Source organism: Harpegnathos saltator, unplaced genomic scaffold (assembly GCF_003227715.2).
Source record: "Harpegnathos saltator strain DR-91 unplaced genomic scaffold, Hsal_v8.6 scaffold557, whole genome shotgun sequence".
NCBI classification, from domain to species: domain Eukaryota; kingdom Metazoa; phylum Arthropoda; class Insecta; order Hymenoptera; family Formicidae; genus Harpegnathos; species Harpegnathos saltator.
Window position 1 is genome coordinate 303,128 of NW_020230379.1, and position 72,089 is coordinate 375,216.

At 33.9% G+C, this 72,089-nt stretch overlaps 7 protein-coding genes, 1 long non-coding RNA gene and 3 pseudogenes across 14 annotated transcripts in view; 5 read left to right on the plus strand and 6 right to left on the minus strand.

The window, feature by feature from the left end:
• Positions 1-13,250: 13,250 nt before the first annotated feature.
• On the minus strand, positions 13,251-15,701 carry GlcT (ceramide glucosyltransferase). The gene has a single exon (XM_025303594.1). The coding sequence runs from the start codon at positions 14,753-14,755 to the stop codon at positions 13,559-13,561; it is 1,197 nt and encodes a 398-aa protein (XP_025159379.1). The 5' UTR covers positions 14,756-15,701; the 3' UTR covers positions 13,251-13,558.
• Positions 15,702-17,522: 1,821 nt separating this feature from the next.
• Positions 17,523-18,447, plus strand: LOC112589619 (uncharacterized; annotated as a pseudogene).
• A 283-nt stretch (positions 18,448-18,730) lies between these two features.
• Positions 18,731-20,478, minus strand: LOC112589621 (putative nuclease HARBI1; annotated as a pseudogene).
• Positions 20,479-20,664: 186 nt separating this feature from the next.
• LOC112589613 (putative nuclease HARBI1) lies at positions 20,665-22,395 on the plus strand. Of its 3 annotated transcripts, none has more exons than XM_025303592.1 (5): positions 20,665-20,715; positions 20,806-21,097; positions 21,201-21,357; positions 21,436-21,703; positions 22,075-22,395. In XM_025303592.1, exons 3-5 carry the CDS (start codon positions 21,335-21,337, stop codon positions 22,375-22,377), a joined length of 594 nt encoding a protein of 197 aa, XP_025159377.1. In that variant the 5' UTR covers positions 20,665-20,715; positions 20,806-21,097; positions 21,201-21,334; the 3' UTR covers positions 22,378-22,395. The 3 variants fall into 3 exon arrangements, with proteins under 3 accessions (XP_025159377.1, XP_025159376.1, XP_025159378.1); XM_025303593.1 differs by having other exon boundaries at positions 20,715-21,097; positions 22,075-22,122; positions 22,217-22,341; XM_025303591.1 differs by having other exon boundaries at positions 20,712-21,097.
• A 367-nt stretch (positions 22,396-22,762) lies between these two features.
• On the minus strand, positions 22,763-23,906 carry LOC112589609 (uncharacterized; annotated as a pseudogene).
• A 1,736-nt stretch (positions 23,907-25,642) lies between these two features.
• LOC105186070 (ceramide glucosyltransferase) lies at positions 25,643-28,084 on the plus strand. Its single transcript, XM_011146022.3, has one exon. It carries the CDS (start codon positions 26,589-26,591, stop codon positions 27,783-27,785), a length of 1,197 nt encoding a protein of 398 aa, XP_011144324.1. The 5' UTR covers positions 25,643-26,588; the 3' UTR covers positions 27,786-28,084.
• A 682-nt stretch (positions 28,085-28,766) lies between these two features.
• On the plus strand, positions 28,767-28,982 carry LOC112589614 (uncharacterized). The gene is made up of 2 exons (XR_003113667.1): positions 28,767-28,846; positions 28,923-28,982. It is a non-coding gene; the product is annotated as an uncharacterized LOC112589614 (long non-coding RNA).
• A 1,054-nt stretch (positions 28,983-30,036) lies between these two features.
• On the minus strand, positions 30,037-30,866 carry LOC112589620 (putative nuclease HARBI1). Its single transcript, XM_025303596.1, has 3 exons — positions 30,606-30,866; positions 30,187-30,234; positions 30,037-30,095 (listed from the first exon to the last, which is right to left on the minus strand). Exons 1-3 carry the CDS (start codon positions 30,741-30,743, stop codon positions 30,075-30,077), a joined length of 207 nt encoding a protein of 68 aa, XP_025159381.1. The 5' UTR covers positions 30,744-30,866; the 3' UTR covers positions 30,037-30,074.
• Positions 30,867-31,664: 798 nt separating this feature from the next.
• On the plus strand, positions 31,665-33,357 carry LOC105186068 (putative nuclease HARBI1). Its single transcript, XM_025303595.1, has 5 exons — positions 31,665-32,040; positions 32,144-32,300; positions 32,379-32,646; positions 33,017-33,064; positions 33,159-33,357. Exons 2-5 carry the CDS (start codon positions 32,278-32,280, stop codon positions 33,177-33,179), a joined length of 360 nt encoding a protein of 119 aa, XP_025159380.1. The 5' UTR covers positions 31,665-32,040; positions 32,144-32,277; the 3' UTR covers positions 33,180-33,357.
• Positions 33,358-33,748: 391 nt separating this feature from the next.
• On the minus strand, positions 33,749-36,252 carry LOC105186069 (uncharacterized). 3 transcript variants are annotated; one of them, XM_025303598.1, is made up of 5 exons: positions 35,955-36,252; positions 35,820-35,891; positions 35,440-35,481; positions 34,620-34,876; positions 34,425-34,510 (listed from the first exon to the last, which is right to left on the minus strand). In XM_025303598.1, exons 1-4 carry the CDS (start codon positions 36,052-36,054, stop codon positions 34,803-34,805), a joined length of 288 nt encoding a protein of 95 aa, XP_025159383.1. In that variant the 5' UTR covers positions 36,055-36,252; the 3' UTR covers positions 34,425-34,510; positions 34,620-34,802. The 3 variants fall into 3 exon arrangements, with proteins under 3 accessions (XP_011144322.1, XP_025159382.1, XP_025159383.1); XM_011146020.3 differs by lacking the exons at positions 35,820-35,891; positions 35,955-36,252 and adding an exon at positions 33,749-34,330 and having other exon boundaries at positions 34,408-34,510; positions 35,440-35,470; XM_025303597.1 differs by lacking the exons at positions 35,440-35,481; positions 35,820-35,891; positions 35,955-36,252 and adding an exon at positions 33,749-34,330 and having other exon boundaries at positions 34,408-34,510; positions 34,620-35,053.
• Positions 36,253-64,652: 28,400 nt separating this feature from the next.
• LOC105190269 (death-associated inhibitor of apoptosis 1) overlaps positions 64,653-72,089 on the minus strand; it is a 7,753-nt gene continuing 316 nt past the window's right edge. Inside the window, exons 1-3 of one of the 3 annotated variants that reach the window (XM_011152951.3) lie at positions 72,034-72,089; positions 65,855-66,690; positions 64,653-65,718 (exon numbers count right to left, since the gene is read on the minus strand). The exon at positions 72,034-72,089 is cut by the window's right edge and continues 316 nt beyond it. In XM_011152951.3, the coding sequence (XP_011151253.1) occupies positions 65,359-65,718; positions 65,855-66,649 (1,155 nt within the window). In that variant the 5' untranslated portion in view covers positions 66,650-66,690; positions 72,034-72,089 and the 3' untranslated portion in view covers positions 64,653-65,358. Of the gene's footprint in view, positions 65,719-65,854; positions 66,691-68,119; positions 68,393-72,029 lie in introns of those variants that run through there. The other 2 variants (XM_011152949.3, XM_011152950.3) reach the window with 2 other exon arrangements.

Sequence of the window (72,089 nt, forward strand, 5' to 3'; positions counted from 1 at the left end):
TGTCAAGGTCAAATCCAAGGTCACCGTCAGATAGCCAGGAAAAAATCATAAAAACCCAGTACTTCGTATTTTTTCTAGGACTCATATTTTTCGAGTTATTCTGCTCTTCCGGGATTTTTATAACACCCTCACAAATTATTCTATTGTTCACGTTTTCATCAAGCATTTTTATTTCGTGTAATATTGTATATCATATCATAACGATTAATTATAACATAAGGAAATATGCACAAACAGTCGTGAAGTATAGTGCAATTGTAGAGAAATATCACAGCGTACCTACCTACAGTATCTATCTACTCGGACAGAGCGGCATATATACCATGAAGTTTTCTCATTGCGTTTTGTCCAAAATATTAAATACCATTTTCTAATATTATATATGGATGGATTTGATATTTAATGCTCTATAATTTTTGTCCTTACAAAAACTTAAAAATTTTGGCAGAGTAACGAGAGGAGGGGGAGTAGTTCAATATTTGAAATTTTTAAAAACTGAACACATGGTTGCAAAGAGCATAAAATATTGCAAAACTTTTGTCTGAAACTTTTTTTCATATGACTCATAATTTAGAAAATATTTGATAAAAACGATAACGGCTATTTTTTTCAAGGGGTGGTTACATCCCCTAAACATACTCCGAAGCTGATATAAAAAAATATGTATCCCTTAGTTTTTGATGCTCTACAATATATCCGAAGTCCATTCAAATCGGTGAGGGACAGTTGTGACACTCTCCTTGCAAGTAAAGGTTGTTACAATAGCACCCTGACTTTTGTTAATTTGATGATTTTGAAATTTCCAAAAGTCAGTAAGTTAATAAAAAGTCAGGGCGCTATTATAATAATATATTCTTGAGATTAAATAGAGTAGAAAACCATCAGCAGAGTGCCACTTTTTCTTCCGACAAATAGTTACCGAGATATCGTGAGTTAAATATTGAAAAAGTTATCAAGTTTCCTTAAATATCTCAAAAAATTAGACAAATAAAAAAATGTTTCAGATAAAAGTTGTTTAAATTAATTGGTAGAAAAAGATGGTGTAATAAAAAATTGGGGTTTCCATTTAAGAAAAGTTATGATCAGTGAATATCTCGAAAGTAGTGCCATTTATAAACAAAATAGTATAGTTGTTTTATGTCCCTCTTGAAATCATACAACTTTTGTCCGAACATTTTTGCTGAAAATGCTTCGTTGAAGAATTATCGAGGTGCGTTTTTTAAAATGGGACACTCTATATATGCAGATATAAACTATTTAAATATCGGAATATTAACATTAAAATAATTCATACCTGCATGTATGAGATAAACAAGATTAAAACATTAAAATTAAATATTATTTAAATTTTTATTTCCTATAAAAAGAAATAATATAAAATTAGGTCAAGTGTCAATAATTACTGTAAAAATAACAATATTAAAATGTGATAAAATCATTTAGAAGTAAAAAACAAAACATACTAATAACAAATTTTTATACACAAGTATCAAACTTACAATTTTAGACATATATTAATAAAATAAAATATTATTTGAACTCTTCTTTTTTATAAAAGTAAATGATATTAGAAAGTTAAATCATATGTCAATAATTTCCTCAAAGTAGCAACATTGAAATGTTATATAAATTGAAAATGAAAAACAAACTATATCATAAGCAAAATTTTATATGCAAATATTAAAAGCTAATATATGCAAGTGACACATAAAAACTATACTTTTTTAAATGTATATTAAATATTTTGGTCCATTTCAAAGCTTTTTTAATATTGGAGTTTCAATAATCAGGGTTCAAACACATTTGAAAATATAATTGCCTTAAAACATAAGTTTCAATAAATTGCATCTGTTATATATTGTACTAAATTGCATCAAAACATTTTATACATATAGGATGGAAATCAATATTATTAGAAACATTTATGTTTTAACGCAACTTGGACGCACTAAATTTTTTGGATTTTCGAAAGTCCAACTTTGAAGAAAAAATTCTAAATGGATTAAAATAATTAATTTTAAGAATAAAGCTTTTATGTATGGCTTGAGTATACTAGGTTAAATATTATTGCTATTATTTATTTATTATATACTATTATAATTTATTTATTATATACTATTATAACTTTTTATGTATTTCTAGTACTAAATTCTGCTTTCAATACATTTTGTTTTCTTTCAACCCGTGCAACATTTTAATATATTGTTATTTTTGTAGCATTTATTGACATTTGACCTAATTTTTTGATATAATTTATTTTGATAGAAAAAATATTGTACACAATATTGTACACAAAAATAGTTTACACGACAATATTTTATTTTATTAATATATATCTAAAAATGTAGCTTTGATGTGTATAAAACATTACTATTAGTTTATTCTATTTTTATTTCTAATTAACATAATATTTTAATATTACTATTTTTGTAGAGATTATTAACATTTGGTCTTTTTGATGTTTCTCTTTGTACAAAAAGAAAGTTTAAACAATATATTATGTTAATATTTTAATTTTATTTGGGCAAAGGAGTGCACACATACTTAACGCTTTCATTTACATTTTTTTAAAAAGATAATTTGTACAGATATCACCAGTTTCTTGTTTAAAGATAATTTAAATTAAGTATCATTGTTTTAAGTATCATTGTTTAAAGATAACATTAAATATTATAATCATATACACACACACACAACGCGCACGTACGCACATGCATATATTAATTAAATAAATTTTAAATATTATTACGATATATTGTTTATAATAAGCAATCATAACGACGTATAATATGCAACTTTTACAGTATTAATAAATAAGTGATTAGGGAAGACTAGAATACGTTCGCATAAAGAAAAGAACGCATTATTTACATACTTATTGTGAGAATAACAATAGGAACGGAATTGTAAAATATTTCTTTAAAACATAGATATTTATTAAAACTGCATTTTGAATTTTATTAAAACTAGAAAAACATTGTAGTTAAAAAAAGAGAATAATTAATTTAAATGTAGCTAAATAAATTATGGAGTATCTCGAAGTTTTGTGTATTAAAATTTCTTATTGTAAAATATCTAATTTTCCATTGTAAATGAATAAACTTTTCTAACATATAATTAGCTAAAATTAAGTTTTATTTGATTGTATGAAAAATATTGGCCTAGTTTACATCAACTATTTAAGAGACATATCAATTAATAATTGTCAAATATCTATGATATATGTAGACCAGAGCTCGGCAAAATGTGCACGCGACGGCCGATTTTCGACTATCTCCGCCCACCGCTATTCCCTTTACCTCGCCATTCCGCGCGCTGCCTATAAGCCGCTGAGCCTCAGGAGCGTGTTTCCAATAGTTTTCACGTCACCCATGAGGTACTATTGTTGACGCGTTTTTTTTTAAAGCGGTATCCCCAGTAGGCCTCTTCATTTTTCAAAAATGAAGTTTATAAAAAATGAGAAGTGTTCTTCTTTAAGCGATGATTCCTTGCCATATTATGCGGCTCGCTACATGCAATATCCAAATTAACGTTTCCATTCTTACCAATAAAAGACGCCGAAAATCGAATTGAATATTTTTCATTTAACATATTTTATTTCGCTTCTGTTCAATTAGTTACGGGTTGTTACAGTCATCAGTGGATTATGCTTATTGGGGATACCACTTAAAAAAAAACGCGTTAACAATAGTACTTCATGGGTGACGTAGAAAACTATTGGAAACACGCTCCTAAGACTCGAGCGGCTTATGGGCAGCGCACGGAGCGGCGAGGTAAAGGGAATAGCGGTGGGCGGAGATAGTCGAAAATCGGCCGTCGCGTGCACATTTTGCCGAGCTCTGATGTAGACAATAGTATATTAATACAGTACAACATGTATAAAAAAAGACATATCATACCAATTAGATATACCATCGTTTACGCATCGCCGAAAACAAATTTAGACAATTTAATAAAAAGCTATTAGTTGATACGTGCCCAGATAGCCAAACCTGTGCGAGTAGATTTCGAGCAAAGCCTGCTATCATAGTTTGATGGCAAATAGGCAACAAATTTAACGCAGAATCTGTTATATCAAATTATGCCACCAATCTGCGGTCAAATATGCGCCAAATCCTGTCGGATATTTGACGGCAGATTTGTAGCAAAAACCGCGTAAGACTTGCAGTAATTTGACGGCAGATTGGCGCCAGAAACCGAGCAAACTCTGTGCGTAGTTTGGCAGCAGGACCTGCGCGGTTTCTGCCGACAATCTGTTCGCACGGCCTGTCACGCAGGTCCTGTCGACAAAACACGAGCCTAATGAGGAGATACATGGCTATGGTTTTGATGTGGGGATCTGGTCAAAATTGGCGTTAATCTGCGCGCATTCTGCTAACATTTTGTTTACTGGGTGTATTAAATCAGACCTCGACAAAATCGGCATACTTCGCCTGATTTTCAATTTGCTTCGCCTACCAGTTTTCTTGTTACATTTTCCCCGCGCGCGGTCTGCAAGCCATGCGAGACTCAGTAATGTACGATACGTGAACTTGGTTCAAATAATTTGATACGTCCTATGAGGTACTATTGTTGACGCGTTTTTTTTTCACGCAAGAAGAATAGCAATAGGCGGAATGAGCTGAAAATCGGGCAAAGTATACAGATTTTACCGAGTTCTGTAATTAAATAATCGTAAATTAGATCATAATATTTTGAATATTCGCAAATTAAGTTAGCTTAGTGCAAAATTCTATACTGAATTGCGTATGTCAACTCAACATAATTTTTTGGTTCTAAGATAAATATACAATTTATAGCAATATATTAAAAATTATATTTTAATATTCTAACTTTAATAAACCAAATTACATTAATGCATATATATTATATTCTGACTATTGAAAACATGTTTGTATTCTTTTGGAAGCAAGAAAATAGTAAACCTTGTTTGTATTAAAATAATTTTAAAATGATAAAACGTTCCTTAAGATGCATTATAAGATTAAGATATTATAAGATTATATATATATTACACATTGTATATATTGTTAATTTAATTTTAACTATTTGCGAACTTGTTTGATGTGAGAGCAATTTCGCAAAAATATTACATGTTTCAAATTAAGTTTCCATTTAAGTCATTAGAAAAAAATATAATTTACGAAATCACAATTAACGTGGAAACAAGAGATTTACACAAAGAAATGAGAAAATATAGAGGAAAGTTTTGGAAAAGTTGTGAACATGTTCTAGTATAGAAGAGCTTTGTAGAAATATTGCATGTTTATATTTCATTCATAAAATATATACAATTTACAAGATTATATAATAAAAATAAGTTCTAAAAAATTTTGAAAATATTCTGACAAAAATTTTAATAATTGCGAACGTGTCCCGGTTTCTCTATTATACACGACTAGCCCTGCGATCCGTGCCTCGCTTTATCGTCTTTTAATAGTCGGACTGTTTCGTGGCGCCATCTAGCAGAAGAAATGTCAAGGTGATATCAATTATTTAATATTTCTGAATCATAAAACTTAGCAATCTTGTGCTTCGTGCTAAAATATCTGCATTCATAAATATGTAGAATAAAAATGATGACAAAATATAAAATGAAATAATGAGTTTCCTATGTAATTAGACTTTAAGAAATCATTTAAGTTTACTCGGAATTCAATCGGATTAGTTGTTATAATAGTATAATAATTTCATCTCCATTCAACTGCAGATATCGCGTAAGTATACACGGCCGGTCTCACCTTTCTCGCTTCATGCGTTTACTTGCGAGATATTGTATCAGTGTTGATATATGCAGCTAAATCTACAATTGAGGAGAGGGGCTTCTCGTCCTTCTTTCCTATATTTCTGATGTAAGAATCAATACTTAATTATCGTCATTTATTAACATATCTAACAGTAAGAAAACAAAAAAATATTTAAATTTGAATAAAACTGTTTTCTCAAGATTATTAATTAACTGGTTTTAGTTAGGTCAAAATTAATTATTTTATGCATCGTTCATATTTTCAATAAATATCTCAATTGTCAATACAATCTAAGAGATATCATACAAATTATATTCGTATAATTCATTATATTATATCGATATAGTTCATATAGTACTTATGTATTTGTCATTTTGTTTTAAAGTTTTGTAGTGTATACAATCATATGTAATTTAACACAGAAATTATTTAATGGTACTTGGCCAAATATAACAAATTTTATATCATAATATAGATTCGTGCTTATATTATTTTTTTGTTACAACACAATACTTTTTATATATAACGAACGACGAGCATCTCTCATGAAAGATTAAGTCCGTTTTTAAAAATCAAATGACTACAACATAAGTATATATAAATATACCGACTCTTTTAACAATAAGTACAATGCAAATGTAGTTCCAATAAATTAACAATAGAGATATGTCATCTAATCTTATTATTAGGAGTGATTTAGTTTTGAGGCTTTTTCATAAAAACTGATTTATTTAAACAAGATAATAAATATCTTAATTAAAATATTTTCGCTTTTTACAATTTTTCCCATCTTTCTGGCAAGAGATGAATTCCGCGACGATAAAAAGATACTCTTCTGGAGTTGACCCAATTTTAAACAAATTTTCGCATTTGTTCGCAGTTAAAAAAGTTATGAAAGCATGTATCCTTTAGAGCAGTGCTGGAAATTAAGTGAGCAGCACGAGCTGATTTTAGAGGCAACGCCCGCGCTTCCCCCTCTAGACTACCTACCTAACTCTAGACTAACTACCTCTAGAAGCGCGGCGGTAGAGCCGCCGATCGTGCGTGAGACGCTCTGCCTCAGGAACAGTCTCATATACGATATAAAATGGGATCGCACTCTCCGTCAAATCAAAAATAAAATATTTATTTATCCTTAAAAAATAATTCTTACTCTCATTGGTGATGAAATATTACGTTTTTATTTCTAATATAATAAATTCTTTTTAATAATAATATAATGATAACAATAATTAAGAATATAATTATTAAAATTTTGCCAATAGATTTCCACATCACCCTACTATTGTACTATTGTACTATTGTTGATGCGTTTTTTTAAGTGGTTTCTCCAGTAGGCCTATTCCACTAAAAATTAATGAAAATGAAATATATGGCTCAACAGGAAAGCGAAATACTACATCGTGAGAAATATAAAAACGAAAGAGGAAGAATAAGTACAGAGCGAAAAATGGCTAATTTTTATGGAAATATTAATTGGATTTTCTTGCTCGTTTACATGTCGATTCTACTAGAGATATATCCACAGAGATTTTGAAAGAAGTAGTACGCATCAACAAAGATAGTGATGCATCGCTCAAAGATGAACGTTAGTCTGTTTTTATGATTTTCATTTTGGAAAAAGAACCTTCGCATAAATATGTGGACCCAAACATAGGGAAAATTTGAACACCGAAATTTCTAAAATGTTGATACACGATGCGTATAAAAATTTGAAAAATTCGACACCCTTTTCCTGCCGTGTTTTTAGCGAAAGATCATATTGCAAATCGCACAATTCTGCCTGAAGATGTAGACGTTGTTCTTCGATTTGCACAGTGAGAGGATCTCAAAGAGTATTAAATCTTTTCTTAGCATTTCGAAATCACTGCGTATCAAAACGCGTATCAAACTGATTTATTAAAGAATCAATAACATTGCATTGTTTAACGAAATTACAATTTGTGTACCGTATGTGTCAAAGAGAATCTGGCAAGAAGAAAAAAAATGAAGAACAATTTTTGGTAACTGATTTTTAAAAAGTACTAGTTTCCTGCGAAAGGAATCGACATGACTGATATCTGCGAAATAGTTTGGTTGGTCTTTTGCAGCTTTAAATTTAAAATATTTAAATGGTTTGTCATGTCAGTAACTAGAGCAAGCTTGTAAAGCGAGTCTAAATCTTCGAAGAAAGAAATAAAAATTAAATTAAATTTTATTTCTCTTTGAAGAATACAAATTGTACAAATTGTAATTTCGTTAAACAATGTAATGTTATGGATTCTTTAATAAATCAGTTTGATACGCGTCTCAGTGATTTCGAAATGCTAAGAAAAGATTTAATACTCTTTGAGAATCCTCTCACTGTGCAAATCGAGGAACAAAGCCTACATCTTCAGGCAGAAGTGCGCGATTTGCAATATGATCTTTCGCTAAAAACACGACAGGAAAAGGGTGTCGAATTCATTAAAATTTTAGACGCATCGTATTATCAACATTTTAGAAATTTCGGTCTTCGAATTTTCTCTATGTTTGGGTTCACATATTTATGCGAATGTTCTTTTTCCAAAATGAAAATTGTAAAAATAGACAAACGTTCATCTTTGAACGATGCATCACTATCTTCGTTGATGCGTACTACTTCTTCCAAAATCTCTGTGGATATATCATCCCTAGTAAAATCGACATATAAACGAGCAAGAAAATCCAATTAATATTTCTATAAAAATTGGTCATTTTGCGCTCTGTACTTATTCTTCCTCTTTCGTTTTTATATTTCTCACAATGTAGCATTTCGCTTTCCTGCTGAGCCATATATTTCATCTTCATTAATTTTTAATGGAGTAGGCCTACTGGGGAAATCACTTAAAACAAAACGCATCAACAATAGTACTTCATAGGTGATATGGAAATCTATTAACAAAACTTTAATAATTATATTCTTAATTATTGTTATCATTATATTATTATTAAAGAGAATTTATTATATTAGAAATAAAAGCGTAATATTTCATTAACCCTTTAACTGCTGAGATATTAAATGACCAGTATGACCCTGTTTGTTGAGTTATTTTTACAATTATAAAATATTTTATAATGATATAAGATCATGCAAAAATGTTCATAAATGTTGTAAAAACTCATCATACATGATGTAGATGTTTGCTGATGATCCAGATTTTCACAAATTCACATTTTTAAATTAAAAAAAAATACCACACGCAATACATGTATGCAGGGTTGTCCAACAGAGGCCAATAAAGAATATGCATATAATAATATGAATAATTTCTATAAATTAAATATAATAAATATTACATATTTTTGCACTGTTTTCTTGTAAAATAAGTTCCTTCTAATCCTAAGAGATGACACTATATGCCCGCTCAATTCAAATGCTTTTTACAAACTAAATTAAATGGGTATTACACATTGAAAGTCCAAATCGAGTAAACTCGATCGTAGCAAGGCCGCCATTTTTTTCCACACTCGAGTTATCTCGACCGTAGCAGTTAAAGGGTTGACGAGAGTAAGAATTATTTTTTAAGGATAAATAATATTTTATTTTTGGTTTGACGGAGGGTGCGATCCCATTTTATCGTATATGAGACCGTTCCTGAGACAGAGCGTCTCACGCGCGATCGGCGGCTCGGCCGCCGCGCTTCGGAGGTAGTGGGGGAAGCGCGGACGTTACCTCTGAAATCGGCTTAGGCCCCTTGCCTAAAATCACGAATCACAATCGACTATTACAAGAATAATCTATTGTGATTGGTCTATTTTTATTCTTATTGCCTGTTGCCTGGCATTGTGCAAGGGGCTTTACGCTCATATAGTTGCTAGATACAATATATTGCGACGCTACAGCGTGAGAGACGTAGCAGCTCTACGAAAACATATGCCAATGACGGCAATAAAGCGCATCGCAGGATCCATGGAGGGACTCACGCTATCCGACCAGCTGTCTTCCCGCATAGTTTTCCCGCGTTTCTTGCGCGAGTGCTTTATCTCAGGTTATGTTGTCCAGTGGATACTGAATACAGTTACGTTACATTAACATTATAATTTCTCACTCGACCATGTCACTGTTACATAATACTTGTATTATGTAACAATGACATTGTTAAGTGAAAAATTGTAATGTAGATTGAAAATTACTATCGAACCAATTAAAATAATCACGATTTAGATTATCTAATTTACTCGATTGCAATTCTCAATGCATAGTATAATACAGGCGCTACAATACCTTAAAAGAGATACGATACTGAGACTTTTACTCAAGCAGCATGCCTACGTCATTTCACGCATACGCTGTAGCGTCGCAATATATTGCATCTAGCAACTATGCTCACGCTGCTCACTTAATTCCCAGCACTGCTTTAGAGCATGTTGCATCGATCGGAACAAGTGATCAGATGGAATGTCTGAAGAATACGTAGGGTGCGATAAGACCTTCCATTCCAGCTCTAATAGCGTTTATTTCACTGATAATGCAACATGAGGTCGAACATTGTCATAAAGAAGGATCACTTTGCGTCGTTTACTCGCAATTAGTGATCGTTTTTTATACAATGCTCGTTCCAATTTGTATAATTATTGTCGATAACGATCAGTGGTGACAATTTCATTTGCATTTAACAGTACGGTTATAGTACACAACACCTTAAGCCCATCAAATGCACAGCAATACCTTTTAACCATGAATATTGCGCCTCGAAATGGATGTTGCTGGTTGGTCTAGATCAATCCATGTTTTTTTCGTTTGGGATTATCGAAATAGATCTATTTGTCATCCCCATTAACAATTCGATATAAAAAACTTTTCATTTTTTGTCTAGCAATTAACGAAATACAAATGTTCAACCGGTTCGCGATGGCATTTTCTAATAATTGATGTGGAACCCATTTTCCTTCATTGTGAATCTTTTTCATATGTAAACGTTTAGTAACTGCTATACGATCAACATTTAATATTCTGGCAAGTTCTGAAGTGAATTATGGATTTTCGTCCAATAATGCTTGCAAATCTGCATTTTTTGGCTTTTTTGGTTGTCGTTCGTTAACATCGTTAACATTGAAATCACCACTTTTGAATTGTCTAAAATATTCACCTAAATATTCACTGTTTTAATTGATGGAGCAACATTACCATAAGTTTCTATCAAAATTCTATAACTTTCAGCCGCCGTATTCTTCTGATTAAAAAATAAAAGCAACGCATGTCAAAAATGCTCACTAGGAAACTCCATTTTTTAGATGGTATTAACATGATTTTTACTGCGTCTATTGTTAGTAAATGACTAAATATCATAGATTAATATTAAAGCGTTAAGAAACAATAGCTATGATTGTGAATGTCCTCGACAAAACTGAATTAATGCCATCTCTGGCAAAACCCTCAAAACTAAACACATTCCTAATATATATTTTACGATACACGTATACATTCGTATCTATAAATAATAGGGAACTGAAGAATGGAAAGTTTGACGATTAACCTTACAAAAACCAAGCTCTCCTAAATTTCGTGTTTCAGGATTTATATAATTCATCATTAAAACGATCTATTCACTCGCGGCATTCTCGTCACATTGATTCATCTTAATTATGAAGAATGCATAACTGATGTATGAAAAAATAAGTGTCGTACGATATCAATACGAAAAAGAACGATATCACCGTCTTCAATCACGACTATAATCTTAGATATTTTAATAAAAATTATCATAAATAGCTTTTTCTCGCCGAACATTGCACCATATTGAGCATACCATGTGACTTAAGGGCAATTTCATTATTTTAATTTTAATTGACTAATTAAATGTCAAACATGATTGATCAATTTTACCTAACGACGAATGTGATTTATCAATTCCAATAGAATAATCGACCGATTAAGTCAAAGATAAATTAATCAAAGATAATGAAATCGACCTTTAATATAAACAATAATTAAATCAAAATTTCTTGTACAGATTATGGATCAAAATATATTTTATGTAAATTAATTTGGCCAACGTTATCTCTTTAAATTAAGTATTTATTTCTAAAACAATCATCTTAAATTTGTATTCGTCAAATTTGTATTCGTCAAATTATTTATACAATTTGATAATGAGAATTTATGACAATGTAATTGTTCAATTAACGAACAATTAATAATTCTATATTATATAAAATTAAAAAAAATATTCGCATCAACAATCATTGGCTGAATCATTCTGCATTATGAGTCTGAAATACATCAATAATCACATTCAACATGTAAATATACAAGGTATTCCAAGCATTGCACATTTTTGCAGTACCATACAAGGTATTAAACATATTTTGCACAATATTTAGATACTTCTGACTGTTTAAAGAAAAGATCATAAAGTGGGAATTCATCTGCTTCATACAGGCTACAATTTGCTATAAAAAAATCGGACGAGAATTTCTTCATAAAAAAATCAGTCATTTTGAATTTTTTTAAATAATATCTTGCAATCTTTTTTACCTTCGAGAGAACTTTAAGATAAATTCAATATCAGAAAAATGTCATTTTTATTAATATAAAAACAATATAATATAAAAATAATATAAAAACAATAAAAAAACTTTAACTTATAGAATGATACAGAAATTAATGTCTAGTGAAGCATACTAAATTATTTAATTAAACTATTATACTTAAATATTTTTACAAAAGAAACTTAGCATCACATTGATATCTGTATTTTCTTAAAATACAAAAATATAATTACTAGAGCTAATGCAAAATATTCCTTTTAATATAAGGAGGAGGATATTTCTAACAAGACAAATGCCCAGCATAATGCATGAATAGTTCAAAATTATCTTCAGAATACCTTTGGAAATATGTTATAAATATATATGGATCAATCTGATAGCCAACTCATTCCCCAGATTTGTCTCTGATAGATTTTTTTTTATAAAGATATCTGCAAGCTCTTATATATCAAACAATAATTAATAATGTTCAATAACAATAATTAAAAATTTTCAAGAAAAAATAACCGCTTATGCAACTTTGGATCCAAATAGTATAATAATATAATATGCATAATTTGTTAGAAAGAACAGGATTTTTGTTTCAGAAAGATACAAGCAATTTTAACATTTATTTTCATAAATTAGAGTTTTCTTTTATTATTCTTATATTTTTATTAATAAAAGTGACATTTCTAATAGTGCATTGAATTTGTTTCAAAATCCTGTACAATATTATATAAAAAAATTGCATGGTGCCATTTAAAAAATCTGAGGTAACTTTGATTTTTATAAAGAAAATTCTTTTTTCAAAAATGTTTATCGCAAGTTGTAGTCTGTATGAAGCAGATAAATGTTCACTTTTATCTTTTCTTTTAATCATTAGAAGTGTCTAAAAAATCATACGCACTATTATATCCTATATATGTTTCAAATTTCAACCTGATTCTATATAATACAAATTGTATTACAATATAGAACATAGTATTTTTTTAAACCTGCGAAATGTAATATTAAATTAAAATATTGTATTTAATTAGGTCAATAAAGTGGCAAGTTAAGATTTTATCAGAATTCATTAAAAACAAAACAAAATATATCTTATTGATATTATTCTTCTTGAGATTAGTTTTCAAAAATCTTATTATTTTAAACCAAGGTTATAATTTTGAAATACTAAAGAATATGAGAGATAAATCTACATATAAGATAATTAAACACCTTGTATAATTACACATACTGATAAATAAATTGATTAAGAAAAAGACCATTGTGTCCTTATGTTCTTTTTATCTCTAATTACATAAACGAACGCACGCACGCAAACATACGCTTAATTCTTAATATTTAATTTTTGCTTTAACCTCTTCCGCAATGCCACCCCACTTGAGCTTGTAAACGCGCGATCGCCATTGTATAAGAGGATCCAAGACAGCCTGAAAAAAAAGATACGGTCTCGTGGTCTCGCTGAGTAACCAACCACACACGAATTCAAGTTTGTTGAATGGTAGCGGACCGTTCTGTACAACACACAGTAACGTCCAGTCGAACATAAACCACAAAAGTATGTGTACTAAATAGAAAACTAGAGAATCCCACTCGAATAACACACTAGCTGCCCAAGAAGCACAACCACCCAGGACAAAACACTCGCTCAGTGGCTCTAAAACAATCGTCGTAGGTAACATTGCCACTCTCAGCTTGGCCCATCGTCGTAATCTTGCTCGAAAAGTATCTAACTCGCAGTGACCGCTATTCTGAAGCGCCGGTTGTGAGGACACGGTGATGCGCCAGCCACGATCAGTCAACGATTTAGCGTAAAAAAAGTCTTCCGCAAGATAAATACCAAACACTTTTAAACCTCCGACCTCGTCTAAAGTGGATTTCCTTAATAAAGCCGACATTCCTGTATGGCAGTTTATCCTAAGTAAATCTGCTGCCAGATACATTCGCGATTGCACAGTACCGAAAAATATCTTTTCATAAGCAGCAGCAAAACCTTCTCGATCACAGGTGAATGGCATCTGGTGAACCAAAGCTACTTTATCCGTCATATAATTCACCATATCCAATAGAGTGTCTTCCTTCATGCGTATACCACTGTCACTGATCAGCACAAGTTCGTACTTGGCAGCCTCATAAGCTGGCTGCATGTTGTTGATCTTTGGATTTACTCCTACGTTACAACCACCGACAAAGAGACTGGTTTCGATTTCCGGATATTTTTCAATCAGTTTGCGTACCAGCATCAACACAGGATCAGAATCGTCCTCTACACAAAATAGAAGCTCATATCGAGGATATTCCATTGTGAAGAAGGTTTCGAGATTGCCAAAGAGGTTCGGATCAACACCCATCAATGGTTTTATTACAGAAACACCTGGTAAAGGCGTTTCGTAACTCGGTACTTGGTTTACTTTACGATGTAATTTCCAACGACCTGCAATCAACGCCAACATATGCACTACCCACATGCCCGACCAGAATATCATAAAGAATATCGCGAACCCATACAAAGTATATAGCATGGAGTTCATTTTCCAGAGCGAAGGCTTGTTAGGCCACCGCGATTTAATATGCCGGCTCCGAACCGGCGACGGCACCCTTTTTACCCTTCCCTCGCTTCCTTTCCGGTCGCGTTCTACCGCGATCCACTGCTATTCTTCGCAAACGAGTATCTTTGTATAGAGTCAACAGCATAACAGAAACCTTCGTGGTATGTTCGACGCGGACCTTACGTCGAGTGTTGCATATTACTGCCATTATTAGCCATTGCTGTTCTCATCGTTTCCTTGGTCGATCACGGCTTGCGGCGGCGGCGGCGGCGGCGACGACGACGACGACGGCGACGACGATAACGTGTTTGCCCCTTGCAATGCATTCACGCCTTTGACTGTCCCTAACGAGCCAGCCGTTTAATGTTATATCCGATGTGTGCGTGCCGCTTTTTATTGTCTACCGCAATTCTAACGATGATAATTTTCATTCACGTCAACTATGCAATTCAGCCTTGTGGCAGACTGATGATAACCACGAAGCTCCATTTGTTTCTTCTTGCACCAAGATTCCACCTTCTGTCGAATAAACGAGACGCGAATGCGTAATTCGAATATAATATGACGCATCGCTATCACCGATCCACTCGACCTTACACTCGATAATATTTAACGTCAACGTGTCAGCATAATCATCGAATACACAGAATTCTTTACTGCCTACTGCGAATATTGATAGCATTGACACTTTTCTATTGACACATGCGTCAACGGCAAGCTGCGTTATTGTGTCTTCAACAGTCAGTTCTTGTTAGAATATTCGAGTCGAATTTTTTTATCGGTTTTTCAAATGACCATATTGTATCGCGGTAACCGAAATTTGTTTTGGAACAAACTAAAAGTTCAGCTCACTAATCCGAAACAACTTAATATCTCAACAGCGTCGATACTGGCCGCCATGACGCGTGCACTTATCACATCCCATCGACTCGCATCCTTCTCTCTAAAGGCTCGTCTACAATAGCTGTAATACCTCGTTTACAATAGAAGTCGTAGAGTCGTAGAGTCGTAAGTCGTAGAAATTGACCAATCATAGTCCGGTAAGAGAAAAATAATCGACCGCGATTGGTCAATTTGTACGACTTATGACTCTATGACTTCTGTTGTAGACGAGGTATAAGGGCCAGAGCACAGACTTCTGCATAACGCATAATACACAACACATAAGAGAATCAACCAATCAGAGTTCTTCATTTCTGTCATGAGGAAGGAAATCAAGAAAACTAATTGGTTTATTCTCTTATGTGTTATGTATTATGTATTATGCAAAAGCCTGTACTCTTGCCCTAAGGCTGATATTACGGCTGCGTTCCGATATTCACTGCCAGTACTGGCAGCACTGCGAATGCCGTTCCGATATTCGCGACAGTAAACTTTCAAAGCATTTTCGTGTCCATATGACGTAATAGATTTTGTCGTCACTTCCTGCTTTCGTTACTGCGGCTCGCGAGGTAAGGCATTCGCAGTAGAAAAATGGCGGCACCTATAGAAGAAGTGTGTCTGATCGATGCGGAAGATAACAAAGAATATAAAATAATATTAAGTAGCGGAGATGCAGAAAAAGCACGAAGAAGTAAGTATACAATTTATATTGTCAACATTTTTATAAATATTAATATTATTTTTACTTTTATAGATATGAATTTTGCAACGTTGTTGTTGGCAAAAGCCAAAGAACAATATATGTTACCACAAGCAACTAGTGAACGTAAATATAATGAATTTAAAAATATTAAGTAAATAATGAGTGCTTTCCATGTAGCGTTCCATAAATCGATCAAGCATCATGCTATCTTTGTCACTCACTGATGTGAGGCAAGAACAGAATAATGCTTGTGTCAACTTGTGTCATGAAATGGAAAGTACCCAGCAAACACAATATTACATGTAACGTGCATGTTTATTATAATTTCCTATTCAACAATATAACTGTTATATAACAGTAATATTGTGGAGTAGGAAATTACAATTAACATGCACGTTACATGTAATATTGTATTTGCTGGGTATCCATTATTAATTTGTAAAATATTTTTTCTGTTCTAGCAAGTTGTAGTACATTTACAAATATTATTGGATGTATGGAAGGTAATGTAATAATTTTAACTGTATACTTGCTTTCGTAAAATGGTTTAAGCATATAATTATTTTTTAAAAGAGGGTAAGGAAATTGAAGAATTCTAGCAACTGTTTACAGGTTTGTAAGTGACAAGTAGCCTGTTCTTTTTAGCTGCTAAACTGCAATAAGCGATAGTAAGAAAAATATAAGCCTGTTCGTTTTCGCTGCATTGCTGAATTAGCGCAATAAATTAGAGTGAGAAAATCTGTATTAATCTCATTTTAACTTATTGCACCGGTTCAGTAGTGCAGCGAAAACGAACAGATCTTATGTCTCACTTTAACTTATTGCACTTGTGCAGCAATACAACTAAAGAACAAACTAAAGATTATGTGTAATTGTGTAAACTTGTGAACAGTTGCTGACTTTTTTCAGTTATTGTCTTTTATTTCGAACATGTTGGACAAATGACTAAATTTTGTAAATAACTTTTGTAAATACATATACAAAAGTGTATCTAATATAATAAGTGTCTACTGCATATTAGATGTATCCAATTTGCATCAAATATTGAAATAATAGTATTTCTTTAATCATTATAGGTACACATTTGGACTACACCAGAAACTCTATTATTATTAAACATATATGATGAATATAAGGATGAATATTAGAATGGAAAAGGAACAGTTAAATAATACTGGGATAAAGTTGCAAAAGCTATGCAAGACAAAGGATATGATGTAACGGGCATGAAATGTTCAATAAAGTTTCAGGCCTTAAAACGAACATATAAATCAATTATGGATCATAATAACAAAAGTGGGAATAATCGCAAAGAATGGGAATATCTAAAAGTATAAGATTTTTTAAGTTTATTCTTACATAAAGATATATATATATGTTATATGTTTATTAATGTTAATACATCGACATTTAATTATAAAGATCATGTTTTTGCCTCAGATTATGAATGAATTGTTTGCGGATAAACCTTGGATCAAACCTTTGGCTGTGGCAGGATCAAATGTGGATGAAGATGAGAAAGAGAATACACCACAGGAAAAATGTAAGGTAAAACATGCCTTCTGTGTCCTACATAAGTAAAATGAATTGTAAAAGTGTGTTCGACATTTATAATTTTAGGTATTAAAAAGAGAAAGTTGAATATACTTATACAAGACTATATCATATAACAAGGAAGAACAAAAGAAACGAAGAAAGTTTAGAGAAAAAAAATATGAAGAGAAACAAATTGCATTTAAGCGATTACAAGATTTAATGCAAAGATTGATAGAAAAAGAAAAGAGTAAGAAAAAAGTAAAGTAGATTGAGTGAGAAAGAAAAACGGATAAAGGATATAATGCTTATTTTGTTCATTACAAAGTTTTGAGTTTAAGTTCAGAGCTTTTTTTATTTTTGAGTGAGAAAGAAAAACGGATAAAAGAGAGAATGTTTGTTTTATAAAGTTTAGAATTTTAGTTCAGAATTTTTTTATTTTTGAGTGAAGAAGAAAAACGGATAAAGGATAGAATATTTATTTTGTTCATTACAAAGTTTAAAGTTTAAGTACAGAGTTTTTATATTATATTTCTTTGGCAATATCATATACTGAAATGTGATAAAAATTTTATTTTGTTTTTATTAACTGTTTATCAACAAAAATTAGTACAGTTCAATGACTAGGTTTATTATCTATGACAGTATAAGAAAAGACTGAATATATATTAACTATATATTAATATAAACCTAAATTAAAACTTACTTTTAATAATATTTTGTCCTTGTTAAAATATAATATATAGTTATATAAAATAAAAAGAATCGAGATATGTGACATAGTAATATTTATTTCTGTATTTAAAATATACTAATATAAAAGTATAAAGTAAACATCTTTTCTTTCTTTCACATCGTTTAAACATTTTGTAAATAGTACATAATTGCATTTCTTTTCTGTATACCTTCTCTGTGTGCAGCATTGTCTTCTAATATTTGTTAATCAGCCTAATATCATGCTTCTTGCATGATATTAGGCTGATTAACAATAATAGGAATATCTATTATATCATTATTCAATAAGCAAATATTGTGCACAATGCAACAAGCAATTATATATTTGGGAATTAAATCCGTTCTTTGCATTGGAAGTGTGTCTAATATACTTCTAAAACGACCTTTTAGGAGACCTAATGATCGCTCCACGATCATTCTAGCAGAAGAGAGACGAACATTAAAATATTTTTGTCTTTCTGATAGATGACCATTATCCTTAAATGGTACCATCACATATTTTGTTAATTGATATGCTGCATCACCTAGGATATGGCAATCATGAGGAAAATTCGCATCCGTACACATATTTTCGAATTTAGATAATTTAAAAACGCATGTCGTGCACGGAACCAACCTGTCCTGCATAACAATGTATAAATTGTAATTGTGGATTACAAATTACCTAAAACATTATAATTTTTCAATGTTGACATCATACATTAATAATGATATAAATGAAACATTTGCTATTAATAAGTACATGATTTGTGTATGTGTGTGCCCGCATACTAAAAGGTTGACTGTAATTTTTGGAATGAGTTTGTAAGCTCTATCTTGTCCAATGGGAATATTATACCATGAAAAAACGAATTCTTCCATTAAATAGAAGGAGAGTTCACAAATTCATTACAAAAATTACAGATAACTTTCTAGTCCACGATAGTACAATATATTTCACACTTTTAACATCATCCAGTAAAAAACAAACATGTCTACAGTATTAAAAACATTTTATCATATATTAATATTAAAATATTAATAACATTAACTTACTTGTAGTTGAATCGAATGAAACCCTTTTCTGTTTATGTATGATTACTATGTTCTTGTGGAGCAGTAATTTTTACATGTGTTCCGTCTACTGCCCCAATAACATTTGGAAAACCATATTGCTGTTCCATGGTATCCATGCTTTGTTGTGCTTCTTCTATAGTTGGCCATTTAATAAAACTTGTAATTTTTTTATACAGTACATGTACAACTTTTTGCACACTTCGCCATGCTGTAGCTTTACCAACATTAAATCTATCTGAAACACATCTGAACAAAAAATTTATTACATATACCTATTTTATACAAATCCAAAGTTATAATTCAATTTACTTATATGCTTCTTACCTATAGGAATTTGGTGTAGCCATAATCCAAATAGCTATGAGTAGTTGTTTTTCAGGCGATATTGGTTGCTTGCCATATCTATTACTCTGTTTCCAGAGGCTTGGTTCCAAGAGGTCTTAATAGTTCTAATAATATTTGAAACGTACTCCGTTTCATCCTAAAATAAAGAATAGCTATTATAAAAAGATAAAAGTTAATTTATTCAATATGGCATTTATGTATGTAAACTGTCAAAATTTTATCTGCATATTTTTTCTTACCGAAAATGCATTTTGAATTCTTCATCGGTGTACAAGGGTACAATGTTTTCAACATAATTCTGGTAATGTTTATGCGATATTGTATTCGTCTTTTGCACAATTAATAATAAGAGCAATTCATGTTCCTCATCTGATGTTTCACTGTCTGATTCATCTGATGATTCCATTAAATATTTCGCGAACTCACAAATCATTTCAAGTTTTTTATCCATTTTGACAATTTCGTTTATATTGATAGGTTAATATTTTAAATCAATCGCAGTACTGCGGACATCGTTCCGTTATTGCAGTACTATAACGTAAAGAAGCAACATCAGTAATAATGGAACGATCTTTGTAGCTTTACCGAGTGATGTCACATTGTCAGTACTTACAGTGAATATCGGAACGCAGCCTGAATAAGAGGGTCTTGATCAAGTTGATCTTAAGGCTGCGTTCCGATATTCACTGTAAGTAAGTAAGTACTGACAATGTGACATCACTCGGTAAAGCTACAAAGATCGTTCCATTATTACTGATGTTACTTCTTTACGTTATAGTACTGCAATAACGGAACGATGTCCGCAGTACTGCGATTGATTTAAAATATTAACCTATCAATATAAACGAAATTGTCAAAATGGATAAAAAACTTGAAATGATTTGTGAGTTCGCGAAATATTTAATGGAATCATCAGATGAATCAGACAGTGAAACATCAGATGAGGAACATGAATTGCTCTTATTATTAATTGTGCAAAAGACGAATACAATATCGCATAAACATTACCAGAATTATGTTGAAAACATTGTACCCTTGTACACCGATGAAGAATTCAAAATGCATTTTCGGTAAGAAAAAATATGCAGATAAAATTTTGACAGTTTACATACATAAATGCCATATTGAATAAATTAACTTTTATCTTTTTATAATAGCTATTCTTTATTTTAGGATGAAACGGAGTACGTTTCAAATATTATTAGAACTATTAAGACCTCTTGGAACCAAGCCTCTGGAAACAGAGTAATAGATATGGCAAGCAACCAATATCGCCTGAAAAACAACTACTCATAGCTATTTGGATTATGGCTACACCAAATTCCTATAGGTAAGAAGCATATAAGTAAATTGAATTATAACTTTGGATTTGTATAAAATAGGTATATGTAATAAATTTTTTGTTCAGATGTGTTTCAGATAGATTTAATGTTGGTAAAGCTACAGCATGGCGAAGTGTGCAAAAAGTTGTACATGTACTGTATAAAAAAATTACAAGTTTTATTAAATGGCCAACTATAGAAGAAGCACAACAAAGCATGGATACCATGGAACAGCAATATGGTTTTCCAAATGTTATTGGGGCAGTAGACGGAACACATGTAAAAATTACTGCTCCACAAGAACATAGTGAATCATACATAAACAGAAAAGGGTTTCATTCGATTCAACTACAAGTAAGTTAATGTTATTAATATTTTAATATTAATATATGATAAAATGTTTTTAATACTGTAGACATGTTTGTTTTTTACTGGATGATGTTAAAAGTGTGAAATATATTGTACTATCGTGGACTAGAAAGTTATCTGTAATTTTTGTAATGAATTTGGGAACTCTCCTTCTATTTAATGGAAGAATTCGTTTTTTCATGGTATAATACTCCTATTGGACAAGATAGAGCTTACAAACTCATTCCAAAAATTACAGTCAACCTTTTAGTATGCGGGCACACACATACACAAATCATGTACTTATTAATAGCAAATGTTTCATTTATATCATTATTAATGTATGATGTCAACATTGAAAAATTATAATGTTTTAGGTAATTTGTAATCCACAATTACAATTTATACATTGTTATGCAGGACAGGTTGGTTCCGTGCACGACATGCGTGTTTTTAAATTATCTAAATTCGAAAATATGTGTACGGATGCGAATTTTCCTCATGATTGCCATATCCTAGGTGATGCAGCATATCGATTAACAAAATATGTGATGGTACCATTTAAGGATAATGGTCATCTATCAGAAAGACAAAAATATTTTAATGTTCGTCTCTCTTCTGCTAGAATGATCGTGGAGCGATCATTAGGTCTCCTAAAAGTCGTTTTAGAAGTATATTAGACACACTTCCAATGCAAAGAACGGATTTAATTCCCAAATATATAATTGCTTGTTGCATTGTGCACAATATTTGCTTGTTGAATAATGATATAATAGATATTCCTATTATTGTTAATCAGCCTAATATCATGCAAGAAGCACAAATATTAGAAGACAATGCTGCACACAGAGAAGGTATACAGAAAAGAAATGCAATTATGTACTATTTACAAAATGTTTAAACGATGTGAAAGAAAGAAAAGATGTTTACTTTATACTTTTATATTAGTATATTTTAAATACAGAAATAAATATTACTATATCACATATCTCGATTCTTTTTATTTTATATAACTATATATTATATTTTAACAAGGTCAAAATATTATTAAAAGTAAGTTTTAATTTAGGTTTACATTAATATATAGTTAATATATATTCAGTCTTTTCTTATACTGTCATAGATAATAAACCTAGTCATTGAACTGTACTAATTTTTGTTGATAAACAGTTAATAAAAACAAAATAAAATTTTTACCACATTTCAGTATATGATATTGCCAAAGAAATATAATATAAAAACTCTGTACTTAAACTTTAAACTTTGTAATGAACAAAATAAATATTCTATCCTTTATCCGTTTTTCTTCTTCACTCAAAAATAAAAAAATTCTGAACTAAAATTCTAAACTTTATAAAACAAACATTCTCTCTTTTATCCGTTTTTCTTTCTCACTCAAAAATAAAAAAAGCTCTGAACTTAAACTCAAAACTTTGTAATGAACAAAATAAGCATTATATCCTTTATCCGTTTTTCTTTCTCACTCAATCTACTTTACTTTTTTCTTACTCTTTTCTTTTTCTATCAATCTTTGCATTAAATCTTGTAATCGCTTAAATGCAATTTGTTTCTCTTCATATTTTTTTTCTCTAAACTTTCTTCGTTTCTTTTGTTCTTCCTTGTTATATGATATATAGTCTTGTATAAGTATATTCAACTTTCTCTTTTTAATACCTAAAATTATAAATGTCGAACACACTTTTACAATTCATTTTACTTATGTAGGACACAGAAGGCATGTTTTACCTTACATTTTTCCTGTGGTGTATTCTCTTTCTCATCTTCATCCACATTTGATCCTGCCACAGCCAAAGGTTTGATCCAAGGTTTATCCGCAAACAATTCATTCATAATCTGAGGCAAAAACATGATCTTTATAATTAAATGTCGATGTATTAACATTAATAAACATATAACATATATATATATCTTTATGTAAGAATAAACTTAAAAAATCTTATACTTTTAGATATTCCCATTCTTTGCGATTATTCCCACTTTTTTATTATGATCCATAATTGATTTATATGTTCGTTTTAAGGCCTGAAACTTTATTGAACATTTCATGCCCGTTACATCATATCCTTTGTCTTGCATAGCTTTTGCAACTTTATCCCAGTATTATTTAACTGTTCCTTTTCCATTCTAATATTCATCCTTATATTCACCATATATGTTTAATAATAATAGAGTTTCTGGTGTAGTCCAAATATGTACCTATAATGATTAAAGAAATACTATTATTTCAATATTTGATGCAAATTGGATACATCTAATATGCAGTAGACACTTATTATATTAGATACACTTTTGTATATGTATTTACAAAATATTTACAATTTAGTCATTTGTCCAACATGTTCGAAATAAAAGACAATAACTGAAAAAAGTCAGCAACTGTTCACAAGTTTACACAATTACACATAATCTTTAGTTTGTTCTTTAGTTGTATTGCTGCACAAGTGCAATAAGTTAAAGTCAGACATAAGATCTGTTCGTTTTCGCTGCACTACTGAACCGGTGCAATAAGTTAAAGTGAGATTAATACAGATTTTCTCACTCTAATTTATTGCGCTAATTCAGTAATGCAGCGAAAACGAACAGGCTTATATTTTTCTTACTATCGCTTATTGCAGTTTAGCAGCTAAAAAGAACAGGCTACTTGTCACTTACAAACCTGTAAACAGTTGCTAGAATTCTTCAATTTCCTTACCCTCTTTTAAAAAATAATTATATGCTTAAACCATTTTACGAAAGCAAGTATACAGTTAAAATTATTACATTACCTTCCATACATCCAATAATATTTGTAAATGTACTACAACTTGCTAGAACAGAAAAAATATTTTACAAATTAATAATGGATACCCAGCAAATACAATATTACATGTAACGTGCATGTTAATTGTAATTTCCTACTCCACAATATTACTGTTATATAACAGTTATATTGTTGAATAGGAAATTATAATAAACATGCACGTTACATGTAATATTGTGTTTGCTGGGTACTTTCCATTTCATGACACAAGTTGACACAAGCATTATTCTGTTCTTGCCTCACATCAGTGAGTGACAAAGATAGCATGATGCTTGATCGATTTATGGAACGCTACATGGAAAGCACTCATTATTTACTTAATATTTTTAAATTCATTATATTTACGTTCACTAGTTGCTTGTGGTAACATATATTGTTCTTTGGCTTTTGCCAACAACAACGTTGCAAAATTCATATCTATAAAAGTAAAAATAATATTAATATTTATAAAATGTTGACAATATAAATTGTATACTTACTTCTTCGTGCTTTTTCTGCATCTCCGCTACTTAATATTATTTTATATTCTTTGTTATCTTCCGCATCGATCAGACACACTTCTTCTATAGGTGCCGCCATTTTTCTACTGCGAATGCCTTACCTCGCGAGCCGCAGTAACGAAAGCAGGAAGTGACGACAAAATCTATTACGTCATATGGACACGAAAATGCTTTGAAAGTTTACTGTCGCGAATATCGGAACGGCATTCGCAGTGCTGCCAGTACTGGCAGTGAATATCGGAACGCAGCCGTAATATCAGCCTTAGGGCAAGAGCACAGGCTTTTGCATAATACATAATACATAACACATAAGAGAATAAACCAATTAGTTTTCTTGATTTCCTTCCTCATGACAGAAATGAAGAACTCTGATTGGTTGATTCTCTTATGTGTTGTGTATTATGCGTTATGCAGAAGTCTGTGCTCTGGCCCTTATACCTCGTCTACAACAGAAGTCATAGAGTCATAAGTCGTACAAATTGACCAATCGCGGTCGATTATTTTTCTCTTACCGGACTATGATTGGTCAATTTCTACGACTTACGACTCTACGACTCTACGACTTCTATTGTAAACGAGGTATTACAGCTATTGTAGACGAGCCTTTAGAGAGAAGGATGCGAGTCGATGGGATGTGATAAGTGCACGCGTCATGGCGGCCAGTATCGACGCTGTTGAGATATTAAGTTGTTTCGGATTAGTGAGCTGAACTTTTAGTTTGTTCCAAAACAAATTTCGGTTACCGCGATACAATATGGTCATTTGAAAAACCGATAAAAAAATTCGACTCGAATATTCTAACAAGAACTGACTGTTGAAGACACAATAACGCAGCTTGCCGTTGACGCATGTGTCAATAGAAAAGTGTCAATGCTATCAATATTCGCAGTAGGCAGTAAAGAATTCTGTGTATTCGATGATTATGCTGACACGTTGACGTTAAATATTATCGAGTGTAAGGTCGAGTGGATCGGTGATAGCGATGCGTCATATTATATTCGAATTACGCATTCGCATCTCGTTTATTCGACAGAAGGTGGAATCTTGGTGCAAGAAGAAACAAATGGAGCTTCGTGGTTATCATCAGTCTGCCACAAGGCTGAATTGCATAGTTGACGTGAATGAAAATTATCATCGTTAGAATTGCGGTAGACAATAAAAAGCGGCACGCACACATCGGATATAACATTAAACGGCTGGCTCGTTAGGGACAGTCAAAGGCGTGAATGCATTGCAAGGGGCAAACACGTTATCGTCGTCGCCGTCGTCGTCGTCGTCGCCGCCGCCGCCGCCGCCGCAAGCCGTGATCGACCAAGGAAACGATGAGAACAGCAATGGCTAATAATGGCAGTAATATGCAACACTCGACGTAAGGTCCGCGTCGAACATACCACGAAGGTTTCTGTTATGCTGTTGACTCTATACAAAGATACTCGTTTGCGAAGAATAGCAGTGGATCGCGGTAGAACGCGACCGGAAAGGAAGCGAGGGAAGGGTAAAAAGGGTGCCGTCGCCGGTTCGGAGCCGGCATATTAAATCGCGGTGGCCTAACAAGCCTTCGCTCTGGAAAATGAACTCCATGCTATATACTTTGTATGGGTTCGCGATATTCTTTATGATATTCTGGTCGGGCATGTGGGTAGTGCATATGTTGGCGTTGATTGCAGGTCGTTGGAAATTACATCGTAAAGTAAACCAAGTACCGAGTTACGAAACGCCTTTACCAGGTGTTTCTGTAATAAAACCATTGATGGGTGTTGATCCGAACCTCTTTGGCAATCTCGAAACCTTCTTCACAATGGAATATCCTCGATATGAGCTTCTATTTTGTGTAGAGGACGATTCTGATCCTGTGTTGATGCTGGTACGCAAACTGATTGAAAAATATCCGGAAATCGAAACCAGTCTCTTTGTCGGTGGTTGTAACGTAGGAGTAAATCCAAAGATCAACAACATGCAGCCAGCTTATGAGGCTGCCAAGTACGAACTTGTGCTGATCAGTGACAGTGGTATACGCATGAAGGAAGACACTCTATTGGATATGGTGAATTATATGACGGATAAAGTAGCTTTGGTTCACCAGATGCCATTCACCTGTGATCGAGAAGGTTTTGCTGCTGCTTATGAAAAGATATTTTTCGGTACTGTGCAATCGCGAATGTATCTGGCAGCAGATTTACTTAGGATAAACTGCCATACAGGAATGTCGGCTTTATTAAGGAAATCCACTTTAGACGAGGTCGGAGGTTTAAAAGTGTTTGGTATTTATCTTGCGGAAGACTTTTTTTACGCTAAATCGTTGACTGATCGTGGCTGGCGCATCACCGTGTCCTCACAACCGGCGCTTCAGAATAGCGGTCACTGCGAGTTAGATACTTTTCGAGCAAGATTACGACGATGGGCCAAGCTGAGAGTGGCAATGTTACCTACGACGATTGTTTTAGAGCCACTGAGCGAGTGTTTTGTCCTGGGTGGTTGTGCTTCTTGGGCAGCTAGTGTGTTATTCGAGTGGGATTCTCTAGTTTTCTATTTAGTACACATACTTTTGTGGTTTATGTTCGACTGGACGTTACTGTGTGTTGTACAGAACGGTCCGCTACCATTCAACAAACTTGAATTCGTGTGTGGTTGGTTACTCAGCGAGACCACGAGACCGTATCTTTTTTTTCAGGCTGTCTTGGATCCTCTTATACAATGGCGATCGCGCGTTTACAAGCTCAAGTGGGGTGGCATTGCGGAAGAGGTTAAAGCAAAAATTAAATATTAAGAATTAAGCGTATGTTTGCGTGCGTGCGTTCGTTTATGTAATTAGAGATAAAAAGAACATAAGGACACAATGGTCTTTTTCTTAATCAATTTATTTATCAGTATGTGTAATTATACAAGGTGTTTAATTATCTTATATGTAGATTTATCTCTCATATTCTTTAGTATTTCAAAATTATAACCTTGGTTTAAAATAATAAGATTTTTGAAAACTAATCTCAAGAAGAATAATATCAATAAGATATATTTTGTTTTGTTTTTAATGAATTCTGATAAAATCTTAACTTGCCACTTTATTGACCTAATTAAATACAATATTTTAATTTAATATTACATTTCGCAGGTTTAAAAAATACTATGTTCTATATTGTAATACAATTTGTATTATATAGAATCAGGTTGAAATTTGAAACATATATAGGATATAATAGTGCGTATGATTTTTTAGACACTTCTAATGATTAAAAGAAAAGATAAAAGTGAACATTTATCTGCTTCATACAGACTACAACTTGCGATAAACATTTTTGAAAAAAGAATTTTCTTTATAAAAATCAAAGTTACCTCAGATTTTTTAAATGGCACCATGCAATTTTTTTATATAATATTGTACAGGATTTTGAAACAAATTCAATGCACTATTAGAAATGTCACTTTTATTAATAAAAATATAAGAATAATAAAAGAAAACTCTAATTTATGAAAATAAATGTTAAAATTGCTTGTATCTTTCTGAAAAAAAATCCTGTTCTTTCTAACAAATTATGCATATTATATTATTATACTATTTGGATCCAAAGTTGCATAAGCGGTATTTTTTTCTTGAAAATTTTTTAATTATTGTTATTGAACATTATTAATTATTGTTTGATATATAAGAGCTTGCAGATATCTTTATAAAAAAAAATCTATCAGAGACNACATCGACATTTAATTATAAAGATCATGTTTTTGCCTCAGATTATGAATGAATTGTTTGCGGATAAACCTTGATCAAACCTTTGGCTGTGGCAGGATCAAATGTGGATGAAGATGAGAAAGAGAATACACCACAGGAAAAATGTAAGGTAAAACATGCCTTCTGTGTCCTACATAAGTAAAATGAATTGTAAAGTGTGTTCGACATTTATAATTTTAGGTATTAAAAAGAGAAAGTTGAATATACTTATACAAGACTATATCATATAACAAGGAAGAACAAAAGAAACGAAGAAAGTTTAGAGAAAAAAATATGAAGAGAAACAAATTGCATTTAAGCGATTACAAGATTTAATGCAAAGATTGATAGAAAAAGAAAAGAGTAAGAAAAAAGTAAAGTAGATTGAGTGAGAAAGAAAAACGGATAAAGGATATAATGCTTATTTTGTTCATTACAAAGTTTTGAGTTTAAGTTCAGAGCTTTTTTTATTTTTTGAGTGAGAAAGAAAAACGGATAAAAGAGAGAATGTTTGTTTTATAAAGTTTAGAATTTTAGTTCAGAATTTTTTTATTTTTGAGTGAAGAAGAAAAACGGATAAAGGATAGAATATTTATTTTGTTCATTACAAAGTTTTAAAGTTTAAGTACAGAGTTTTTATATTATATTTCTTTGGCAATATCATATACTGAAATGTGATAAAAATTTTATTTTGTTTTTATTAACTGTTTATCAACAAAAATTAGTACAGTTCAATGACTAGGTTTATTATCTATGACAGTATAAGAAAAGACTGAATATATATTAACTATATATTAATATAAACCTAAATTAAAACTTACTTTTAATAATATTTTGTCCTTGTTAAAATATAATATATAGTTATATAAAATAAAAAGAATCGAGATATGTGACATAGTAATATTTATTTCTGTATTTAAAATATACTAATATAAAAGTATAAAGTAAACATCTTTTCTTTCTTTCACATCGTTTAAACATTTTGTAAATAGTACATAATTGCATTTCTTTTCTGTATACCTTCTCTGTGTGCAGCATTGTCTTCTAATATTTGTTAATCAGCCTAATATCATGCTTCTTGCATGATATTAGGCTGATTAACAATAATAGGAATATCTATTATATCATTATTCAATAAGCAAATATTGTGCACAATGCAACAAGCAATTATATATTTGGGAATTAAATCCGTTCTTTGCATTGGAAGTGTGGTCTAATATATTCTAAACGACCTTTTAGGAGACCTAATGATCGCTCCACGATCATTGCTAGCAGAAGAGAGACGAACATTAAAATATTTTTGTCTTCTGATAGAATGACCATTATCCTTAAATGGTACCATCACATATTTTGTTAATCGATATGCTGCATCACCTAGGATATGGCAATCATGAGGAAAATTCGCATCCGTACACATATTTTCGAATTTAGATAATTTAAAAACGCATGTCGTGCACGGAACAACCTGTCCTGCATAACAATGTATAAATTGTAATTGTGGATTACAAATTACCTAAAACATTATAATTTTTCAATGTTGACATCATACATTAATAATGATATAAATGAAACATTTGCTATTAATAAGTACATGATTTGTGTATGTGTGTGCCCGCATACTAAAGGTTGACTGTAATTTTTGGAATGAGTTTGTAAGCTCTATCTTGTCCAATAGGAGTATTATACCATGAAAAAACGAATTCTTCCATTAAATAGAAGGAGAGTTCCCAAATTCATTACAAAAATTACAGATAACTTTCTAGTCCACGATAGTACAATATATTTCACCACTTTTAACATCATCCAGTAAAAAACAAACATGTCTACAGTATTAAAAACATTTTATCATATATTAATATTAAAATATTAATAACATTAACTTACTTGTAGTTGAATCGAATGAAACCCTTTTCTGTTTATGTATGATTTACTATGTTCTTGTGGAGCAGTAATTTTTACATGTGTTCCGTCTACTGCCCCAATAACATTTGGAAAACCATATTGCTGTTCCATGGTATCCATGCTTTGTTGTGCTTCTTCTATAGTTGGCCATTTAATAAAACTTGTAATTTTTTATACAGTACATGTACAACTTTTTGCACACTTCGCCATGCTGTAGCTTTACCAACATTAAATCTATCTGAAAACACATCTGAACAAAAAATTTATTACATATACCTATTTTATACAAATCCAAAGTTATAATTCAATTTACTTATATGCTTCTTACCTATAGGAATTTGGTGTAGCCATAATCCAAATAGCTATGAGTAGTTGTTTTTCAGGCGATATTGGTTGCTTGCCATATCTATTACTCTGTTTCCAGAGGCTTGGTTCCAAGAGGTCTTAATAGTTCTAATAATATTTGAAACGTACTCCGTTTCATCCTAAAATAAAGAATAGCTATTATAAAAAGATAAAAGTTAATTTATTCAATATGGCATTTATGTATGTAAACTGTCAAAATTTTATCTGCATATTTTTTCTTACCGAAAATGCATTTTGAATTCTTCATCGGTGTACAAGGGTACAATGTTTTCAACATAATTCTGGTAATGTTTATGCGATATTGTATTCGTCTTTTGCACAATTAATAATAAGAGCAATTCATGTTCCTCATCTGATGTTTCACTGTCTGATTCATCTGATGATTCCATTAAATATTTCGCGAACTCACAAATCATTTCAAGTTTTTTATCCATTTTGACAATTTCGTTTATATTGATAGGTTAATATTTTAAATCAATCGCAGTACTGCGGACATCGTTCCGTTATTGCAGTACTATAACGTAAAGAAGCAACATCAGTAATAATGGAACGATCTTTGTAGCTTTACCGAGTGATGTCACATTGTCAGTACTTACAGTGAATATCGGAACGCAGCCTGATAAGAGGGTCTTGATCAAGTGATCTTAAGGCTGCGTTCCGATATTCACTGTAAGTAAGTAAGTACTGACAATGTGACATCACTCGGTAAAGCTACAAAGATCGTTCCATTATTACTGATGTTACTTCTTTACGTTATAGTACTGCAATAACGGAACGATGTCCGCAGTACTGCGATTGATTTAAAATATTAACCTATCAATATAAACGAAATTGTCAAAATGGATAAAAAACTTGAAATGATTTGTGAGTTCGCGAAATATTTAATGGAATCATCAGATGAATCAGACAGTGAAACATCAGATGAGGAACATGAATTGCTCTTATTATTAATTGTGCAAAAGACGAATACAATATCGCATAAACATTACCAGAATTATGTTGAAAACATTGTACCCTTGTACACCGATGAAGAATTCAAAATGCATTTTCGGTAAGAAAAAATATGCAGATAAAATTTTGACAGTTTACATACATAAATGCCATATTGAATAAATTAACTTTTATCTTTTTATAATAGCTATTCTTTATTTTAGGATGAAACGGAGTACGTTTCAAATATTATTAGAACTATTAAGACCTCTTGGAACCAAGCCTCTGGAAACAGAGTAATAGATATGGCAAGCAACCAATATCGCCTGAAAAACAACTACTCATAGCTATTTGGATTATGGCTACACCAAATTCCTATAGGTAAGAAGCATATAAGTAAATTGAATTATAACTTTGGATTTGTATAAAATAGGTATATGTAATAAATTTTTTGTTCAGATGTGTTTCAGATAGATTTAATGTTGGTAAAGCTACAGCATGGCGAAGTGTGCAAAAAGTTGTACATGTACTGTATAAAAAAATTACAAGTTTTATTAAATGGCCAACTATAGAAGAAGCACAACAAAGCATGGATACCATGGAACAGCAATATGGTTTTCCAAATGTTATTGGGGCAGTAGACGGAACACATGTAAAAATTACTGCTCCACAAGAACATAGTGAATCATACATAAACAGAAAAGGGTTTCATTCGATTCAACTACAAGTAAGTTAATGTTATTAATATTTTAATATTAATATATGATAAATGTTTTTAATACTGTAGACATGTTTGTTTTTTACTGGATGATGTTAAAAGTGTGAAATATATTGTACTATCGTGGACTAGAAAGTTATCTGTAATTTTTGTAATGAATTTGGGAACTCTCCTTCTATTTAATGGAAGAATTCGTTTTTTCATGGTATAATACTCCTATTGGACAAGATAGAGCTTACAAACTCATTCCAAAAATTACAGTCAACCTTTTAGTATGCGGGCACACACATACACAAATCATGTACTTATTAATAGCAAATGTTTCATTTATATCATTATTAATGTATGATGTCAACATTGAAAAATTATAATGTTTTAGGTAATTTGTAATCCACAATTACAATTTATACATTGTTATGCAGGACAGGTTGGTTCCGTGCACGACATGCGTGTTTTTAAATTATCTAAATTCGAAAATATGTGTACGGATGCGAATTTTCCTCATGATTGCCATATCCTAGGTGATGCAGCATATCGATTAACAAAATATGTGATGGTACCATTTAAGGATAATGGTCATCTATCAGAAAGACAAAAATATTTTAATGTTCGTCTCTCTTCTGCTAGAATGATCGTGGAGCGATCATTAGGTCTCCTAAAAAGTCGTTTTAGAAGTATATTAGACACACTTCCAATGCAAAGAACGGATTTAATTCCCAAATATATAATTGCTTGTTGCATTGTGCACAATATTTGCTTATTGAATAATGATATAATAGATATTCCTATTATTGTTAATCAGCCTAATATCATGCAAGAAGCATATATTAGCTGATTAACAAATATTAGAAGACAATGCTGCACACAGAGAAGGTATACAGAAAAGAAATGCAATTATGTACTATTTACAAAATGTTTAAACGATGTGAAAGAAAGAAAAGATGTTTACTTTATACTTTTATATTAGTATATTTTAAATACAGAAATAAATATTACTATGTCACATATCTCGATTCTTTTTATTTTATATAACTATATATTATATTTTAACAAGGACAAAATATTATTAAAAGTAAGTTTTAATTTAGGTTTATATTAATATATAGTTAATATATATTCAGTCTTTTCTTATACTGTCATAGATAATAAACCTAGTCATTGAACTGTACTAATTTTTGTTGATAAACAGTTAATAAAAACAAAATAAAATTTTTATCACATTTCAGTATATGATATTGCCAAAGAAATATAATATAAAAACTCTGTACTTAAACTTTAAACTTTGTAATGAACAAAATAAATATTCTATCCTTTATCCGTTTTTCTTCTTCACTCAAAAATAAAAAAATTCTGAACTAAAATTCTAAACTTTATAAAACAAACATTCTCTCTTTTATCCGTTTTTCTTTCTCACTCAAAAATAAAAAAAGCTCTGAACTTAAACTCAAAACTTTGTAATGAACAAAATAAGCATTATATCCTTTATCCGTTTTTCTTTCTCACTCAATCTACTTTACTTTTTTCTTACTCTTTTCTTTTTCTATCAATCTTTGCATTAAATCTTGTAATCGCTTAAATGCAATTTGTTTCTCTTCATATTTTTTTTCTCTAAACTTTCTTCGTTTCTTTTGTTCTTCCTTGTTATATGATATATAGTCTTGTATAAGTATATTCAACTTTCTCTTTTTAATACCTAAAATTATAAATGTCGAACACACTTTTACAATTCATTTTACTTATGTAGGACACAGAAGGCATGTTTTACCTTACATTTTTCCTGTGGTGTATTCTCTTTCTCATCTTCATCCACATTTGACCCTGCCACAGCCAAAGGTTTGATCCAAGGTTTATCCGCAAACAATTCATTCATAATCTGAGGCAAAAACATGATCTTTATAATTAAATGTCGATGTATTAACATTAATAAACATATAACATATATATATATCTTTATGTAAGAATAAACTTAAAAAATCTTATACTTTTAGATATTCCCATTCTTTGCGATTATTCCCACTTTTATTATTATGATCCATAATTGATTTATATGTTCGTTTTAAGGCCTGAAACTTTATTGAACATTTCATGCCCGTTACATCATATCCTTTGTCTTGCATAGCTTTTGCAACTTTATCCCAGTATTGTTTAACTGTTCCTTTTCCATTCTAATATTCATCCTTATATTCACCATATATGTTTAATAATAATAGAGTTTCTGGTGTAGTCCAAATATATGTACCTATAATGATTAAAGAAATACTATTATTTCAATATTTGATGCAAATTGGATACATCTAATATGCAGTAGACACTTATTATATTAGATACACCTTTGTATATTTATTTACAAAATGATTTAGTCATTTGTCCAACATGTTCGAAATAAAAGACAATAACTGAAAAAAGTCAGCAACTGTTCACAAGTTTATACAATTACACATAATCTTTAGTTTGTTCTTTAGTTGTATTGCTGCACAAGTGCAATAAGTTAAAGTCAGACATAAGATCTGTTCGTTTTCGCTGCACTACTGAACCGGTGCAATAAGTTAAAGTGAGATTAATACAGATTTTCTCACTCTAATTTATTGCGCTAATTCAGTAATGCAGCGAAAACGAACAGGCTTATATTTTTCTTACTATCGCTTATTGCAGTTTAGCAGCTAAAAAGAACAGGCTACTTGTCACTTACAAACCTGTAAACAGTTGCTAGAATTCTTCAATTTCCTTACCCTCTTTTAAAAAATAATTATATGTTTAAACCATTTTACGAAAGCAAGTATACAGTTAAAATTATTACATTACCTTCCATACATCCAATAATATTTGTAAATGTACTACAACTTGCTAGAACAGAAAAAATATTTTACAAATTAATAATGGATACCCAGCAAATACAATATTACATGTAACGTGCATGTTAATTGTAATTTCCTACTCCACAATATTACTGTTATATAACAGTTATATTGTTGAATAGGAAATTATAATAAACATGCACGTTACATGTAATATTGTGTTTGCTGGGTACTTTCCATTTCATGACACAAGTTGACACAAGCATTATTCTGTTCTTGCCTCACATCAGTGAGTGACAAAGATAGCATGATGCTTGATCGATTTATGGAACGCTACATGGAAAGCACTCATTATTTACTTAATATTTTTAAATTCATTATATTTACGTTCACTAGTTGCTTGTGGTAACATATATTGTTCTTTGGCTTTTGCCAACAACAACGTTGCAAAATTCATATCTATAAAAGTAAAAATAATATTAATATTTATAAAAATGTTGACAATATAAATTGTATACTTACTTCTTCGTGCTTTTTCTGCATCTCCGCTACTTAATATTATTTTATATTCTTTGTTATCTTCCGCATCGATCAGACACACTTCTTCTATAGGTGCCGCCATTTTTCTACTGCGAATGCCTTACCTCGCGAGCCGCAGTAACGAAAGCAGGAAGTGACGACAAAATCTATTACGTCATATGGACACGAAAATGCTTTGAAAGTTTACTGTCGCGAATATCGGAACGGCATTCGCAGTGCTGCCAGTACTGGCAGTGAATATCGGAACGCAGCCTCAGTCGAGACCGTCTTAAGGGTCTGCAGGAGCCACACTAGAGACCTCTTGCGGAGACCCGCGAACTAGGCAAAATTATATTGCAAATTATGAACAAAATACGAAGAGAATCATAATATATGATATTTATAATCAGGAGAAACGTCCGCATGCTCGTACAAAGCGCTTTTTTGGAAAAAAGGTCTAAATAAAAATCGAATAAAAATTTTGAATGAACGTTCATTCCGCGGTGCAGCACGAGCCTATATTTTCATTTATTACAAATTTTCAAGAACCTAAATGCAAAATCGCGCTCTGTACCGACCTAGATATTAATATAAGGAAGATGCCTATGTAAGTCTGATAAGCAAATATGATGTCTGCGTGGCAAAATATGCTACACGGAAAATACACGGAAAGTGTAGCCTAGCTGTTGGGGAGAGAATGCGGGAGCAGTTCCCCTAACTGCCCTCCTCACGGTCCGACAGGTAGACATCACGCAGGGGTTTTAGTCGGTAAGAGTCCGACATAACCCCCGCCCCTCCCCAAGGGGGCGGAGGTATCTATGATGGATTTCCCCTGAACAAAAAAAAAAGAAAAAGTGTAGCCTAGCTGCACTATGGTGCAGTCTATATGACCTAACCTTCCTGCCTTGCGTTCGCGCGAACAATGCATTAGGATTAGCGTATATATGAGCAGTGCATAAGTATTGCCGTGTGTATGTGTATGAATATCTTCCAGCTTCCACTTTAAAACATAAGATATTTTGCCACGGTGACGATATATGTACCCACCAAATTGATATGGAATATTCCTTGAACTATTATCGAGGTCCCTACAGAGCCAAATTTTGCAATCCGGCCGTCAAAAATTTATCATACATTAATAAAGCATCCGCCGTATCAAGCATCGCTGCGAGTCACTCGAAATATCATTTTACGAGATGCAATATTTCGTCTCTTTGACAATACGTATTATTATCAAATTGTTGCAGCATCTTCTTCGAGATTATTTCCGAGATCGATACAAAGCCAGATTTTGCAATCCGGTCGTAAAAAATTTATAATATATAAATAAAGCCATCCGTCGTATCAGGCGTTGGAGCGAATCAGTCGCGAAATGATTGTAAGAGATGCAAAATTTCACCTCGTTGGCGATATATTTAACCGTCGAATTGTTATAGCATCTTCTTTGAACTAACCCTGAGAAACCTACAGAGCCAGATTTTGCAGTCAGACCGTGAAAAATGTATCATAAATAAATAAAGATGTATGAAGCGTCGGAGCGGATCACGTACAATACCATTTTACAAGAAGAGACCCGTCTCGTTGGCGATATATGTAACCGACAAATTTATATGGAATATTCCTTGAACTATTTGACTATCGAACTATCGAAGTCCGTACAGAGCCAGATTTTGCAATCCAGCAGACAAAAATTTATAATATTTTAATAAAGCGAGCGTCGTACGAAACATCGCAGCGAGTCCCGCGAAATACCATGTTACAAGAAAAGATATTTTGCCTCGTTGCACTCATATATTACCACCAAATTGTTACAACATATTTCTCGATCTATTTCCGAGGTCTCTACAAAGCCAGATTTCGCAATCAGGCCGTCTAACTTTTATCATAAATAAATAAAGATGCATCAAGCGTTAAGGCGGATCACGCGAATACAATTTCACAAGAAGAGATATTCCGCCTCGTTAACGATACGTATAATTGCTAAACTGTTATAGTATCTTTCTTGAACTATCCCTGAGGACCTTACACAGCTAGATTATGCAATCCGGCCGTCCAAAATTTATAATATATATAAATTAAGCATCAGCCGTACCAGGAGTTGCAACGATTCAGGTGGAATACCATTTTACAAGAAGCAATATTTTGCCTTGTTGACGTAATATATGACCATGAACTTGTTTTAGCATCTTCCTACAACTATTCCCGAGATCTCTATGGAGTTAGATTTTACAAACAGGCCGTCAACAATTTATTATATATAATTAAAGCGTCAGCTGTACCAAATATCGCAGCGAATCAGGCGGAATACAATTTTAAAAGAACAAATATATTGCCTCGTTGACAAGACGTATAACCACCAAATTATTATGGTATCTTCCTTGAACTATCCCTGAGAACCCTACAGAGCCAGATCTTACAATCCGACCGTCAAAAATTTATCATACATTAATAAAGCGTCCGCTGTACCAAGCGTCGCTGCGAATCACTCGAAATATCATTTTACGAGATGCAATATTTCGTCTCTTTGACAATACTCTCTTTGACGGTATTATTACCAAATTGTTGCAGCATCTTCTTCGTACTATTCCCGAGATCTGTACAAAGCCAGATTTTGCAATCCGATCGTCAAAAATTTATAATATATAAGTGCCCGTCGTACCAGGCGTTGGAGCGAATCAATCGAAAAATCATTGTAGGAGATGCAAAATTTCACTTCGTTGACGATATGCTTCACCGCCAAATTGTTATATAGCATCTCCTTTGAGCTATCCCCGAGAAACCTACAGAATCAGATTTTGCAGTCAGGCCGTGAAAAATGCATCATAAATAAATAAAGATGTATGAAGCGTCGGAGCGGATCACGTATGATAGCATTGTACAAAATGATATATATTCCTTCACTGATGTAATGTCATTAACATATTGTTATAGCATATCTCTAAAACTATTCCCAAGATCCTCACAAAGCCAGATTTTGCAATCAGGCCGTCTAACTTTTATTATAAATAAAGAAAGATGCATCAAGCGTTAAGGCGGATTACGCGAATACAATTTCACAAGAAGAGATATTCCGCCTTGTTGGCGTAATATATTTAGTCGATCTATATTTATAGTCGATCTAAAAACGACTCGTTATTGAGCCGCCCGAGTAAAGAAACGGCTGCAGAAATTCGCTTGATTTTGTTCTTCTCGGTCAGCAAATGGGGCACCCATATATCGAGCTTCAAATCGAATCCCATCTTTTTTAAACGCCGAAAAGCGGTTGATCGGTCAACGTTTAGTGCTGTAGCAACTTCTTCTGTTGAAATTCGCGGATTATTGAGCACTAAAGTACGCAAAACATCGTCATCAATGTCAGAAGGTCGACCAGAGCGTGGCTCGTCTTCAAGGTTAAATTCTCCGCGCCGAAATTTAGCAAACCATTTTTCCACAGTTCGTTTAGCTGGTGCTTCATCCTGATAAACATCCTAAATGTTTTTTACGGCTGCGGCAACGTTTATTCCCTTCCGAAACTCGTAAAGCATAACATGCCGTAAATGCACCTTATCGATACTCATTTTTAAAGTGATATTTCTCGAAGCAGTTTGCATGAAAACAAATGATTTTTTTTTTAATAACAGCTGAAGACGTCACCTTTCCAACGTTATATAATATGTAGATGGAAGTATTAATGACAACACTTTACGACGCTTATAACTCCATCTATTGAAACTCCGCACGAACTTTTGCACTCACCCAATACTTTAGCGTCAGTCAAATTGTCATTTGCTTGTAATTGCATTTTATGTAATCGAGTAAATAGTTGTATCAAGTAATCATCATATGTTTTTATTTTATCGTCTTCGAGTAATGGTTCGTTTGACGATATTCTCGCGGGTCTACCGAAAACTAATTCGTATGGTGTGTGTTTAGTGCCTTCATGTATGCAAATATTGTAATTTTGTATCGCTAAGTCTACCCATTCATCCCATTCCTTTTCATTGGTTGCGTATTGTTTCAAATATTCTCCTAGTGCGTGATGAGATCTTTCCAAGGAACCATTTGATTGTGGATGGAAGGCAGTTGTACGAAACCTTCGTATTCTGTAGTATTTTGCTACTTTCCTTATTAGATCGCTGATGAAATTTCTTCCTTGGTCGGCGAGCACAGCTTTAGGTGGTCCAAAAATAGCGATAAATCTCTTCACAAATTTATCGGCTATTGTTGCATCAGTTTGATCCGGTAATGACACGGCTAAGCTGAATTTACTTAGTTGATCTTGCATTGTGAGGATATACTCATTACCATTTTTAGTACGTGGCAGTGGTCCTACTATATCCATGGAAATTTTATCGAATGTCCATCCTGGAGTATCCGTTATTACCATAGGTTGTTTAGTTTTTACTCGGACCAATTTCTTTAACTGACATTGCAGACATTGTCGAATATGACGTCGGACGTCTGATTTCAGATTTTCCCAATAATAATTCTGACGAATTCTGTTGTATGTTTTAGTTACTCTTCTGTGACCTCCTACTGGAGTGCAATGCATTTCCTGAAGTATTGCTTCGCGTATATCTCCTGGTGGATATTTGATCAAGCAAATTTGCAAATAATTGCAAATAATTATTCGTATGGCTGAATCCAAGAATCCTGTCTGAAATTTAGTTTTGATATCGTTCCATGGTACATTGAGAATATATTCGCTCTTGGCTATACTTATACTTGCGAGATTCATGCTCTCAGCAGTCTGTCGCAAATTGATTATTGCGTGTGTTATATTTTTTAATATCATAGTTGGGCCTTTCTTCTGATCTTCACTAATCGGTAGTATAATGTGATACCTCTTGTTTCTTTTTATAAATTTTGCGATGCTTATTGATAGATTTGTAACTTTCGGCATTTCTTGTCTTTCGAATAATTTATTTCCTCCATCATCGACAGGATTCTCTGAAATATCTGTAAAATATAGCAAATTATCTTTGTGTAGGAAATGTAAATCTCTGGAGTCTATCAAATTGCTTTCTTTGCTTTGTGATTTCGTATTAATTGTTGCAAGTGGTTCGCAGTCATTGTCTTTTTCGTCCATGTCCTCAGGTAGCGGTTTCGGCGGTAGGTTTCGTTTCTTCGGTTTTACGATCTCTTCATATGGTTCGGCTGTTTGGGTCAGCTGTTTCGTTCGACTTCGGGTCATAATAGCCCGAGAGGCTTCGGTAGGTCTCTGTGCAGAATCCCTGCATTCAGTGTTCGTAGGTCCAGGCATATGGACCAAGGCCTCCACTGTTTGTGTTTTTGGTGATTCCATTGTTTCTCCGTCAGTCAGTGGCGAAATATTCTCGAAAGAGTCCTCAGTCAGTGCGCAGTCGTCGGAAGGATGCGTGTCGCGAACGTTCTCCTCGGTTGATTCCTCGATATGTGGGTGATCATTTGTGAAATGTCCTTCGTGAGCGTCTTCTTCGTGTGATTCTTCAGTGTCGCTGTCTTCTTCAAGAAGGCGTTGGATAATTTCTGCATCCTTTGGATCATTTGGATTTAATTTGCTTCTTGTATTTATCATCTTGCAGTCCTTTGAAGGTGAGTCAATAGAATTCCGTGACAATGCATCCGCATTTACATTAGTTTTCCCGGCCTTATAAACTACATCATAATTATACTCAGATAATTTCAATCTCCATCGAAGTATTCGCATGTTCGCATCCTGAGCGTTCTTAAACCACATTAGAGGTTTATGATCTGTTACTAGAGTAAATTTTCTTCCGTATAAATACAGTCTAAAATGCTTAACACAATATATTATTGCTAAAGCTTCCTTTTCATAAGGAAGCTATCATATTTTATTTCATTCTCACTCAAGGTACGAGATGCGTAAGCTATAGGTCGATCCTTATTAATAACTCCTTCAGATAGAATTCCGCCTATGGCATAACCGGATGCGTCGGTTGTTAAAATAAGTGATTTTGAGAAATCGGGGTACTGCAGCACAGGTTCCTTACATAATTCGTTCTTTAGTATTATGAATGATTGTTGCTGTTCTAATCTCCATTGGAAAGGTATTTCCTTTTTTAATAGTTGTGTTAAAGGTCTTAATAATTTAGAAAATTCAGGAATAAATCTCCTGTAATATCCCGCTAATCCCAAAAATTGTTTAATATTTTTTTGGTGTTTTTGGTATTGGAAATTCGTGTACAGCTTCTAGATTTTTAGGATCCGGTTTCGCTCCTCCATTGCTAATCACATGACCTAAATAATTGACTTCTCTGCTTAAAAATTGACATTTATCGGGTTGTAATTTTAAATTAGCTTCTTTGAGTCGTTGCATTAATTTTTCGAATTTATGTTTGTGTTCTTCTAGAGATGATGCGTATACTACAATATCATCCAAGTAAACAAATGCTTCCTGTCCTTGTATTCCCGATAAAACGATGTCCATTAATCGTTGAAAAGTTGCAGGAGCATTTTTTAAACCGAAAGGCATACGATTAAACTCATAATGTCCAAAAGGTGTGGTAAACGCGGTTTTATGTCTATCGCGAGGATCCATTTCAATTTGATGGAATTCTGAAGCTAAATCAAATACAGAAAAATATTGAGCTCCACCGAGTTGATCTAGGATGTCCATTATATTAGGTAACGGATAAGCGTCTCCAATAGTTTTATCATTTAATAAACGAAAATCCAATACCATACGCCATCGCTTATTGCCCAATTGATCTGCCTTTTTGGGTACAATCCAAATTGGAGTATTATACGGCGATTGAGAAGGCCGAATAATACTATTGGCTAATAGTTCTTGTACTTGTTTATCAATTTCTTGTTTGTGAATTTGAGGAAATCTATATTGTTTTATATTAATTGGATATTCGTCTATAGTCGGTATACGATGTTGCAGTACGTGCGTCGAAGTCAGTTGTTCTCCAGGCAAATGGAAGCAATCTTGATGAGATTGTATTAATGCAACTATGCTACTAATTTCGTTTTTATTTAAATGGTTAAAATCCATTAGGTCAAATAGTCTGTCTAATCGTTCGTCATCATGGTTGTCGGTTGAATTTATTTGGAGAACGTTTGTATGCAACTTTGAATTAATGAAATCGTTATTGAGATAAGTGGCAGTGTCTATATCGCACTGTTGATTTGTTCCGTCGTATCGTTGAGTCGTGTCAATCTTTCGTTCGTTCGTCAAGAAATCGGCTGCTGCAGGCTTACCAGCATTTGTAGTTGAGACTGGGAGAGCTAGAACTGTTGTATTGTTATTAGAAGCGTGATTACATTTAAATTCAATTGCATTATTTTGGTCGAAGGATTGTAAAGATTCCTGGTTACGAGGGAAAATTGAAAGATCAATTACTGGCACACAGTTAGTATCATTTATAATATTTTCATTTCTATCTGTATAATTCTCATTGCATTTTTTAATTTTTTGAGTTTTAACATTTTCATAGGAAGCCTTAAATACTTCCTCTTGAGTTTCATTAAATTTTATACATATCTTTTCAGTTACATTTGAGAAATTATATTCTGGATAATGCGATTGTATTTTATCGTGTGACTCTTCTTCGATAATATATATACTTTCATTAGTTTTTAGAGTATTTTCCTTAGAGTTATTATATATTTCAAGAGATTTTTCCTCCTGGTTACCCACTTTCTCCTTTGGACGAGGAATCTGGAAATTGTCCCCTTGGTCGGGAGGATCGTGGTTTGGATAGGAGAATTGGGAATTTTCCCTTGAAATCTTATCTAAGCCTTTGCCTAATCCTACAAGAAGAGTCGATTCGAACATTTTTTGTTGATTAATTTTTTCTTTTTGTTTAATAGGAGCATGGAAGGTCGCTCCTTGCTTTTTATTCTGAATTTTCGTCACTAGGCGGGGAAGTTAAGACTGATTCCCCTTTTCAAAATTTTTGTTTTCAACATTTCTTGATTCGACAGGGGTTGCGAGATTTTCTTCCGGTGAGTTAATATGTATATAATTAAATGTACCTTAGCCGCTGCATTTCGTGGTTCTCTTTCTTCGCGGTCAAGAATATGTTCCCCTTTATCTTTAGGTTTTTCGTTATCTCTATTATTCTCAATATTTCCATCTTTAATATCGTTATCCTTCTCGTTATCCTTTAAAATCGCGGGTCGTATATTAATAGTTGGTATTAATATTTCTATCTCAGTATCCAAAGAATTAATTACGTTAGTGTAAGCCTTACCGTCAATATTTTTTATTAAGCCGGTTGATTCTACTTCTACACCTTTTTCTATAGTTATCTTGGGTAAATATCCCTCTTTAATATGCGAATTTCCGATGCGCACGAAAAACAATGCTTTAGAGCGCGCAGGAATTATTACAGATTCTTGTGAATAAAAAGGAATTTTAGTGGTTAAGACTTCTAAGTGACCTTTTGAATAATCAATTTTAGCTTTAGTTTGTTGAAAAAAGTCGTTGCCTAATATCCCACAAGATTGAATAGGAAAATCATTGGAAATTACATGAAAGTCGACAGGAATTCCCAAAATTTTCTTGGTAATTTTTCCGATAGTGTACACGGGTGAATTATTGATTCCGTTTAATTTTAATATATGCGTTGAATCTAAGTCTGGAGTTCCTGAAATGCGAGCTTCTTTAATAAGGTTGGGTCCCGATCCCGTATCCAACATAAAAGTTTCAAAATAATTATTTCCATTTAAACTTAACTGAACAGTAGGCACGCAGCTTTCTTTATTCAAATTAATTTCTACCGGTCGAATTATTGGAGCTCGATTATTGTGTTCTCTGTTAGTGCAGTCATCACTGGGCGCCCCGATCCGTCGGCTCCCCGGTTCGCGCCCGCCGTCGGAGACCCTTGAATGTTTCCCTGTTTCTTTCGATTATTTTCGACTCTCAGAATGCAGTTTTCTATTGTGTTCCCCGTTTCCTTGCTATATCTACATTGATTTGCTAAATTTTGTGTTGTAAAATTGGAGTTATTTCCCGATGACCGATTTTCACGACAATTTCGAGCACTATGTCCTGTTCTATTGCAGATTTGACAAATAATTGGGACGTTATTTCCCAAATAATTGCTATTAGTAATTTGTCTTTCTCTACATTGAGATGCTCGATGTCCGCGTCGCCCGCACCATTGACACTCTTCGTTATTAGGAATATTATTCCGATTAGGATTCGCGTAACAATTCTTCGCATTATGACCTGGTTTATTGAACATTTGACAAATAATATTAGTAAAATTAGAGGAATTACCTCTACAATCTCTAGAGACGTGACCAGGTCTCTGGCAATTTTGGCATATAACCTGCTGATTATTAAGTGAACGGCAATTTTGAGCAGTATGACCAGGTTTAGAACATATTTGACATGAAACGAAACTACTTTGTACAGTTTTTACTGGTTTTTGTCCAGTAGCTTCTCGAAATTGACATTTGTCTGCGCTATGGCCTCGTTTTTTGCAAATTTGACAGACTAAAATTTCAGTCCCCAAGGATTTTGTAGTGTTTTGTAGTATCAGTTTACATTTATCTGCTGTGTGACCGGATTTTTTACATATTTGACACAATTCTGTATTGACTTGAAAACCTTGCAACCCACGTATTTTGAAAATATCCCATAATTCTTTTTCAATTCTTAAAGCTTCTTCTACAGTTGCGGTTACATCTAAATTTTTGGCAATTCTTTGCTCTATTTCGGGCTTCAGCCCTCTGATGAAACTGTGAACCAATTCATTTTCTAATGATGTTTTATAAGAGCGATCTATTGCTCCGTTATTCGTGGTTCGGTGTACCTCTAATATACGTTTGCCTATTGCTTTCGTTCTGTTTGCATATGTGAGTACCGTTTCATCGGCCCGTTGGTAATTTCGTCCTAATTCAACTTGTAATTGCATTAAGCTTTTAGAAGAGCCGTATACATGTTTCAAAAAATTTGTTAACTGACTAATCCGCGAGAAATCCTGGTCTTGTACAGAATGACGAGCGTCGCCGGTTAATCTAGTTTGAATTACTTTAGTCAAATATTTTTCGTTTTCGGGCGGTAACATGGACTTTGCTAATTTACATCCTTCTATAAAATATTCTACAGGTAGATTTTGACCATCAAAGAAAGGAACAGCCTCTACGGTATATCGTAAAGTAGCGGAAGAGTTATTTGTTACTACGTTATCGTTCATGGTTTTTGTGGTTATAATAAGTTCTAAATTAGATTGTTCTCTATGATTGCCTTGTTCCGTAAGATCTTTTACCGTAAGTTTACTGCTGGGATCAATTTCACTTTCTGTGACAACCAGACGGAAAGAATATAAGGAATTATCAAAAGATTTATACCGCGTAGGTTCAGCGCAAAAACTAGTTTCTTCGACAGATACTTCTGCGATAGGACTCGGGGGTTTATTAGTTCTTTGAGGTGAATGAGTTATACCAAATGCGCTGAGAGAAAGTGGGCTATAACTCAAAATTTTCCGAATAGTTGAAGTATCGACGTCAGATGTAAGAGCAGGAAATGTTTCAGTGGTATTAGTTGTTTAGTTCAGCGGTATTAGTGGTGGTAGTTTGTTGGTTGTGTGGCACGAATGGTGTAAATGTATGTTGAGGTTGTTCCGATGATTCTAACTCGCGAGGACGACGATGTGGTATGTTCTCGACAACTCCGCGGAAAGTTTTTTCCACCTCGTCTTTATCAGATTTAGACCGCGTATTCATACCCTTTTCCAACAGTCACTCTTATCATCCCGGACGAGCCCCCAAAATTTTGGTATGTTACGTCCTAGAAGAGGAGCGTAACCTATTCGTTCGCGAGTAAGGCGAACCTCGTTCGTACACGCATGTCAGTGAACGGGTCAGGGACCCGACGGGTCCCTTTACTCGGGCACCGACGTACGACGAGCGGTCCGTTTTTCGGTCAGGGACGCGAATCCCTTTACCGGGGATAGGACCATGTGTTCTCCCCCGTGGGCGCCACCTTGTCGTGGTGGGAGAGCTTGCGTGTCCCGATGAAATACAGAGCTGTGCTGGCGGGGGCTTCGGCCCCTGGCTGGTTCTACCATGCCGGAGTGGTCTGTATGGAGGGGCCAGACTAAGAGCGTCCATAATACTCCTGGATGGGCAGCTGCTTCCAGGCTTTAACCAGGGTCTGGAGGGTCTCATTCGTGGGGCCCAAAGGACCCTACAGCACGGGCAGAGCGGGCTCGTTAGCCTTGGCAGGCAATCGGTCTAGGGGAAGGAAAACCCCGAAATTGCACCCGTGTTGCAGGAGCACGTAAAATCCCTGCATTATGGAGAATATGACGCATAGGGAGACAAGCGCCCCGATACTCGGAGCCGGGGCATGGCGGGAGGGGGCATACGGTCCCGGCACCCCCCCGTCGTCATCATGTGACGGGCCAGGCGGCGCGTGCCAGGCGGGCGCGCCGCCCGAACTAGCTACCGCCCGTAGGGAGGCGCTTTTGGACCGGTTGAGGCCGAGCGTGGGTCGGATGGACCCACCCTCGACCTTCGCCGGTCCGAAGAGCGCGAAAAGAAGGAAGCGTGCGGCGGAGGAGTCCGCCTCGCAATTGTGACAGGAGAGGGGGATGCACTTCCCTCCCCTCGGGGGCATTAGTTCCCATCGAGGGGGGGAAGTGCGGCTCCCTGTGCGGGTGGGGAGGATTTCTCCGCCACACAGAGATGGGAGGAGCTCTTCCCGGGGGAGGAGTTCCCCCCGGTCGAGAGTGAAGAGCCCTCGGCTGGGGCGGCTTCTCTCCGAAACGCGCGGGAGGGAGGAGCTACGGGAGGGCGACTGGGGAGCCGCCAATGGGGTCTTCCGCCCGTGCGAAGACCCGCATTGGAGGCGGACAGGGGCCGCGAATTGGCCGAGGAGGCTCTGGGCGGAATCGATTACCTCAGGACCCTGAGGATTGATCCGTCGAAGAGGGCAGCGCAGGGGTACGGGAGATCCCTCGAGGCCCTCAATGAAGGCTTCAGGAATAGCATCCTCTATATAGAGGATGCTATAACTGATTATAAAAGGTTGGTGGAGGATGGAGGCCCGGATGGACGACTTGGGGTCCTGGACTTTAGGTCCGGGGCCTCAAGTCCGAAATCGCCCGCATTGGGCAGCTGCTGGAGAGGCTTCTGCCTTCTCCAGCGGCAGCAGCTGCGGGCAGCGGGGCCTCCCTCCCTCGCCCACCACCACGGCAGCCGGCGGCCGATGGGGAAGGGCGCGACGGGTGGACCCTCGTGTCCACCCGTAAGGGGAAGGGTAAGGGCGGGAAAGGGACGCGACCTTTTTTTTTTGTTCACGCAGGGGAAATCCATCATGGATACCCCCGCCCCCTTGGGGGGGTGGGGGTTATGTCGGACTCTTACCGACTAAAACCCCTGCGGGATGTCTACCTGTCGGACCGTGAGGAGGGAAGTTAGGGGAACTGTTCCCGCATTCCCTCCCCAACCCCCCGGCCCCAAGGCTCTATTCCAAGAGCCCCTCGCCTTCTTGTACCGCACACCCCCTTCCCCTTTCGGGGAATTAGTGGGAGAGGTGCGGTCCCCGGCGGATATCCCCACCGGTTGGCCTTCTGGTGTCACCTTGGAGAAAGAGGACATCCACCCTTCCTACTTATCCCCCCCTCTTCCTTAGTGGAGAGGGAGGGATTTTGGGGAGGTGGGCCCGACCCCAATCGGGTTCCCCACCTCCCCCTTTTCCCCCCTATCCAATCATTCAGAGAAGCGGGAGTTGCCCTCCCCGCTCCCCTCTGAATGACGGAGCCTGGCCCGAGGTGGCCGAGGGAGGCGCCGACCCGTGTAGGCCGGCGCCCTCTCCTCGTCTGATGCCACCTCGGGTCCGCTTCCGACTCCCCCTCCTCCGGGGGAGCGCCGGCCCCGCCGTCCTCTCCGACGGCGTTTGCCAGGCCGGCGCCTCCACTCGGCGGCCTCCTTCCGGGAGATTACCTCCTCGCAGAAGTAGGCCGCCGCGTCCCACACTCTCTCGCTCCCGCACATGGCTCGCACCAGGTGCGGGAGCGAGAGCTCCCCGCCTTGGCAGTCCACCGCCCCGAGCAGGACCCGGCTCTGCTCCTCCCATGCCGTGCAGGCGGCTAGGGTGTGCAGCGCCGTGTCCTCTTGCTCGGGGCAGTGGTGGCACCGAGCGGTGGGCTCCTTCCTTATCCGGTGCAGGTATCTCCCGAAGCATCCGTGCCCGGTCAATACCTGCACCAGGTGGAAGGACATTCCACGCCCCCTCCTGTCTGTCATTTCCGACAGATAGGGGCGGACAGCCTCGGCCGTTGCGAGACCGGACCCACGGGGGTCGACTAACGAGCCTTCCCACCGCTCCCGGGTCCGGTCTCTGGCCTGGGTCATCAGGACCTTCATGCCTGGCCGTCACTCACTCACTCACTCACTCACTCACTCCACTCCGCTCCGCTCCGCTCCACTCCACTCCACTCACTCACTCCACTCACTCCACTCACTCCACTCACTCCACTTACTCCACTCACTCCACTCACTCACTCCACTCACTCACTCCACTCACTCCACTCACTCACTCCACTCACTCCACTCATTCACTCCACTCACTCCACTCACTCCACTCACTCACTCCACTCACTCCACTCCACTCACTCCACTCCACTCACTCCACTCACTCACTCCACTCACTCACTCCACTCACTCACTCCACTCACTCCACTCACTCTCTCTCTCTCTCTCTCTCTCTCTCTCTCTCTCTCTCTACATGTGTGGACGTGTTTCGCGGCGCTCTGTAGAGGTGCTGGTTTTTTACTGTGATAGAGATGGTGGCTAGTGATAACAGTTTGCACATATGCGCTGGTATATTACAGGAATTCCAGGGAGAGTTATTGAGCCGGAATGTGTTGATTTGTGATTTTGAGACGTGAATTTACGGTTCGCTTTCTTGTGCTCGAGCTACAGGTGTCCATTGAAAGTGCCAACGTGTCCAGCAAGCGGCGACTGCCGCGTAGGTAACTAATTGGTGGGCGGTGATATTATCGATTGATATCGGTGATAGCAATCGGTAATGCTGATATGCTGATATGATTGATGAGGAATATGCTGAGTATCGCTGCTCTGCATGTAGAAAGGAGATAAAAAATCTTGTACTTCAGTGTCAGTCCTGTGTGAGATTTTTCTCTCATCCAGGATGTGCGATTAAACATAGGAAATATAACGAAGACAAGGATAGAGTGAAGTGTGAAGGCCCGTTTAGACAAATCGTGCTTGAAAGCGACAAGACGGAGATGTAGAAGGCACCAGCGAAGGGAATAGGTGGAGAAAGATTGGGATCAACAGGATCAACAGGAGCCGCGGGAGCAGCAGCGAATACGTCAACAAGTGGTATAGACGTAAAGGTAGATTGATTGATTAGAACAGTGAAGGAGATGAAAAATGAAATCGCATGCAAAAATGAAATCAAGACGCTGATTAAACAAATAATTCATGAAGAACTAGGGGCTTTTAAGAAGGAATTTTATGAGATGAAAAGAAATATTCCTACAGGATTAGTGGGGAGTGGGAAAAGTTATTGTGAGGCAGTAAAGGATAAAAGGAAAGAGAACGTAATTATTGTCAAACCGAAGAAGGACAAGAGAGCGAAACTACCAAGAAATTGGTACAAGAAAAAATAGACATAAAAAACCTAGCGGTAGGGATATCCAAGCTCAGAAAGGGAGTAAGGGAGCAGTTATTCTTGGATGTGAGAGTGAATGAGAGATGGAAAAGTTGAAGAATATAGTTTATGAACAGCTGGGCGAAGACTTCATGATCACGGAACCAAAAAAGATAAAACCAAAGATTAAAATTGTAAATGTTGATGAAGAAGAAATGAACTTGGAAGATGAGAATTTACTAGATACGATCAAGAGGCAAAATAACTTCGATGAGACAGAAGAAGGATTTTTTATGAAAATAGTAAAGAAGATTATTAAAGAGAAAAGAAATGATAATACGCGCAATAGAGGAGGAAGAAAAGAAGGCTCTATAATACTTGAGATAGATGAGATGACACATGAACAAATGATAAGAAGAGAGAAAATAAATATTGGGTGGAGAAAGTGCATACTGTATAATCATTATAACGTGAAAAGATGCTTCAAGTGTTGGGGCTACTACCATATTGCCAAAAACTGTATACGGCAGGAAACATGCCATAAGTGTGCGGGGAGTCACAAAGCAACGGAGTGCACTGCAACAAAGAAGAGATACGTGAACTGTATGCACAAAACTAAAGCATATAATTTAAAGATAAATGATGAGCACGATACATTAAGTGGGGATGTCTGACCTTCATCAGAGCGTTGGAAGAAGAGAAGAAAAGAGATGGATGGGGTTCTACCAAATAGCAACGACGGAATGAGACTATTGTATACACAAATGCTCAAAATATAATGGCACACAAGGATGTGATACAACATCAGATCATGAAGATGATGAACCCTGCGATCCTGGCATTATCGGAGATCAGACTGATACCAGACATTGAAGATAATGAAGTGAACGTTCCAGGTTATAATATTGTTAGATGTAACGCGGAAAATAGAAATACGGGAGGAGTAATGTTATATATCAGAAACGACATTAAACATGAGGTAATATTAGAAGAAAAAATAATAGCTAATTGTTGGTGTACAGCAATAGAAGTAAAAGATACTACGTACAAAGGGGTGATAATGGTGGTGTACCACTCACCCAGTGCTTCAGATGGGGACTTTATAAGATTTCTAGAGGATATAGTGGAACTACTAGCTGTGAGAGATCAATGCATAGTTATAGGGGACTTTAATATAGATTTAATGACAGATTCGTATTATGCAAAGAAATTAAAAACGGGAATGTGTGGTTTTGGCATGAAACAATACGTCGATAAGCCAACGAGAGTCACGAAAAATAGTCGAACAATGATTGATTTAGTTTTTGCTAATCAGAAGATAAATTGTAAAGTATATGATACACCTAAAATAACTGACCATTCGTGGCTATGCGTTGAGCTTAATATAAATATCAATGGGGATAAGTATAGGGAAGTTATAGGCAGAGACTTTAGTAAATTTCATGTAGACAAATTCCTAGAAACAGTAGGAAGAGGACTTGAACTAAGACAAGAATTAAATGTAAATAAAAGAGCTAAAAAATTTGTTCAAAATATAGTAAATGCATTAGATATTATAGCACCAAAGAAAAAGTTTATAATTCCAAAAATATGGGAAGGGAAAAAATGGTTTTCAGATGACATAAGAATAGCGTCGAAAGTAAGAGATAAAGCTTATAAGAAAGCGATATACACAGGAGATGAGCAAGATTGGCAGCAATTTAAGATTGAAAGAAATACAGTTGTTAAATTAATAAGGAAAAGTAAGAAAGAATATTATGAGAATATGATAGATAATAATAGACATGATTCTGTATTGATGTGGAAAACTCTAAAAGAAGTAATAAGGGGAAAAACTACAGGGACAAAAGAAGTAAAGGATGTAGATTTTGAAATGTTAGAGAGTAAGGAAGAGTGCAATTTAGCGGATATGTTTAATTTATTTTATATACAGGGTATTAATGATATACTTGCATCCATAAAAGTAAATGATAATAATAGTCAAAAAGAAACTATTTATGTCATAGAAAATAAAGGAATTATAGAGAATTTTGAATTGATAAATGTGCTAAAATTAGAAAGTATTGTTAGGGGCTTGCCAAATAAGAAAGGAACGGAAGAAGGAATAAGCGGCATACTAAAAATAAGTTTTCACGCGATTAAGGACGAATTCTTGTCATTATTAAATGAATCGCTGAAAAATAGTGTATGTCCAGAGGGATGGAAAACATCCACAATAATACCAATTCCAAAAGTGCAAAAACCAATGAAAACAAGTGAATATAGACCAATTAATATATTGCCAATTTATGAAAAAGTATTAGAGTTAATAGTAAAAGAACAACTTGAAATATATTTAGAAAGTAATAATATTATTACAGAGCAACAATCGGGCTTTAGAAAACAACATTCATGTGAAACAGCAATCCAATCTATCATAGATGATTGGAAATTGTCAATTAGCAAAGGTGAAATTGTAGGTGTGATATTTTTGGATTTGAAACGTGCATTCGAAACAGTAGATAGGAAGCGACTACTGGGAAAATTACACCAATACGGAATAAAAGGAACAGTATTAGAATGATTGCGATCGTATTTAAATAATACATCGCAACAAGTTAGATTTAATAATAAATGGTCAAAGTGTATTAGGGCAAAATATGGAGTTCCACAGGGATCTGTATTGGGACCCTTACTATTTACCGTATATATAAATGACATAGTAAATATTAGTTCGGAGAAGTGTAGTGTAAAAATGTTTGCAGATGATACGTTAATATATATAAAAGGAGGGAGTAGTGAAGAAGTGGAACGAAAATTAAATATAGCATTAACTTTAGTAGAGAAATGGATGAATGTAAATGAATTGAAAATGAATGCGTCTAAAACAAAATATATGTTAATTAAAAGTGTAAGGAAAGAATTGAAGAGAAATACTGTATTAAAATGTCTAGATGGTACTGTGATTGAAAGAGTGGAAAAGATGAAGTATCTTGGTGTAATTATAGATAATACACTCCGATTTGAAGATCATTGCGATTACATGATAAAGAAAATAGGGAAAAAAATAAGCTTCTTAAATAGAATTGGTAACGATATTTCAGGTAATGCTAGATGCATGGTTTATAAATCAATTATAGCACCACACTTTGAATATTGTGCAACAATAAAAACGGGTATGAGTGAAACTCAGCTGACAAAACTGCAAGTAGTGCAAAACCGTGCCATGCGGGTTATATTGCAATGTGACAGACATACCAAAATAGATAGAATGCTGCAAACACTACAATTTATGTCCAAAGATTACGTTACAACGTATGTATTTTCATTTTTAAAATAATAAAAGGGATGTTGCCGGAGGATCTTAGAAATAGGTTGGAGATAGTAGGAGATGCGAACGAGAGGCAAAGTAGACAAAGTGAAAATATTGTAATACCACATCGAAATACAAGAAATGCGCAAAAGTGTTTGTTTTATGAAGGAGTAAATATGTATAATGCCTTGCCGAGGGATATAAAGCGATGTGAGAGGCTAGTAACATTTAAGCGTATGTTAAAAAATTATATTATATCTTCTATACCTAGATAGTAAGAAACTTAATGTATAACTAATAGCTGAGAAAGCTAAAATAAAGATCATTCATTCACTCTCTCTCTCTCTCCCCCTCTCTCTCTCCCTCTCCCTCCCTCTCTCTCTCCCTCCCTCCCTCTCTCCCTCCCTCTCTCCCTCCCTCTCTCTCCTTTCTCTCTCTCTCTCTCTCTCCATCTCCCTCCCTCTCTCCCTCTCACTCCCCCTCTCATCCCTCCCCTCCATCCCGCTCTCTCTCCCCCCTCTCTCTCTCCCTCTCCCTGTCTCCCTCCCCCTCTCCCCCCTCTCTCGCTCCCTCTCTCTCTCTCTCTCTCTCTCTCTCTCTCTCTCTCTCTCTCTCTCTCTCTCTCACACACTTTATCAAAGCCCTTTCGCATAGTCAAAATACGTGCAAAGATGAAGCGAAATATTGCCATGCAAAAGGATTTGAAATTCAGTCCCGTCAGTACGACGTAAATTTTCAATTACACATTATAAAGTGTTTCTAGGCCGATATAGAATATTAATTTCATATTGAACAATGCTCCGTTTCATATTCCCACACATGTACTTTATCTTTATAAAAGGTTTCTTAATTCGGCGCATCGAATGCGACGTAAACTTTGCAAGAAACAGCAGGTATCCTATCGCAATAGTTTCTCATCATCTCATCATTATTCCAAGATGTATATTTTATTACTCCTTTTTATTTTCGTACGAATATTTATTATGCGAAGCGAAAAGGTTTTCAATTTGGTATGGTCAGGGCGACGTAAACTTTGCAAGAAGGACTCGTTGTCCTAATCGCAATAGTTACTCATCCTTTTTCTCAGATGATTTGCATTATCCCACTTTATTTTGGCAGGAATATACACTGTACGAAAGTCTTTTTCATTCCGTGCAGCCAGTGCGACGTAAACTTTGCAAGAAAGTGTCGGTGTTCTATTCACAATAGTTCCTCATCGTATTTCTAACATGTTTTTTATTGCTCCACTTTATTTTGGCAGGAATATTTGCCGTAAAAAGCGTTTTCAATTCCGTACTGCTAGTGCAATGTTGCAGAAGGAAGTCGGTGTCCTAATCGTAATAGTTTCCTATCGTTTTTCTTGGATAACTTGAATTACTCCGCTTTATTTTGACAAGAATATTCAGTGTACGAAAGCGTTTTCAATTCCGTACTTCCAGTGCGACGTAAACGTTGCAGGAAGAAGTCGGTGTCCTATTCGCAATAGTTTCCCACCGCTTTTTTCGGATGATTTGTAATACTCCGCTTTATTTTGGGAAGAATATTCACTGTACGAAAACGTTTTTCGTATTGCTAGTACAACATAAACTTGACAAAAAGAAATCGCTGACACGATAAAGTGAGAAGCCGATTTACGTGAAAACAAGCATACTGTTTCTGAAGAATCATTTTCGTGTAATAATATTCATTGTTCAAATTATTCTTTATTATGTTACACTGTATATATATCAGCGAGTCGAAAAATCCGAGAAGCAGCAGCAAAATGCACATTTCGGAGAGGAGACAAATATCGGCAGCGTCGCATTCACATTCATATAAGATCTGTGTGTAGAAAAGTCGAAATGACAATGCAGCACACACACACACATTTGTCTGTGAGAAAAGATATACAGGGTGTTTGATAGCTGATCATGCAGACGAAAGTTGGAGATAGATTGGGTGTAGCCGAGAAGAAAAGTCATGTACCATAATGTCAAATTGGCAATAGTTACCGAATTATTAATTAAAATATATGAGCCAACGAGCGCGTAGAGAGCGGAAGGCGCTCGCAGTAAGCACGTAGACATTTAATACAGGCGGAGTCAGCAAGTGTCGATAGGCAAGCGCGCGCGGCGAGGGGCAACGTAAGCGACAAGAGGCGATCGCGCGTGACGAGGAGCGAGCGAGCTTTTTCTTTATAGCTTTTTCCTTATAGCTCGCTCGCTCCTCGTCGTTCGCACTCGCTCGCTTTTCATCGCGCTCGCTCGCCTCTTGTCACTTGCGCTCGCTCGCTCCTCGTCGTCCGCGCTCTCTCGCTCCTCGTCGTTCGCGCTCTCTCGCTCCTCGTCGTTCGCGCTCTCTCGCTCCTCGTCGCGCGCGCTCGCCTCTTGTCGTTTACGTTGCCCCTCGCCGCGCGCGCTTGCCTATCGACACTCGCTGACTCCGCCTGTATCAAATGTCTACGTGCTTACTGCGGCCGCCCTCCGCTCTCTACGCGCTCGTTGACTGACGTGTTTTAATTAATAACTCGATAACTATTGGCAATTTGACATGGTACATGACTTTTCTTCTCGGCTACACCTAATCTATCTTCAACTTTCGTCTGCATGATCAGCTATCAAACACCCTGTATATGGAAAAATGCGATGAAAGGATAGCGTAATCGCATCAGCACTTATCCGGCAATTGTCTTTACTATGTAAGTATATATACACATATGTGTACCAAAATTCACTAATGTCGATAACAGATGATAACGTTCCCTACTTTTTGATGATCGCCTCTACGTTATCGACACTTTGCAAGTTCGTTGACGATTCCAGCATCCCCTTTAATAACTCGCAAATAGACTGACTTGCAAACAATTTTTCAAAATCCATCTTATTTAATGTTAACAATTGCTTTTTTATGAGTATTTAACGTACCATTAACCAAGTAATTGTTTTTTGGTTTGTTGGAAGTTTCGCAGATTATGTATGGAATTCATAAATTTTGACGAGCGTATGCATATATATGATTCCAACCCGCATAAATTAATATTTTTACTGTCTCATGCAGCGGAAAACATAGAAGTGTATAGTTTGAGTATGCCAATAATATAATATGCCAATAATATACGCTGTTCCAGTAGATACAGAAATAACTATGGGAAAGATCATGTGATTGGCAAGCACCAATCGCACCAATCTGTGCATCCTGTTTCATGGGACAAAAATATATATTTTAGCGGAACACAATTGACGGAATGTTTGTAATTGCACGGACTTTGTTCCGCTAATTACTAATATAAATCTAAAATAATTAAAATTTTTTCAATTAATTTATAACTTATGTGACTTTTAAAGAGATTTAATTTACCTTATATTGATCTATACAATATCTATTTTATTACATAAACCTGGTCTGCGTAAGATTTACTTACTCGTTTACACAATAGCAACTTTATGCGTAGATAATATATATTTGTTATAAATATTCCCCAAACAACATGCATGTTTAAAAACATCTTTAAGACATCTTAAAATCGTTTGTTATAAGATATTTTTAAAACTATGTATTTATGTGTGTAATTGTCTAATTACTAACTATGATATTTATCCATGTATTATAGTAAATAATATAACATCTTAGTATTTATGTGTGGAAAATTTGTGGAAATCCTAAAAAACTTATAATTCAATCATGGACATTTGCTCATGTGACCTGATCAGTTTTTTTCTATGCACATGGTTTTTTAAAGTATATATATTTTTAAAGTATATTTTAAAGCTTTTTTAAAGTACATATATTTTATCAAATAACTATCGCGCGCGTTTGTGTTAGCTACTAATAACTATCCATGCCTAACTCTGACTTGAACAAGTCGGAGTAAGCACGATATATGTATACAGGGTGTCTCAGAACCTTGGGACACGGGCTTCGTAGGGACATAGAACTAAGTGAGAAGAACAAAAATGTCCTGTACTATAATGTGAAAATCGTAATAGTTTTTTAGTAATAACCGCGTAAAGTTTGGCGTTTTCCACGCCCATGGCGGCCTATAGACGCTCCGCGGCAAGCTATATGCGTAGGGGCTGAGCGATAACTGTTACGTGCCGCAATGTATATAGTTATATTATCTTATGTGAATCATCGCAACAGCGACCACGACGTATATTCCTCCATACCTGCCTTATCTAATCCTGATGACCGATCTTATCCTAAAATAACAAACCAATAGATGTCATACCATATCCCCGAATTCCTGCCGAATCTCTCATCATCAGCCATGACTACCCTCGCGGGAATTTTATCTTTTCCCTTCCCTTCCTTACCGTCATTTTTCCTATGCTCACCAAATCAGTTCCCTGCTAGCACTCCTCAAGCGAACACCTAGCCTCTCTCTCTCGAGCGGTATTACACTCTTGTTGAGAATTATAAAATAAAGTCAGTTAACAGTCGGAGGCATAAAAGCTGATTTCTCGTTCCTTCCCAATATTCGTTTCGCCGCATCATAAGCTGTGGCAAACGTAACATAACGCGTCTCGCGCTGACTGTCACGATGGCGTCTTGACGCTTTGACGCCGCGCGACGGTCAGCGCGAGCTTCAGCCCCTACGCACACAGCTTGTCGCGGAACGTCTACAGGGTGGTTGATTATAAGTTGCCAACCCGAAATGTGAAGGTAGATTTGGTTAAGATAAACATAAAAGTCCCATACCGTTTTGCGAGATTCGCAATAATTATCGAGTTATTAATGACAAAAATCTGGGGAATGGGAGCGCGCCGACAGATGATTAGAGAAGCGTTGCAGCTGCTTAGGCCGCAGCGCGGCCCAGTTGATCCAGCAACTGTTGCCGGTGCGCGGCGAGGGGAAAGACAATGCGCTGCTATTCGTTGTTTTATCTCGCCGGACCTACGTCTCGCCGCACGCCGCCAACAGTTGCTTGGTCGAGTGGGTCGCGCTGTGGCCTGAGTAGCTGCAACGCTTCTCCAATCATCTATGTCGGCGCACTCCCATTCCTCAGATTTCTGTCATTAATAACTCGATAATAATTGCGAATCTTGCAAAACGGTATGAGACTTTTATGTTTATAAACCCAATCTACCTTCACATTTCGGGTTGGTAACTTATAATCAACCACCTTGTATAAGCCCGCGCTGGGCGTGGAAAACGCCTAACTTTGCGCTGTTATAATTAAAAAACTATTACGATTTTCACATTATGGCACAGGACTTTTTTGTTCCTCTCACTTAGCTCTATATCCCTACGGAGTCTGTGTCCCAAAGATCTGAGACACCCTATATAATCATAATTCCTAACCAGCTACAGCAAAATAAATAGTAAATAAAATAATAAAACATATATATTTTTCTCTCTTTTTCTAATGTCCAAATTATTTCAGAAACAAATATAAATATTGTTTACATATAAATGCCTAAAAGTAGTCTTAAATAGGATGTCTTTGAAACATCTTAAAACCTTATCTCAAGACCGTCTCAAAGATACGTTAGGAATTTTTAATTTTTAAACATCTTTTAAACGTCTTTAATACGTTATAATGTTGTCTGATTATATTTTAAATTATTTGCTATTTGCGTGTTCATACGCAACGATATAGAATAATATAGAATGATTCAGACCAACTTACTGTCTTTAAAATGACATGTTCTTCAACGAATTTTAATACGATTTTTTCTTTTACAAAATATTATCTTATCTTTTGAGCTTAGGTTTTGAGTTATAAATAGTTTACTTATTGCAGGTCGGATACAGGAGAAGCACAATGCATCATCAGATGCAGGCATTTATGTTAAGCACCTAATGCAATGAGCTTGTCGATATACGTAATAACATTACACATATCATTTTGATAACTTCTGTCGCTGATCGGACTGCAACTGACAGAATATTAATCTCTGTTTTCTTTAATTTTGTCCGCCACAAGGAAAGTTCACAACTTACAATCGAACTGAATGTAAGAATAAAACTAAATTTCGTTAATATTAGGTGTGTGAATTAATTTAGTCTATCTGACAGTCAATTGCTGTACTATGTAATTTTCTAATTTCTAATGTCTGCAAAAGGCTTTATTTTTTAGTTTTGATATCTGACAATAATATTCAGTTGATAAACGTTTGGATTTGTAACAATAACATCGTGTTTATCTGATTCGAAAATGACGAAATTCGAACCAAAAAAGCATCATTTCCAGGAAGTTCTTATTTTGTTTTCATTTGAAGAAAACAGCCGCTGAAGCTCATCGAATGCTCGTAGAAGCTTATGGTGAAAGTGCTCCCACCGATAAATCATGCAGAGAATGGTTTCGACGTTTCAAAAGTGATGATTTCAGTGTCGATGACAAACCTCGTCCAGGTCAGCCGAAGAAGTTCGAGGACAAGGAATTGCAGGCGCTAACCGATGAAGATCCGTGTCAATCGCAACATAAGCTCGCGCAATTGTTGAATGTTGATCGATCAACAATTTCTGTGCGTTTGGCAGTCATGGGAAAGATTTACAAAGGAAGATGGATGCCATACGAATTGAAAGAAAGAGACATCAAGAGGCGAAAAGCCATGTCTGAAATCTTGCTTGCCAAGCAAAAATAAGGTTTTTTGCATCGTATTGTGACTGGAGACGAAAAGTGGATATATTTCGATAATCCCAAACGAAGGAAATCCATTAGCGACCCAGGAAAGCCATCCACATTGATATAAAAGCGGAATATTCACGGCAAGAAAGTAATGCTCTGTATATGGTGGGACCAGAAGGGTGTAGTGTATTGATGAACTATTAAAACAGAGCCAAACCATCACTACCGAACTTTACCAACAATTGATTCGTTTAAACAACACATTGGAGAATAAGCGGCCGGAATCTGCAAAAAGACAAAGTGATCTTCCAGCATGATAACGCTCGGCCACATGTTGGAAAGATTGAGAAGGCAACCTTGGAAGCACTTGGCTGGGACATTTTACCTCACTCGCCGTATTCACCAGACATTGTTCCATCCAATTATTACTTGTTAAGATCGATGGCATACGGACTTTCGGACCAGCACTTCAACAATTATGAAGAAATAGAGAAATGGCTCAATGAATGGATCGCTTCGAAGGACGAGTCGTTTTTCCGTCACGGAATGCAACAACTGCCAGACAGATGGGAAAAAATAATAGCAAGCGATGGCAAATACTTTGATTAGTGTACTTTTTCATGTTTTTTCATACTAAAATCTTTTTTGGAAGAAAAACGGACTGAATTAATTCACGCACCTAATATTACGGAAACAGATGCGTTAACAAATAGTAGAAACTGTCCTAAGATAACATTCCTAAGATAAATTTTTATAAAATTTATTTTCTTTTATAAAATAATTTTTAAATTATTCGATTTTCTTAAAAGAAAGAATATCTTATACTTTTCAAATCGTGATTAACGCTTTCCTTCGTTTTTATTTTTCGTTTTTCTCGTTTGTATTTTCAAAATTTATTTTCTAATTTGGGAATGCTCGCGTAATCAAATATTTTATCCTCAAACGTTAAAACACTTCGTTTTAAATTGATTATAATTTAATTTAATAAAATTTTATATAATTTAATATAATAATTAGTTTAAAACACTTCATTCACTATTACGATCGCATTAATCCTTGGTGATCACATTAATCCGTTCATGCCAGACAACATTGCCTTCAACTACTACATTTTGCTGTGCATTCATATGAATTTGTAAAGGAAAATAATGCATATCCCTGTCGCGGCACTCGTCGCGATCATTAACGGAAGTCATAAAAATGATGTGGCAATGTTATTATGTGCATCCATAAACTCATCGAATTAAGCGCTCAACATAAGCGCCTGCGTCTGAAGGTAAGTTATGTATCGCCCTTCCCTACTTCCTATATTTGACCTGTGAGCAAATTGTTTATTTTCATAACATAAAAATTAAACTTCTGATAACATTTTGTAAGAGGAAAAATCGTCTTAGAATTCATCGAAGAATATATCATTTCAAGGACAGCATATCATTCTAAATCACCTTGTATATATCTTTAGTTTCTTATAATCATATTGCTTAAAAATGCACGACATAATTGTCACATATTTCTTTAATGATCCTGATCATTACAATTATATTATTTTTTAGAATTTTATAATTCCTCATCCTTTATATTATAATTTATTCTGACAAAAAAATCAGAAGCTTTAAAGATAAAATTTACACTGAGTTTTATTCAATATTGAATTTTATTTATGTTACCCTGAACCGCTTAAGTCAATCTAATATAACCTAATATAAAGAAAAGATACATATTTTACAACTATAAACAGTGATTTATAAATTGTTCCGATACGTCTGTAGAAACTACAAGATATATTGTACAGCTTACATACAAGAAATAGCAAGTGAAGATAAAAGAACTAATTAAAATAAACTATACTTCTTACATAGCTTACATTCACTTCTTTTATAAAAGAAGAAAATTATGAACTGAATATCTTCCATAGTTTATTACAGGATGTGTTTGTATATGTATTATTATTGTTCATCATAATATAATATTAATGACTAGACATCATGTTATGTTGCTATTTGTATTATCACACAAAGGCATATATGTACCTTTATTTGCTATCACTTTGTTTCTTCAGCAAATTTTGCATCAGGGAACAACGTGAAATTAAAAACGTTCAAATAGCAACGTCGCGTTGCAAGTACAATCTATATATGCACATATACAAGACCCACGCACGCATATATATATTTCTTCTCTTCTGTCACATTAAAATATAAAAATTTGTTTGTGATATGTTATATCTGTTTTTTACACAGATTAGCAATTCTAATAATACTGATTAGACACTGCTGGTGTTTGTGTAAATATATATTTTTGTAAAAAATAAAAAATGAAAAGAAAATTAAAATATGTTTTATCATCCAGATAACCCTTGGTTTTTTATAGATTTCCGTTTAACCCTTGGTTTTTTACAGATTTTACAGTAATAAATTATTTTTGTGTGTTTGTCGTAAAGAAAAAAGATATAAGAAAAAGTTGAAACAATTTTAGTAAAATTTATTTTAACGTATTAATGAAAAGTAGAAACGAAATCTATTAATTGATATGTCATGTCTGCAAATAATTTATCATACAACAGAGATGCAAAGAGTTGTTGCAAGAATATAAAAAAATTATGAAAAATTTTTGCAATTTTGAAATCTATCTGATAAAACATTTAATTCATTTTTACTTTTTTATATACTATCAAAATATAAATTTGTATGTGAATGTTTACAAATATTCTATCAATTAGATATTTATACATTTGCGTACGATAATATATTACTTATACAATCATCATAAAGTATATTTATCATGTTAATGCTACAAAGTAGACTATTTTTTTCTATAATTAAAATAGTGGCAAAGTTAACATTTTTATATTAACAATAACTTTAAATATTTCATTTAATAATGCAAAAAGAAAATAAGCTCCAGACTTACAATCAAAAACAAATAAATGGGTCAGTTAGAACTAGATAATGCAAAATAGTTTACATAGCTGTATTGAGTATAAGTCAATAGTAACCTAATTGACTTCTATTATTTCTGCTTTCCACTTAAATGTCAATGTTGTAAAATGAGCATATAGTTGAGTGTTTTCTATATTTATATAAATTTATATATTTTACATAATTTATATTATAAATATATTGTAAATTTACATATTTTTACTATATTATTATAAACATACATTTATTATTATATACATACATTTATAATATATATAGGTTTATATTATATGAATTTATATAATATATATCAACCCAATTCATGGAAGTGGAAAATATTCATTAGTGTTTTGTGTTGCATTGCTAAATCTTTATTTTTTATTTTCTAATATTTGAGTGTTGAATTCAGATATTAATAATTCAGTGTAACGAAATTTATATTGAATTTATAATCGAATCAAATTAATAAAGCATTATGTAAATATACAGAGTGTTTTAAAAAAAGAAGGTTCAGGACTTTAAAAGCAGATACTACTCACAAAATGGAGTAAAAAGTTTTAATATAGGTCGAAAAATTAACATTACTGAAATTATGAACAATTATTTATTTTAATTGAAGCAAATGACCTGCTCGTTTTTGGTATTTACAACAAATTTTCTACATATTCTCTTCATATTTCTACATACGTTCCACATCTTCGTATCATAGAATTGCAAATTCTTTCAAAAATCCCTAGTTTTCTTTTATTTGACAGGCATTTTGTATTCTTTGATATAATTCGTCTAACATTTAAATAGGTCCTTCAATGAAAGATGAATTGGACGGAATAGACTAGTCTCATAACTGTCTTGCTCTCCTGTAAATCCCCTAGACTTTTTTTATGGGAATTTCTTAAAAGCATAGTGTATTCTTCACTGATACATGACAGATGAATTACATTAGAGAATATAAAATGCCTGTTAAATGGTTAGAACAAAGCCGGGAATTTTAGAAAGAGTTCGTAATTCTATGATACGATGTGAAACGGAAGAAATAAGAGAACATATAGAAAACCTTCTGTAAACTTTGTAAGCACTAGAAGCGAGTAGGTCACTTGTTTTAATTAAAATAAATAATTGTTTATAACTTTGGCAATATTATTTTTTTATCTATATTTATTGATTTTTTCCTATTCTGAAAGTATTATTTGCCTTTAAAGTCTTGAATCATTTTTTTTTAATGTTCTATACAATTATATAAATATAAATAATTTAATACCAAATATATTTTTCTATTACCAGATAACTGAGAAATTAAAAAACAGAATGACAGGTTGTGCAATAAGTATGTTTTTCAAAAATTCTCTATAATTCACAATTTCAAGTTTTCCGTTCTCTTTAATTTTTTACGACTCTTATTTTATCACTATAGCCATTTTATGCCCGTTCTTATCAATGCATTCAGCAAAGCTACTTTATAACTGTTGTAAATTTATAAATTTGATTAGTATATGCTTTTTTTAGATTTAGTCGAAGTTAAAAACATATACTTATCGATTTACGAATTTTAAAATAGTTGCAAAGCAGTTTTTTCTGTTAAACAACAGCCGTTGTCGATTAAACCTTAATCTGAATTTAAACAAGTTAAACTTTATTGAAAGTCAAATTCATATTAAGGTTTAATCGAGTTTGGTAGAAACAAGCCTTATATTGTGAAGTTAAAAAGTAAAAAAAATACATATTTAAAATTCTTGCAAAGTAATACTTATTTCCTTATATATTTTGTCGATTTTAATTATGTATTTATAATAAATATTATGTTTTATATTTATATTATGTACTGTAAATCTCAGAAAAGGTCCAAAAAAGAACCAAAACCAAAATTAGTTTTCTGTTTGCACATGTACAAAATTTTGAAAAATCTGATTGTCGTAACTATTATGTACTGAGGTTATTTACGTCTAATTCTAACCAACCCATCCATTGATATAGATTGTACCTGCAAAATGGTATGCTACATGAGTCATGTCATATAGTCTTGTTTGCAAAAATAATTTTTGCTATTGATGAAATTCAATGATGAAATTCAAAATGCTATGATACAATGACTATGAAATAATAGCTTGTACAGTATCCACCACAGGTTTACGACATACTGCGCATGTTTTCATGTTTTTTGCACACTCGGCACAGGCAACTAAATGTCCACATGGTACAAATACCTTCCTTAATTCTCTATTATAACAGATTTTGCACATTCTCGCATCATCGATTTTGCCATGCAAATTATTTGATGGAGATTTGTTAATAGATAATTGATCATTGCTGAATTTGTTTGATTCTGTACAGGATCCTATACTCTCAAAGCCACTATCTTGTGAACCTGTTGAATTTTGAGAGCTTGGTCCAGGATAACACTCGTCATCAACTTTCTCATCTTCATCAGTTACAGATTGCCTATAATTCTCCTAAACACAAATATTCGAAAATTAATATTATTTATATTTAGGATATTTTATTCTCTTATAAATATAAATATATGTTAAAAATATATAGAAGAAAGTTTATAAAAGGTAAATAAAAGATATCTTATTAAATAATTACCTGTTTGCTGCTAGATTTCCCAGTTACTTTGTTTACATATTCCTGTCCTTGGACCATAAGCAAATAACAACATTTAGAAAACCACTTAGCATGTTGTTCCCAAGGATCATCTTCTGGCTCCCAATCTTTTAATCCTCCTCCACAATAGTAGCACAACGTTTGATCACCATTTCCTGTGTAATAAAAACCAGCAGCAGCTAATTGTTCCTTGGTTTGTGGGATTGATATAGGCCACATTTCAAATGTACGTAATCTGTCATCGTAATTAGCAAATTGAGGGTGTTTTGGATCTGCACGTCCCCCTAAGTTAAGTGTCACTGTGTCTTGTATATGCACATTAGTGTCTGAAGTACCATTAGGACAGTATTCTATACCATAAGGTCCACACACATCTCTTCCTCTAGGCACAGATGGTGGGATTGTGCTGGGATCTACACCTTTGGGTACATTGCCGCATGGAATACCACGAATAAACCTACATTTTCCAGACCACCGTTGATGATCAACCATCGGGTCATCATCCGGCAACCACTGACTAATTTCCACATGACACTCAAAACACCTCACTTTATCACTCTCTCCTGTATAATAAAATCCTGCTGCTGCAAGTCTTTCTGGTCTTACAGATACACATGGCCAATCTTTGTAACTTTCTAAGCGTGCATCTTCAAAGTGATAATCAATATTGTCAATTTCATCAAAAAATATAGATGAACTTTGTGGCAAATGTAGATTTGAAGGAGACTTGAATAATCCATCCGTCAATAGACTGTTGCGTTCGATGCATTCAGTCATTTTTACAATATATTAATATATATATTTTTTGGCACTAGAATCTGTAAGAGAAAATAATCCAGATAATAAACATATCGAAGAATTATTATATATTTTCCAAACTTAAAAAAAAAATATATATACAATTAAGACTTGTGCAAGGTGGTACAATAAGTATATCAAAGAATAAAAATTGAAATATCACATAGTGAGACTATATCACCAATAAAAGCATTATTAAAAAAATTCTACATCAATTATGCAACAATTATTCAGATAATCCAGTAATTCTGACAACAATATGAGTGTTGATACTACTGAGATATTTATTTCTCATGTCAGATAAATTATAGTATTTAATCTATAATGCAATATTAATTTTGATTCATAATCAGTTGTTTTTTCAATATATATATATATACATATACATATATTGACAGCAGTATATATTTCAAGGTATTATTATAGTAACACATTGTAATAATATGTAGTAATAATATATATTTTAGGTTACTATTATTAATGTACATGCAATATTATATATTTATTCAATATTTCTTCTATTTTATATATATTTAAGAAGCATTATTAATAATGGAATATTTAAGTTACACAAATTTATGTAGGATTATTAATTTTTAACATCCTGTTGATTAAATTATCCAAAAATAAATTTTTCCTTTATTCAAATACTTTATTTGAATGTATCATGTTTATCATTTAGTATAATTAAGTAATTAAAATAGTAAAATTAAGTAAGTAAAGAAAGTATAATTGATTTTTCATATATTTAGAAATTAAAAAAAATATATACAAAGTGTTTCATAAAATGATAGCCAAACTTTAAAAGAATATTCTAACCACTGTAAGGATGAAAAAAGGTCATATAAACATGGGCTTAAAAACATTTCTTTTCCAAGTTATAAATACTTTTTACTTAAATACATCTTCAGTATATTTCAGTTATCATGAGTTCCAGAATAATAATTAATCATCAATAGATGAAATGGCACAGAAAGACCTATTGCTTGTCCAGCACAACTTCTCAATTTAAATCCTTTAGATTTTTATTTTATTTATGAGGACATCTTAAGACTCTCATTTATGGGACTCATGTTGTTATTGTAGAAGTACTCCAAAAATTGTATTATTGTTTTAGGTGATAAAACACAAAATACTCCGGGAATTCTTGAACATCACCGATAATTCATAAGATGTTGATACAAAACATGCATTGATACAGAAAGACATAATTTTCTAATAATTTCTAATAATTTTCTAATAATTTCTTTAATAAACTGTTCTTACCAAAGTCTATTATAAATAGAAAGTATTTATAACTGAGGAATAAAGCGTTTTTAGACTCATATTTATATGATCTTTTCATCTTTATAGAAGAGTGAATAGAATATATATAATTCACACAAAGTTTGGCCACCTATTTCTGAAACACCCTGTATATACATACACATATGTGCGATAAATTCATACCACTTATGTCTCATATGCAACGATCACTAGTCAGAAAACTCGTGCATTTATTAACGATGTTAACTATGATATTGCAATTGGCTATCCACGAAAGTTTCTACAGCGAAACCGTTGATAAAAAATTTACTTCCTCTGTGGACAATGAACGCTGCTAAAGGAAACGACAGCTGCGGTACCAGGCATGCGAATGCGACGTTGCCGTTAACATCGTACGTATTTATGTTCCTCTTAGGAAAATGAACTGTGATAGCATGGCCAATGGTAAACATGAGACCCGCGTTATTCAACTTATCTCTCATAGCGATATATGTTACCGCTTTATTTAATTTTATGGTTAATTGTTAAAATTTTTAATTAGTTGTTTATCGTAGAAATTTAGTGAGTTTACATATAAATATAAAATTGTGTAAATTGAAATATTTTATTGAAAAATTAAATATAAATTTTTGTTGAGAACGACTGTTTCACTTATGTAAATAACTTAACTTCTAAATAATTGAGAAATATTATTTGACATTTCACATTATCATAATAAAAATACTTTAATAATAGAGCTCCAATGCATCCAATGTATACTTTTAATAAATTATTAAAATGTCCGTTTCTAATAATTTTGGTTAATTTAACCAGCTAGTTATTACAACAGAATTTACCAATTGTATCTGTCATTAATCAGAATTGACAAAAGCGATTGGTCAATTCTGATGGAATAATCAATTGTGGTTAAATTAACCACAATTGGTAGAAATGGGTATAAGATTTTTTTTATTTGAATCAAACATAAGAAAAAAGGATGACAAAAGTCAATTGCAGCACTAATTTATATGCATCTATAATATAATTATTTGTATCTATATTGTAATATAGACCTGTTAGGATTATTTTTAATTTTGTAATTACAGCTTAAGATGACCATGCATTACATTATAAAAATGTTGATATTAAAAAAATATAAAATCCTATTGCAAATGCTTATAAATAATAATTTATACCTGCATGTATAGTATATTAAAATGTATGCAATTGGTTTTTATCATTTTTTTTCTTTTTGTATTGAGTGCTAATTTTACTTTATTATACTTTGTCTCTTACTCCCTTCTTTTTTCTCATATGCATCTATTCTCTTAAATATGTTAAAATTGTGATGATGTTCACAGACAGAGAAAATTGTGATAACTTTAAAAAGACATAATTATGATAACTTTAAAAAGACATAATTAGAGCTAAAATTTTTAGAGCTATTTTTATCAATAAAAGAGAGTTTAAAATGTTGGTCTTGTAATATTTTGACTATTGGGAATAAGTATTTTTATAATGCCATGAGAATAGAGACATGTAGTGAAGACACAATGGGTGCGTTCACGACACTCAACAGTTGCACAACTGTTGAGTAATTTATCAATGCTATTGGTCTGAATGTAAGGATCTAACAGTAAGGACCAATAGTCATTAATCATTCACTGAGCGGTTTTCTCCACTGAACGCACCCATTATAGCATGTTATATGAAGTTGATTATTACTGTGTCTTATATGTCACATTTTCTTAAGAGAAACTTGTATGTCACATTTTCTTAAGAGAAAATAAATAATAGCTTTTAGAAGTCTAATTCTAATACCATTTTATAAGTCTTATATGCTTATAATAAAATTTAAATATATATATAATTACATATAACTTGAATGAAATTTACTTATAATAAACAATATTCATAATAACTATAAAATTTACAAAGAAACTAATATTTTATAAAAATAAGTTTATATAAATTTTTTTATAAAAATAATTTCTTTTATAAAATATATTATAAAAAAAATTTAGATTTCTCTTCTTTCTTATAAATGGCTTTACTAATCTCAATATAAAGCCACACCTATATCTTTTTATATTTATTCCAACGGAAACTTGGCTTTTTTGTCTTTATGCATTGTGACGCGTAGAATGCCATGAACTTCGATAAAGCGGGCGTCGCCCGCTGATGAATGTATCTCGTTAATAAAAAGTTACGTTGGAATTTCGTCGCACTAATTTCAAATATTAGATTTCTCAATTATTCTAAAGTCATTTTTTATCTTCCGTGAACTTCTAAACGTTTTTTCTTCAAACTTTTAACAATAGAGCGAATGAAAAACAAGATCGTTCATTACTTATATTTTTGGGTCTTGAAAGTCAATGTAAGAATAAATTAATTTCGATTGTCAATCGCTAAAACACAACTACCGATTTCAGGGATAAGTTTGCGAAATACGTCAGTGTTTTAATAAAATCCCGATACATATCGCGAGTGACGCATGAAAGTGTGACCAAAGTACATAGTCGCAATAAACTCAACGTGCTATAGCAACGATTCGCTTATCATCTAGTGAATTATAACGTGACATCAGCACAGTATTTTCCTTTGAATTTTGAGATATCTGTTTAACTATTCGAAAAGCTGACAATGAGGCGCATGATCAAAAAGCACATGATTGAATGATCTACCAACTGTCACTAATGTTTATCATAATTTTACCTGCAAATTTTGTCTTTTGCCACATTATAATAAATATAACATAGACACCTAAAAGATTTCATCAATAAGGAGACAAGAGTTTATGCATTTTGTTTTTAAATGATTTTTTTTTAATATGAATTAAAATAGACTCACTCAGTCAATTGTACAACTAACACTAATCAATTTTATAAAATTTGTCTGACAATGGAGAAAAAGAATATATTATATCGTATACATTTTAAAGAATTTATAGCTAGAATAATGGGTTAAAGGTTATAAGAAAAATTATAATCAAATGTTATCTAAGAGAAATACAATTGTTAATCTTATTGATAAGTATACTCATAGTATACTTATCAGATATAAACAAAGAATACAGACCAAGTCAAAGCATGTACATATAGGGCCAGAGCACTGACTTCTGCATAACGCATAATACACAATGCATAAGAGAATCAACCAATCAGAGTTCTTCATTTCTGTCCTGAAGAAGGAAATGAAGAAAACTAATTGGTTTATTCTCTTATGCGTTATGTATTATATGTTATGCAAAAGCCTGTGCTCTTGCCCATATTGTACATACATAGAAAGTATTTTATTTATATTACTCTACTTGATAGATACAAAGTTAAATATATCTGATTGAATATGATAAAATATATCTGAATTGACAAACATAAAAAGAAAAAAGATAGATGACAGGCAACACATACAAATGGAATTATGGAATATTTGTCAGATTGTAAATACGCATAAATAAGTCCAACATAATCTACATAAATAAATCTACCTCCGATATCTCGAAATAGGCAGGAAACATCTGATTATTTTTTTCTTTCTTACATATAAATTTATGAAATGATATACAGAAAATACATAGTGAATAGTTTGTTAGAATAACACGGAAACAATGGAAAATATTCGAAAATAGAAACATACTTCTAAAACTAAAAAAAACTCGGCTGTTCATGTATCGATCTTTGATTAGACAGAACAAGAGGACAGAGAAAAACTGATGAGTGCGTGACACCACCCACATTTATTCGATAAATTAATATCAGCTGATTATCGGCTTTGAATCATTAAGCAAATATCTGATAGCGAATAAATAGAAAGCTGATATTTATGAGGTGCCGATAAGTTATAGTAAACAAACTTCAATCTCGCATATCGGCTATCAGCCGTCAATATCATGACGGACCATTTACACTTTTTGCATTCATATCGTGCATACAGTTTTATTATTGCGCAATTTAATATTTCAGCGCTAAGAGTGCCCTACTTTTCGCGTGAACACTTATACGACTCTCTAAACGAGAATGGAAGACATTCGCATCCTTCAAGTTTTACGTAATTAAAGAAAAATCACTTATTTCTTAGCAAGTTAGTAAAGTTAAATAATGCAATATTAACGCACCCACATCAACTTGGTAGAGTAGCTGCTAACTGTTTGCTTTGTCCTTCTGTGTAAATTTTT

Coding starts and splice junctions, on each gene's coding strand:
- GlcT (XM_025303594.1), bottom strand. CDS start 14,755: ATGAACTCCATGCTATATACTTTGTATGGGTTCGCGATATTCTTTATG.
- LOC112589613 (XM_025303592.1), top strand. CDS start 21,335: ATGGCTACACCAAATTCCTATAG. Junction 21,358..21,435: donor GCTACACCAAATTCCTATAG/GTAAGAAGCATA, acceptor TTTTTTGTTCAG/ATGTGTTTCAGATAGATTTA. Junction 21,704..22,074: donor TTCATTCGATTCAACTACAA/GTAAGTTAATGT, acceptor ATAATGTTTTAG/GTAATTTGTAATCCACAATT.
- LOC105186070 (XM_011146022.3), top strand. CDS start 26,589: ATGAACTCCATGCTATATACTTTGTATGGGTTCGCGATATTCTTTATG.
- LOC112589620 (XM_025303596.1), bottom strand. CDS start 30,743: ATGGATACCATGGAACAGCAATATGGTTTTCCAAATGTTATTGGGGCA. Junction 30,235..30,605: donor TTCATTCGATTCAACTACAA/GTAAGTTAATGT, acceptor ATAATGTTTTAG/GTAATTTGTAATCCACAATT. Junction 30,096..30,186: donor TACATTGTTATGCAGGACAG/GTTGTTCCGTGC, acceptor GCCATATCCTAG/GTGATGCAGCATATCGATTA.
- LOC105186068 (XM_025303595.1), top strand. CDS start 32,278: ATGGCTACACCAAATTCCTATAG. Junction 32,301..32,378: donor GCTACACCAAATTCCTATAG/GTAAGAAGCATA, acceptor TTTTTTGTTCAG/ATGTGTTTCAGATAGATTTA. Junction 33,065..33,158: donor TACATTGTTATGCAGGACAG/GTTGGTTCCGTG, acceptor GCCATATCCTAG/GTGATGCAGCATATCGATTA.
- LOC105186069 (XM_011146020.3), bottom strand. CDS start 34,754: ATGCAAGACAAAGGATATGATGTAACGGGCATGAAATGTTCAATAAAG. Junction 34,511..34,619: donor AAGAATGGGAATATCTAAAA/GTATAAGATTTT, acceptor TTTTTGCCTCAG/ATTATGAATGAATTGTTTGC. Junction 34,331..34,407: donor GAATACACCACAGGAAAAAT/GTAAGGTAAAAC, acceptor TTATAATTTTAG/GTATTAAAAAGAGAAAGTTG.